The 72,089-nt window shown below is 37.8% G+C and overlaps 1 long non-coding RNA gene across 1 annotated transcript; it reads right to left on the bottom strand.

The window, feature by feature from the left end:
- Positions 1–32,442: 32,442 nt before the first annotated feature.
- On the bottom strand, positions 32,443–68,472 carry LOC137480648 (uncharacterized). The gene is made up of 3 exons (XR_011003021.1): positions 68,424–68,472; positions 41,178–41,346; positions 32,443–32,578 (listed from the first exon to the last, which is right to left on the bottom strand). It is a non-coding gene; the product is annotated as an uncharacterized lncRNA (long non-coding RNA).
- Positions 68,473–72,089: the final 3,617 nt, after the last annotated feature.

Below are 72,089 nucleotides of genomic sequence, written 5' to 3'. Positions count from 1 at the left end.
ATTGTTACACTTGACCCAGACCAGTCTTACAGATTTCATTCCAATTTGGAATGCCAGTGAATTTATAAATCCTTGACTAATGTTTCTGCAGAATTACTGCTTTTACTTGATTTATTTTTTTATGACTGCCAGACACAAACATTTTTTCAAGAAAAATCCTTTGGAGAGTTAAGACTTGGGGCTTGAATAGATTTGGAAGACAAAAGACAGCACTATGGATATTTTGACTGACATGCTCAAGCCCTATGCCATGGTTTCTACATCAGGCCCATGCCAAAATTTCTTCTTGAATAATAGCCTCTCTTATAGAAAGATTTAGAATATCCAAGGGATGGAGAATCAAAATCTTTCTGGACTATTTTTTTTTTCTCACAACACAAGCTATTATTCTCGCTAAGGCATACTTGGTGTTTCTGTTATGTATCCTTTTTGGCCTGTTTTGGAATAGCTTCTCACTGATCTCTCATGTTATAGGGTTTTTCCCATTCATCTCATCATGTCCCTGAAGTGTTTCAACTGTAGCAAAGACCAGAGCAACATTACCAAATCTCTCACTTGAGCAGTGTACTTTCCCTCAATTGCAAACATTGCATTTGGCAGAGTCAAAATTCATCCTCTTCAATGCAGACCCTTTGCCCAATTGCTCTGGATGGGTTCATATGAGTACTTGTCATTTAATACTTCATATTTTAAGACATGGGCAAATTTTACCAAGAGCATTTGGTACCTCTGATTTCCAAGCATTTAACCGCTATCCAATTTTTCATTGAAAACATGTTCCCTTTTAAAGTCATTATCACAGTCCCCCAATAAAATTTCTCATAGATAATGCCTCAGTTGACAATCTCCTTATTAATCACTTTTTAATATGGACTACATTGACCGCAAAATTTAACTGTCTGAAATGGCAGCCTCTTTTATAGGCTATGTCAGAAACATCTTACAAAATTCTATACCCAAAGTTATATACAATATCAGTTTTTCTGCCTTGGCTAAACCCAGTAACTCGCAATCTTGAAAGCACTTGGTACAGCAAAGCCCACGGCTACTCATGGAGAACTGACATGGGGTTCAAGCATGTCCCACTCCTAAAGAAGTAAAAGTCACAATATATAGTTCATCTGTTGCTGCAACTATCAGACCAAAACCTGGGATACACAAACATCCCAATTTATTTTTGTTAGAAAATTTTAAATGAGAAATTCAACTATAACAATTGTATTTAATTTGGATACAAGGTATAATTTCCACTGTTCAATAAAACAATTGATTCTAATAAATTGTGCTTGAGGTTTCTCTATTTTAAAAGAAAATGATAATTCATCATAACCAGGTCAATTTTTTTCTTATTATGAAATTCAGTAAGTGTGGGAAAAGGCATTTTCACCAGCACTGAACCCACCCAGGACATGAGAGGCATTCATACAGCTAAATATCTTTGTGAGAAGATGTTCCCCAACACTATGTGACCCCAGAGCAGCTGGTAGAGGGCAACAAGGCTCAAGCAAACAACTTTGTGTAGTCTTGGGTCAAATTTTAGTGTCCTTCAGCAGAGAGTTAAGGAAGGAAGAATTAAGACAGTTAAAGAAGCCTTCCTTTCCCATTGTTTTAAAGTGTTGAGAGAAGTGTACTGATCTTCCCCAAAAGAGTAAAAAACATCCAGTTGTCAAAAAAAAGGCCATGTGGTTCTGACACAGAGCAGGAAACAGGCAGAGTGATGGAGGTTGGAAGGACCTGTAAAGAGCAGCTCCAAGGTAGAGCTGCTCTGCAAGTGACTGAACCAATATGTCCCAACATATGTGAACAGAAGTCATGAATATAAAAGGGAAAGTGAATCAACTGAAGGTGTCTCTTTCTTTTTTCTATATCTTCTTTTCTGAAGGCTTGTGATATTCTGCTGTGTTAGTTCACAGAACTGAAGCAAGTAGATGCACTAAAATTAAGGAATACTTCCTATAGGCTTCAACAAAAATTTCATCATGGTTCAAAATAAATAAAACCAAAGATCTGTAAAATCCCCTATCTTTCTCAGTACAAGGATCTATATTAGAGTCACAACTGATCAGGTGATACCCCTGGGATTTTGACTGCAAACCCATTTAGCCCACTAACAACTCTCCAACATAGGTTATTAGAGAAACTTTAGGGCAAAAATTGTGAGAAGTAGGACACACATGGGATGACTTTCCCTCTAAGTATCTGCCAAGAACCATCCTTCCTTAAAAGCGTTGAAATAATCTGATCTTAAGTTTATATCAGCATCTATATTCCAGGCAATTATGTTTTTTCATTATTCATTCATTCATTCATTCATTCCATGGAGTTCCTTGTCCATCAAAATCGTCAGGTCCAAATGAAAGAGATGTAGGTAGGCTGATATGCAGATTCAGGCATAAAAGTATCGTGTACTTCTCAGAGGTTTTCCTTTTACTTCTGCCTTTGTGCCTTGGACTCCTAACCTTGAGGGCTTTATTTCTTCCCTCTCCTTTATCTCACCAAGAAAAGAAAAAGAGAGCTTCTCCAAAACATACTTTCCTCTTCACAAACATGTATAGTACCTACCATTGTCAGCTACATTACCTGTATGCCTGCTTTCTTTCCCCAAGTCAGTATTGCCATGAAAATGTAAAAAGAGAAGCAGAGGCTCTGCTTCTATATATTTGGAGTGCATAATTCAGAACGGAATGTAATGTTCAAGGTAGCAGCCTTTAATTGGCATAATATGTGTTTATATTATGAGTTACTTTTTTTGTTGTTACAGGCATAAGCTAAGATTTGGTTTGCAGCTGGAAAGACAAAGTGAAGCTTCAAGTTTTTATACATTTGGAATAGTTTAATGGACAATATAATGTTTCAATTTAATTAATCTAGCCTCCTTAACCAGAATGAGGTAGTACAGCCAAATCCTCAGATGACATATTTTATCATAAATTGAATAAATCCAGTGCTTTCAGATTAAATAATTGTAGAGGTGTAGAAAAACTAAAGAATATTTATAGAAGCTACCCACAGGGATATGGTTGCATACACAAGTAAAACTAATAATACAAAAGCTTATAAATCTCTATAGTGTGCACTCCATTTTTGTGAGGAAGAATATAAAAATAGAGGAAAAACTCACAGGCATCCTTTTTGTCTCGCATGCTAATCATTTTAGCTCAGATTCTTTCCAAATGTGTGAGCTTTCTCTCATCCCTCTCCCAAAAGAATACTATAGAGCAAATCACCTCTGATTTTGCCTGAAAGAAATGGCAAGATTTAAAAGTGTGGGTAGACAGCACAAACAAGACAAATTCAGAGTCACCATTCTGAGGATTCTTAGAGGAACCCAGGAGACTCCCAAGTCCTAAAATTGGGACAGCCCCAATACCAGTTAATAAAGTGTTCTATAAATGTGCACACTTTTAAAGCTCTGTACTTGACTATCTATTTCAAAATTAACTTTATAAAGAGAAGAGAGATTTATTTTAAGAAAGTTTTATGTGAATACACTTTTGCCCCTGCTCACATGGGAACAAGGATATTTGCTGCTCATATTGTCCACCACTGACTGTTTTTCTTTACAAGTTTCAGACATCCAAGCTGAAACAACTATAAACACTGGATGCAAAGAAAAGCCAGCAATCAGAAAAAAGCAGACTAAAGAAAACTATCACACTGAAAACTGTTTGAGCAGACTATTTGGTGATGTCTTGTAAACAGTAGAAAGATCCAAAATGTAATCACCCTGCAACCAGAAAAGGGTTTCTATAACCCTTCTCAGTGGTCCTCAAAAATTTTGTCACATTTAATTACCACAATTCAGATGTATGCTCACTGAATAGATACCATGGCAACTCTAAGGAGATATGACCTTTCCAAAATCCTTGTCTGGATTGGATCACCATCTGCTTTCATCTTTCTTCTTTCTCATCTGAAATCTCTGCTTAGCACAGCAGGACAGAGAACTCCTATCAGCAAAGCAGGTTCTCTTTCTTCTGCTGCTTCCTGGGATATTAACATTCCTCAGCACAAGAGGAGAGATTGGTCCCTGCTTTCACTGGGTCTATTGTCTCTATACACACAGACTCAGACAAGTTAATGCACAGATCAAAAGATCAGCTTCACCTTTGGACTCTTTGGTGACTTGTGCTTCAGCTGACTGACCAGACCAAACCCTCCTGTGATGAGGTACTCAGACACTGGGATAATACTTTATCTCTTATGTAGTCTGCAAACAAATATCTGGGGAAAGTATCAAGTGTGGAAATGTACACTAAACTGAATCTTCCAGATTCCAACCTTTTTTAACTTTGTCCTTTAAATTATCCTCCACACTGGACATATATATTTTTTTCTTTAATGAAGCCAGTGATGGAAACTGTTTACTACCTACTAATAAACCTTATTTATGTATAATACTTGACATGGAAAATGTTGTAGCAAATAACACTTAAATGTGTGATATTAACATAAGTATTAAGCTGATCTAGTTAAATGAGAATACTGTCTTATTGTGTAAATTAACTTTGGTAAGAACCTAGACAAAATGTCAAGGTTACCTATCTAAATTTAAGCACATGCATTCATATTTTTGGTCACTGGTAGAAGCATCCTCTGCTCACTTTGTCATGGGTCTGCAACATCAGAAGTATCCATAAAATACTATGTGCTGTAACTATGCAGCATATTGGGGTAGGGGCCAGCACACACAGATACAACTCACAACTCATACAGAAGCACAGTTTTCAAGCTTAAACTCTAAGAATGAGTGGAGTGAAACATTCATACAGGATTTTTTTTGGATCTTGGGCTTTCTTCATTTGGACAATTTTGAACTGGGTCAGCGCTTATGCTAAATAGTCCATATTTGCAAATGTGGTTAACAAGCATGATCTAGAGTGAGGGAAACAAACTCAGTCTATTCCTGGTATTTCACTCATTTCATTCCACTTCAAACTGTCTTTCAATTATATCTTATCTGCCATTTTAAGATATATGTAACTTGTGTTTAATACATTCTTATCCTCTTATGAACATCATTTCTTGCTACACTTGTAAGGTGCAAATGCCATATATTTGGACCAAAAAAACTCTAAACATTTGATGATTACTATGTGTATTCCCACATTTGGTAACAATTACTGCAGTAGGAATGGAACTGACATTTTTGGTAATTGAAATGCATAGTCCTAAATAATTAATGATTTCTAACATCTACCTCCACCCCAACAGTAAAATGCTATCAGTCAGCCTAAACTACAGACTATATTACTGTTATGGCTTTGATTTGTATTTGTAGTTGCAAGATTCAGTTTTAAAGAGAAAGAAAAAGGACAATACCAATATTATTAAGGAAGGAAGCTGCTTCTTTTGGGCACAGCACTTGTTGCTGTTGTCCTTGCTGATTTCAAACAAGAGGCAAAAAAAGCTTACTACACTAAAACATTGAAATATGGACTTGGTTTTTATTCCGTGCCCTCCAAATCTGGGAAATGTTTGGAGTATATATTGATGATCACAGTGATCAAGTATAAACATTCTCCTTGTGGCCTGCCACACATAAGTTACTTCTTACTATAACCCTCAGACTAATATGTAAGTCAGGAAGAGGAAAAGAACCAAAAAGTTAAAGAACAGTTCTGGTAAGGACTTCAGGGAAGATGAAGACCACACAGCATTATTTATTTCCACCTTTTTTTTTCTGATGGGAAGTTTGTGACTGACATGTTGGAGCAAACTTTAATCTTGGCCTTCCAGATCTCAGGTGAGGGCTCTGAAAATTCTGTCTGTGGACAATTCTGGTCCTTCTTCTCATGAATTTCTCTTGTATAAGATTCTGGCACTTAGGATCTTGCATTTTCTAGCCTTATGTTAGTTCACAGGCAACACTCTAACCAGCACACAATGCATCAAAAGAACTGGGATGCTAAGGCTGCTAGAGCATTTTACCTTCCTTACAAAAACTCAACACAATTTTTACTCTCTTATAGTCATCTCATTATAAACTAATCTGTGTTCCTGGTATCAGACACATCAGCGATTCATTTAACTCTGGCCTGGTTGGCATGCTGTCAGAAAACAAAAGACTTAAGGGTAGATGGATCCTTTGCATAGGGGATAAATACTCCAGTATTTGACAACAGAATTCAGATGTTTAGTACGCAGGACAAACGTTCAGATTTAAAGAGGGAAAGGCATGCAGTAGATGATCTGGATCTTAAAAAGGTTTAGAAAATTTGCTCCCTAACTGGTTGCTCAAGAAAAAAGTATGGATGCTGGCAGAAGGGAAAAGAATATTATAAAATGGGAGAGAGCTGGCAGGGAGTCTTCACCCAGCAGAGGCCAGAATATTCATCATTTAACAGTAAGCATGCAGAGTCCAACTTCAGAGGGAGAGAAAATAGGACTTCTCCTAGGGAGCCAAGTTAGGTTGTATACCAGTTGCTGTGATTTAGAAAGGCCCCAATTTACTGGATTGAAAGTAAGACTAAAGAAAAGGATTCACTCTGAAAGAACCCAGAACTGGAGAAAGATACAGGCTTATAAGCCTATTTTATTTCCAACTCACTTTGTATTTTTACTACCCTTTAAGAAGTTTGCTTTTCTAGTTTATATTTGATCTCAGTGACTAGAAACTTCACTTTTAAAAAGGTGTAGGAAATCTAGCTCAAAGCTACAGGCTCCTGGAGGATCATAGCAGTGACACTTTTTACTTCAAAAAAATATCTATAGGCCAGTGCTATTTATGCCAAACAAATCTGAACCACTGTAGAAGGGTGTTTTTGTTCTGCTTACTACTGTGAAAATATCTTTCAATTACAATGAATTTGCTTTATTGCAAACTATTCTAAAACAGGACCTGAGCCTAATTAAAGGAAAAAACAACTTTTTTTCTCCTTGGCCCTGAATTCTAACATTATCTCAGAAACAGACCGTATTTACTGTATCATTGCATATTATCTTCAGGTATCTGTTAACGGATAAGAGTAACAATTAATTATTAAGAGATAAGCAATGATGCTTTTGCTACTGTAGATATTACATGTCTTTAAATCAGACAAAGCCAGAAACAGAATAAAATTAAAGTCTTTTTCTTTGCCTCAAATCACTTATACATACCAGTTCTCACTGAAACAGAGTAATACTAGTATTCAAATCAGCAGACTTAACCAATATGCAAAGCAGTCTATAAACATGTTCACAATGCATAAATGGCAAGAATGCCAAATGATTATAAAACTATAGATACATATAAAAACACTTTCCATGGTGATATTTTGCCAATATACAATCTGAACCTTCCCTGGCATAACTTGAGGTCACTTCCTCTTATTGTGATGACACTGATCCCTACCTCCTTTCAGGTAGTTGTGCAATGAGGTCTCCTCTCAGCTTCCCTTTCTCCAGACTGAATTACCCAAACTGTCTCAGTCACTTGTCCTCAGACCTGTGCTCCAGATCCTTTGCCAGTTCCGTTGCCCTTCTCTGGACGTGCTCCAGCCCCTGAATGTCCTTCTTTCTGTGAGTGGCTCAAAACTTGGCGCAGGATTTCAGGCGCAACCTCGCGAGTGTGCAGTACAGGGGGACAATCACTGCCATGCTCCTGCTGGCCACAACAAGCCAGGATGCCCTTGGCCTTTTTGGCCACCTGGGCATACACTGGCTCATGTTCAGTTTCTGTCAGCCAGCATGCCCAGGTCTTTTCCCAACAGGCTTTCCAGCCACTCTTGCCCTAGCCTGTAGTGCTGCATGGGGTTGTTGTGACCCAAGTGCAGGACCTGACACTTCACCTTGTTTAACCTTGGTCTATTGATCCAGCCTGTCCAGATCCCCCTGGAGAGCCTTCCTACCCATCCAGCAAACCAACACTCCCACCCAGCTTGCTGTGATCTGTAAACTGAAGATGCACTCAATCTCTTTGTCCAGATTGTTGATAAATATATTAAACAGCTCTGGCCCCAGTACTAAGTCGTGGTGAACACCACTTGTGACCAGCTGCCAGCTGGATTTAACTCCATTCACCACAACTCTCTGGGCTTAGCCATCCTGATGGCTTTTCTTACCCAGTAAATCACTGGAAACTGGAATCTTCTGGATGAACCTTCCTACCCAGATTGACAGGAGATACCTCAACTCCTGTCTTATTGACCTGGAATTCTGCATCAGGGTGTTGTGACACAGACCATTGGTATGAAACACTGAAACTATAAAAAGGAAGTATTCTTCCATTATTTTTATAGCTGTTTTAAAATTTCCATGCCAAAGTCATTATCCAGGACAGGTGCAGGTGGGAAGGATCCTACCTTGAATTTATGAATAAAAAAAACTGAGAGGAGCATGTTTCTTCTACTGTGCTATGGACAGAGAAGCAGTACCTTACTTTTCTTACCTTTCCCCTGAAACTGGCCCATGAAAAAACTGTATTGAGTACCATGAACCTGGAAGATAACAGAGAAAATCGCAGTGCTAAAGAAAAATCATCCTGCAGGTTTCAGACTAGTGTAACAACACCTCTCAGATTTTGTCCTTGCACAAAAAATTTGCACCAAATCAATTGAAAATGGAGAATTTTAAATATTAATTTGAACTAAGTCCCTACAAATGCAATGTTTGAAATTGTCACGTCGCTCTTTGGTTTAATAAAGTGAACTACTGAGTTCAGCTTAGTCAATATTTTATTTATTTTGATTTAAATACCTGAAGGCATCTCTCCAGCATGTTCAGCACCTAATATACTATTAAAAGTGCATTTTAAACTTAAACAGCACAAATCAATTGATTCAAGAGGAACTCACCCAGCTGCCTATTTAAAACTCCTTTTCCTTTTTGCATTTCAGAAATGAACCTTTCCCTAAGAAAGAGACTTTGCAGCAGATCAGAAAATCAGTGAAACCAACTTTAAGACAGATGTGTCAGCAGCAATTTAATTCAAGTTAATTAGGAAATCGAAAACCAAAATGGTCTCAACTGATCTAGTTAAACTTGTGTATTATGCTTTTGAGAGCAAATGTATGCAGGATAGAATAATATTCCAACTTTGTTGCTAAGATGCAAGTGGCTCTTAGATAATGTGCAGCCAACTAATGAATAGTTGTACTTATCAGAGAATTTAATTTGGCTCTAATGATATAATTCCAACTGAATAGATAATTTGTTTTACATATGAGCTTGATATTGTAAAACACTATAGCTACTACTGCATGAATATATTACTAGGAAACACAGGGTTTGTAATTACCCATCTTAATTATGCCTCTATAATCAAAGAGAATGCATAAATTAAAAGCATGAATTACAAAAACCTGCACTTTATCTCTGCCTTAATAATAATACAATATAAGCACTTATTCTTTTTGTAATAGTTTTTTCTGTACATGGTACTATCTTACTATTAACTTAGATCCTGAGAGCACCTTGAAACATTAGGAAAGAGGAGAAATAACTGCTTCTTTCTCAATACTCATAACAGAGGACTCTTTTGCTATTGCCTTGTATGCCATCAGACTTCACATGGGATAGTTCCTTCCCTATAAGATTAGCTATGAGAAGATTAAAAAAAAGGATCTCCAAAAGAGTTAATTCACTCAGCTATTGCTCCAAAAGGTGATTTCTCTCCTTGCAGAACTGCCCTACATTACCTGAGCATCTTCTGCATATTCCATTGGAGGAAAGCTTCTTATCTTTTTTTTTTCCTGATTTTCCATTTGTCCTCGAACATTTCGAGACCTAGGTGCCATTGACTTTATGCAAGTCTCCAAGCCCCTTAGGCAGCTATGAAGAGTCCCATTCTACAAAGTAGAAATAATGGCAACTATATGTGGCCTGCAAGAAATGAATCAGTCCTGAGCACACTAGAACTATCAATCGCCTTTCCACTGACACATATTTTAATTTTAATCATGCAGCCTAAGATAAACAAGAGATAATTTTTGCGTGTACCGCCCAGGGAGAAAAGCAATACACAAATTATTACGTGGACGGTGCAGTCAATCTTCTCTGAAGCTCTGCAGGGTAAATTACTAGGAGCACTCCTCTTCGTGTGCACTGCTGGGAGAAGGCCAAGGCTCTTCATACATATTAAATATTTACATCAAAGAGAAGTATCCCACTACAGTGCTAGTTTTCTTTATTACACTTCATCTTCAACATGTGATTTTTAGATTTTTCAGTCTCATTTAGGGCGGGGATAACAATCTCAGGGTTTATGACTCAGACTTCTGGTATATGTAACAAATTCTTCAGTTAAATGTAATGTCACAATTCAAGTGTTTTAATAAAGAGGAGCGAAACCATGAAAAATGTTACCTTTAACAATGAAACTTCAGTATAAGTTTTAGGACTGGTGCCTTTTCTCATCAAGAAGATATAACACAAGTCAAAAAGCTGCGACAAACAGGCAGTAAATATAATTTGTTGCCGAACTACTATCATGTCATAAGAGAAGGTCTTCAGCAGGACTGAGTATTGAGTGAAATTGGAGAAAAGATTTTTTTTCATGAGATTGCTAATAAAAACTTAAAAAATAATCAAACAAAACCCCCCTCAAACACCCAAACAAGTTTCTTTCTTTTACAATACCAGTACTTGCAAGTTAAGATACTTGAATTACATTTGCAAATGTTTATTTTTTTAAATCCTTTTCCTAACTTATATTTAGTTGCAAAATCCCTTAAGCAGGAGTATGCTGTGAGGATGTTAAGAGGGACTTAATAATTAGGTGATCTCATTAATGCCACACAAAGGTTTGCGAGCAAAATATTTTCACACCATAGTTGAAAGCATCAGCAGATTGCCACTTGAGACAGCAAGGAATGTTGCTGCTTGTCTTCAGAAAGCATAAGCAGGTTCAGCACCTCTTTTAAGCATTCACCCCATGTAGGGAGAGTGTGACACGTTATTTAGCAGAATAACTTTAGAGAATGAAGACAATTTTAGGTATTCTTTTTAAATGTGCCATTTAAAGTCATCCTCAGAGGACAGACATGTCAGTAATAGGGTTAATCACCACAATTTGTTGTTATTTTCCCTAATTTAGCAGGATATCTTGAACAGAATCACTGAGAATACCGCATTTGTTTGTTAAAGCCATTGTGCAATATTATAATCAACTGATAGGAAGCTTATATCTAAGCACGTTCCACACCATATTTAAATTCAGCTGTCATCACACAAGAAGATTTAGTGAAAGTTCTTCCATCAGATTCATCTAAAACTAGCAATTAGCACAGAAACATTACAAGAACACAGCTTTCTTTTTCAGGAAGCCTTCTGGTGTCTCCTTTGAACCATTGGCCTTTTTTCTACCCTCTAGCTGATGTCTTAATATAGGAGGTTTCTTCAAGTTCTCTAATGGTCTATTTAAACCACTGAGAAAATAGGCAATGTCACTGATCACAATAGGAGTCTAAAAAGCAAATTAAACTATGGGTTGACAAGTTGGGATGAAGAAAGTTAAACTAGATCAGCCTGGTGCAATAAAGACTGTGTCTGGATAGCAATTTCCTGAGCTCTCCATGAAAGAATGAAGATTTGTAAACCAGTTTCAAAAATGGAGGCGAGAACAGACATATGGGCTCTAAATATTTTCTAAGTCTAATATACAAGGTTTACACCAGAATTCTTGGCTACACTGGCACAATCACCATAAGCAAATTATTTCTTTCAGAACTCTCTGTGCACCAGCACAATGGCAGAGAAAAGTTTGCCACTGCTTTCACTCCCACTAAACTGAAGGTGACATTGAAAAAAAAAATCCCAATGAACCATTCACCATAGGTCTTCAAACCTGAACCACAATTCATAGAAAGACTTTAGGAGCTACAGGGATGGGGACTTCAGGAAAACAAACAAACAAACACGCCACTCAAAAAAAGTGGATAAGTAACCTGTAACACACAAATGGGCATTGGCTGAAAGAGTCAGGTACTTGATTTTCCTATAGACAAGAGAACAGAGTCTTCACCATGAAGAAGATCAAGTTCCTTTGCCAGTTGATGACAAGGTTTAAGCACCTAAAAATCCGATCTATCCCTTTGTATGCTTACACAAAGGTTCAGAGGAGGGAATGCTGTTAAACAGCCATTATAATCTCCCAGTTTCAAAACTGCCAAGCCATTGGAAAGTCCTGTCTGTCCCAAATTGTGTTTGTTACCAAAGAGTAATTTCCAGCAGAAATTTCAAATTCTCCAAGAAAATCATCATTAAAACCCTTTCTTCGAAACATTCTCTCTTCTAAAGGCAGAATAAAAGATTTGGGCTATGTCACTACAGCAGGTCAGTACAACATGAGGACTTTCTCTACATAATAGAAAGACAAAATAAAAATCTTCATCCATCCAGGTATATGACTTACCAAGAAGATTTGCACTTTATCTTCAGGAGTGGAGAGAAAACTGCATGCAGTTGCTACCTTTAGCCTGAATACACATATTAGCTGAAACAAACTGAGAAGTATTATATACAAAATGTTCTAGCATATAATTGGTATTGAATAAGCTCATTCATATGCAAAACCAACGGTGGCAGGTACAAATCAGGAATGTGTTGCACACCGAAACTTCAAAAACCTGAGTATGAGAGCCACATGCGTGTATATGGACAGCATCAGCAGCAGAAAATGCAGCCATAAGGAGGCGTAAATCTGTAAAAGAGAGGTTAATTAGATGCTTGGGAATGTTAAATATAAAATCACACACGATTACTGGGTGAAGGGAAAAAAAGGACCAAAGTGTTCAACTGGAAAAAGCCCAAATTAAAGTGCAAACAGTTTAAATGCTAAAAGAATGAAGATCAAACACAAAGTCATAGCCTATGGGTAAAGAAGGGATGAAAACTTAGGGGATCAGCTACAGCTATGGGAAGAGATTAGAAAAGTTTCTTCATGCTAGAATTCTACAGGACAAATCATATCAGCTGAACTGTCTAAAAGAAGAGCATGCACCAATAAGGAATGTTATGTAAGTGAACATTGATATGAGAGGCTATAACATATTTTGATTTTGATATGGAACATAAAAATCTAAAGGGATAAATAATAGGAAAAAGCTTATCTAGGAAGAGAAGAAAATGAGACAAAAATAATTGTGAAGTAAAAGAAAAGCAAAATTACATAGGCAAAGAAAACAACTTAAAATAGGAACAGAGAGTTACCAATGTGATTAACCATAATGAAAAGTCCTATGACATCTTCAAAGAGAAGTCAGGTTATTAATAGAAGGAATTTAAGGGGATGTATAGCAATTAGTTAGGTGCATTTATCTAAGGTAAGCAAAGAAAGGAGAATAAAATATACAAGTCTCCCCTGCTACAAATCCTCTGCATAATAAAGGGAAAGAATAATTCCTTGACTATGTATCTCTCTAGATAAGTTGTTCAACCAGACCAACAAATGAGCAAACTACATGAGAAAGTGTCCCTCCAATGTGGAAGAATGATGGAAAATCCATTCCAGGCTTGTTTAACATTTCCCATGTACAGTCAAGTAAAGATGTGTTAATTGCACCTCTGCGAAAGATCCACTGAAAAAAAACACCTTATTTTGTAAGACAAACTGTCAACTCATTAAAAATTATAATGTATTGTTTGTTTATTTATTTATTTTTATTTAAATTGGCATCTGATCACCATTAGTTATAGAAAACGCTTCTGCAGGATACCTTGCAGAAATGTCTTTTGAAGCAATACAGGATATCGTTCATTAACATACCCTTCTGATCATGCAGATCAGATTGATATTTGACAATTTGGGTTTTGTTCTTTTGTTTGGGTTTTTTTCCTTTTCCTTCCCTGTACTTTTTTTTTTCCAGGAGCTGATGCACCAATTACTATGGTCAATTGAAATACCAGGTCATCAACAGCAATTTATCACAGTTCAAATAATTGTTTCCTAATCTACCTTAAGGAGCTGCTAGTATTTATGTATTTCTGTTTTAACAGAGTGGCATAACTTCCATGTAAGCTCTTCATAAACAGTACACTTCTATCTCCTTTCTACATCTACAAACTTCCATTCTCATACTTGCCAATGTGTGTTTCTGAGTCTTACTCCAGACAGATTTTCCTCAAGTTTTCTCCTGCATGTTAGTTCTATTATTAAAAATTCAATCCTGTATAAGCTTTGTGCTACACCTAAAGCAAATGCTGGTGCTTTGACCTCCCAAACCTGATTAAGTGACATAAAATACCTTTTTCCCCATAACATACCAAATATGTGACAGAAAATTGATTATAGTGACAATTCTAGCCTCCTCTCCTATTTTTAATTTTTAAAGTAAAAAAATTGTACCCCACTCTTTATGGCTTTTCTTAGTCACAGTGTAAAGTTCACAGCTCCATTTTTCCTTACAGTAGGAATAGACATATCTATGCACACTGAAGTGAGATTATGAAATTATAATCCTGGTTTTGGTTCTTTGCCAGAGCTCATGCAAATTCAGCTTTTACTCCACACAGAATGATCAAATGTATGCTATTTTGTAACATGGATGTGAACTGACAACTGACCTACTTCTGTCCCAGGGGCTGAAAATTTTAAAGGTGTTTTTACCTTCCACCATGGAATGAAAAAATGGTTAAAGAAAGTAGAATATGTTTTTGAAGCACAGTTAACACCAACTTTGTAATCTTTATTATCAAAGAGTACTTTGTCAGCTCTTTAAGAAAGGCAGAACAAGACACAAAGAGTGAAATCAGCAAGAAAGGAGTACCACCAATGTCTGCTGTGGTACACAGCGTGGACAGTCCTTCTACACTTTCAAAAACATGAAAAATGGGAATAGGAAATCTAAAATTAGAAAGTATGCAGCAATAGTGAACAGAATTTTAAAAGAGACTGATACAGAGAGAGGCGAAAGAATGCAAATCCAGAAAACAAATGAAGGCAGTCGTAGTTATTGATCATTACTGCTATATTGTATTCTGCAGTTCAAGAGAGCAAAGCCATGGACTGATTTAAAGTGATGGAAGTAATCAAGGACAGAAATTTCACATATAATTTAGGACTTTTAATCTCATCAGGGAAAAAGGGAGATATGATTCTTTCAGACCAGAGAAGAAGTAGAGCTTCAGGATAAACCGACTCCAAAGTTATTTAAAAATTTAAAAGCTTAATTTATAAGTAACCCAATACAACTAAGATATTAGAATATTTGTAACAAGAATGAATTTATTAAGAGATGGGGACAATGAGCCATTTTGGTCAATTTGGACTTGTCAGAAGTCCAAATCGATTAAGCAATTGATTACAAAATGACATTTTAGGAAATAGCATGAAGTTTTACAATATGCTTTTACTGCTTCAGAATCCAGGATACAGATCAGATTCATCAGCAGGGGAGGTGATGGAACATTTGACTCTGATATATTGGAAATTGTCTGTGTTGAACATATCAAGGAAATTGTGCCTGGGATTAGCTATTATTCAAAGAAGTTCTTTATTTTCTCCATCTCTTTGCTAATGCACACTTACACTTCTTTCTACAGAACAATTGCTTTATTTCAAGGTTTATTATGTGTTTTATTTGTAGTAGATGAATGAAGAAAAAACTAAAAAAACATAAACCTCAGACGCCCTTGGTACTACATTAAAACCCAACACTTAAATAAGGTTGTCCAACAGCCATTGTTAAGAAATGGTTAAATGTTATGGTGCTGTATGGTCACCTGATCCATGTGAAATGCAATATAGTAGTCAGAATAGAAATAATTAGTACTTCATATTTATTTTCACTACCTTGGTATACTTTAAATGGTATTTTGCGGCGTAGTTATATAAAAAGAGTGAAAAAAATACTGTACAAATATATGTGTATACAGAACAGAGGCAACACTGATTTTGCTGTCTGCACACAAAGTAACATATTCTGTTAGAACTTTGAAGTACCATTATGTTAAACAAAATGTATTATGATTCAGAGATTAAAATGCATTTCAATTGATTCACATTTCCAATTAAATTTATGGTCAGCAGAGACATAATGATATTATCCACAAAATTGTACCAGATATGATAATAGCACCCAACTGCATCTGTGCTGTAAAAAGTATAACAATAGTGCACTATCACTAGTTCTAATTACCTCTTATCCTTTAGAGATTGGCAGGTGGCCAATGAAATGTGGATATAAAATCAGAATATAATCAGATAAAGGGAGATGAAGCCGTTATTGGCTTTTAGTTATGTAAATTAAGAATTTTACTCAACAGGTTATTTAGTCTTCCTGATGAGTGGAAACATTCATTTGGAAGACTAATTATACAGTACTTACAATGATTAGAACACCCAATTGTTTCTACTGCAAAGAGTATAAAGTACATCTTGAATTATATTAAGTTAGTGGTGAGAATGAATTTTGTTTATTTCTTTTACAGGAAATCTCCAAAGGAAGCCTAGTACAGACAAAAGCAATTGGCCCAGTGGTGAACCTGTAAGAAATTCTCTCTCATCTAAATTGATTCTCTTTTGCTCTGCCTTTCAGACCTGCTTTGAGTCAATATCTTGCACACAGATGTACTCAGCTACCAGATACAGTCTTTCAGATGAAGCACAAATGGGGAACCTGATCACTTGCAATCTCTTGAGATGGCACAGTTCATCTGAAAGGACTGCAGTGTTTGCTGATGTCCCTCCCACCAGGTTTCCTCAGCTACTGGGCTAAGCAAATAGCAGACCTATTTCCTTCCCAAATATTTGAGTGAAGTATAAAACAAATTGTGACTTGTGCTGTGCCCATGACCATATCACATTTACTTCATATAAACATGGTTATTTCCATTACCTACTAAAAGGACAATATCCACTTGAGTTTTGCCAAAGAGGGAAAAGCCTCTATTATGTAAACTTCCTAAAAGGCTGTGTTACTTAACTCCATAAGCCACTTAAAGAAGAATAACAGCATTTCACTATTTATTTAATAGATTAGTACATCATAAACTGTGATTTGCACATGTGTGTAATCTACAGGTAATCCATACAAGAGTAATTCACTAAGATATTTTGCATGACAAACACCCAAAACCACTCTCCTAGTTCATGTCGTTTCAAAAGGGTAAGATTTAAGCTGCTGACATAAAAGCCTTTTAACACTGATTGTCGGAGATGAGTGAGATAAGTGACTGCAGATAAGGAAAACAAGGAAAAAAGCAGAGGGTTTTATCCTCCAAAGATATAACTAAGTCTGTTATTCACTGTGCAAATTTCCATTGATTTTTGCAAAAAAAAGTGCTAGAACACCATAAGTTGTAGCATTAAAAAATCCTAATGAATTAAGACAATTTGTTACTCTTAACTGCCTTGGCTACTGAAAGTACAATTATCTTCTTCTGACAGTCCAACTGACAGTCCCACTGACAAGCACAAATCTCAAAAAAACAGCATTACTTTTCACCTTTAGAATTATATACCACCATAATATGTTATTGTGCAATAATAAACATGACTACAATTACTAAATTATTATTTTTACTGTATTAGTATTTGTCTTATCAGAATTACTTGAATCATAGAAACATAGAATACCCTGAGTTGGAAGGGAACCATAACAATCATTGAATCCAGCTCTTCGCTCTGCACAGGAAAATTTTAAAAAAATTACACTGAATCAACACTTCACTTTAAACTTTTTTTTTTCTTTTCTAATTTTACTCTTTTTGTACAGTAATTGAGCAGATTTCCAGATAGCTACTCTCTATTAAATATCATGCTTTCAAATTGAGGAATAATCTCAAACAAAGATGAGATAGAATATCTGTATATCAGGCCTGTTTATTTCTCCTCTGTCTTTTTGTATAGGAACAAAGATGACAGGATTTGGACTCCTGTACTCTACTCTTAATTGTTTAGAAGAAAGAACACTCACTTCAGAGGTACAACACTACTGAAGTTCTCTTCATTATGGAAACAGGCCCACCTGCTCACTCTGAGTTGAAACTATGTTGATTACAAGGTAGATGCAGCAGGGTAACCTTAATCCCACGGCTGCAGGACACATTGAATGAATCATTGCTCAATTTTCAATGCCTCCTTTTCTTGAAGGAAAAGGACAAAGAGTGTGACCTTCCTGAAGTTCTTGTTGATGAGGTGCTATGCATCAGATATAAGGCCCAGAAGATAAATCTGGACTGGGGTCCCTGAGATGCCCTAAATTTGGCACCCACAGTTGTCTGAGGCAGGTCCTTGTCTTTGACATCCTATGATGAAATTTCAAGAGCTCCTGCATTTAGGTGAATGACTACTGGTTGGTGCAACCCAATATCTCCTGGCTCCTACCGCTCAGGCCACCTTCGCAGTCAGTCTGCCTTGCATCCCACTGTCTTGCAGTACTTCTTTGTGGAACGTGATGATCACTCCAGCAGCTCATTAACCACTACATGCACAGAAAGGAGAAGGGATGCAAAGCAGAATTGTGTCAGCAAAGCCATGGGGGGCTCTACTCCCAGGGCAAGGCTTCACATGCAGCTGACTTTGCAGCAGGACTAAGGGGTGGAAATTGAATGGGAAGATTTTGACTTGGTTAGTCTTCACACAAGGAGACCACTCTCAAAGTACCAGAGGAATAACTTTAGAAAATATAAGAGACCTTGAAGCCAGCAGATCAGCAGTCCTTATCTCTCCTCTGAGCTGAGCAATTTGATGCCACAAAAAGCCTTGCACACATCCTGCCTGTCGGAGTCCAGGATATCCCTCTGGCTGCCCTGGCTGTCTCGAGACCCTGGCAGGGGGCTCAGAGACCTTGGCATGAAGTCAAAAACACCTGTGGCTTCAGTTTTAGCCCGTGGAAAAAACTGCCAACTTTATATGAGGAATTGCAAGCCACAAGGGTTTGAGTAGTGTGGTTGTTGAATTAACACAGGTGAAAAAGTAGAATTTTAGGGCTGTTTAGAATGGGGTTCAAGGGGACAAGATGGAGGGACTTGGGCATGTCCTGACCTTCTCCTTCTTCTTGTCCTCCATGTCTCGGTGTGATGGTGACACTTTTCTATTGGTTTAAAGCAGAGACACACTGTCTAACATAAATGATAGATATTGGCACATTATTGTAAACATAGTACACGTAATTTTTAGTATAAAATGTAAACACTGCCCTAGAGGGCAGACAGAATGCCATGGCTGACCTGCTAGACAGAACTCAGCAGGTCAGAGAAAGAATGTTATAGATATGGAAAAATAAACAACCTTTATTGCCGACCCTATGCATTCCAGACTTCTTTGATGGCTGTGCAGACTAGGAAACAAGGACTTTTACAATCTTGGGGTCATCCCGACACCCACAGACCCCGAGACCTTCCTTTCATGCATGAAAGCATTTAAAGAACATAAAGCACCAGGATGGCAGTGTAGAACATTTCCAGAGGAAGCTCCAAGTGTTGGGTGGGAAAGGGAACACACTGAAGGATTGTCTCTGGATATATATGCATTGGGTTCCTTTGCCAGGTCCTAGCATGAAGAGCTTAGAAATGCATCAGTATGTGCTCTCTTCCAACAAAGGAGAGCAGTCCCAGGGTCCAAGGAGTACAAGATGGTTTGCTTGGTGGTACATTTCCCTCCCAAGGTCTGTTGTGGATCTCTGCACCAAGGCCCACGCACTGAGTCCCACACAAAGAGCAATTGTTCCAGGTCTCAGAAGCATGACCTTCACCTTCTTGAACTCTTGCCATTGCTCATTAGTCTTCTTGCACAACCACAAGATTAACAGATTAACAGGCTTCTGGTTCCCCCACCAAGTCCTCTGCCCCTGGAGAAACTCTTTGTTCAAAATTCTTTTGAAAGAATCGGCAGGAGATAAGGCTGAAGACACGACAGGCAGCAAGGCCACGATACAAGTCCAAGTTTGATTCAGGAAGCAAAGACAGGCACACCTACACTGAATCTTAGCCAGGACTGCTGGCCCTTGGATGAAATGAAGTAGAGCTCATGTGTAGAGGTGGGGGAAGGTCTCAAGAGAGGATGATCAGGGCCTTTGCAGTCAATTAATACCCTCAGGGCCCTGAAAAACTGAGGTTTAGCTTCAAAACCATAATGCTGCTTTTTAAAAATCCTCTACTGTAAATACAGCCACTATGGATATATGTACATATATGTATACACATACAGATATATACACATACAGCCTCCTAGACTTAATTAATTACATTTATATGGGACTGGAGAAAAAAAAAAGAGGAAAGATGGGAATAACTCAAAGCTGCCTCTGTAGAATCATGTCATTTAATAATAATCCCACTGGACACAAAAAGCACAATATTTTTATATTAAATTTACATTCTGTCTCCAAACAGTAACTTTAGGAGAAACAGGCTAAAACTGAATGTCAGAGATTTTCCAACTCAATGGCACAAAACATGCATTGGAAGGGCATCCCTGAACTTACATGTTGCTCTTCACAGTAAGAAACAGGCCACCCGAATGCTAAGACTCCTCTTTGTCTCCTGAAAAAACAACAGAACGTAGTTTTGAAGCTGCCTAAAAACATGCCCTTTTCAAATCAAATACACAAAGGACACAAACAAGCTGACATATAATTTTTTGCTATTCATTTCTTCCTTGGCAATTTAATAGTTTTTTTATGTAACAAGAAAGAAAATGGGAATTCAGTGTAAGAAAATATTTGATTTTTTAAATCAGAAGCTATTAAAATTATTAGAACTGGGTCTAAGTAAGATTTTGTTTCTGAAGTCTCAAAATCTATGGGAAAGACCAGATTAAGCTCTCATATTTTGAAGAGGTTTCTAGGTCTCTGAGAGGACAGAGGAAACAGTCTAATGTTATCATATCTAAATATTGCCATGTTTAGATACAAATCAAGACCAAAATGTTGCAGTTCGTATAATGACCATTCAGAAAGATGTTACTGGGATCAACAAAACCTGTGAGATGTCTTTTGTAGCCACAGGGCAGCATATTCTTTATCCGAACTACCATCTATTTGAAACGCAATTCCTTCTCTTCCCTTTTCCCCAGCAAAATGGGTGTTTTGCTGACACCAAAAGGTAGAAATAAAAAAGGTACTGTGTGTCCCCATGCAAGCAGAGAGAACAGTGAAGTGATTTGCAACCTGCTTTTTATTTATACATTTGTTTGAATCTGTGTGAAATGTTTTTATATGTTTGATAGGTAAAAGTGAAGGGAAAAAAATAAGCATTCAGTAGGTCAATTATTGATATAAGAGTCTGAGCAAGCAACAGCAAAATTCAGTATGGTAATTTATCTTCATGGGTCAATGGCTATTGACTGCCTGAAAATAAAGGTCGATCACACTGATAGATTTCAATGCCACAGCTATGAACATATATTAATAAACACAGCACAGAAGTGATTTTTGACTCTCTTGGAAAGGACAGATAATCAATATCCTTGTGTCCTTGCTGAGGTTGAACTTCGTACTTGGATTATGTCAATTAAAAACTAAATAAAGTGCTGATGTTTTTATATAATTAAGATATGGAAGAAAATAATAAAGTAGTTGGTGGGTTTTGTTGATTATTTGACGCTGAAATGAATTTAAAAAAACACACCTAAGCCATTTAGAAAAAGCCATATCTCTTTTTCATAGGCATCATCTCCTGTCCCAGATATTATTCCTACTATATTCTTGCTGCAAGAACAAATTCAGCACTTTACACTGCAAACAAACATGGACAAGTGGTTTGGATAATTTGTATAAGAGCCCAGAAGGTCTGGACTGTTCTTTTCTTTTCAGACAAGTGACCAAGCTATAAAGATCCCCTGATGCCTGAATATTTAATCCAGACAGCATTGTTTTGTAAGACATATGAAGTTTCCTTGTGGAAAGAAGCAGAAGTGCAGAATCCTGGCAACCTGACACTATTTGAATGCTGCCATCCCTTTCCAGTTATTTCCGTACCCCACCACTCTGCCTGGTATGTACACTTGTACAGCTGAGCTGGATGAGAGAGTTAATCCAGCTGAAAAGTAACCACTTAAAGAGTAAAGAAGGAGTAGGATGCAAATGGAACAGCTCTCCGCTCCCAGTGTTCTTTAAAATGTAGGGAGGCTGGGAATAGGATCAGGAAACAGAAGTAGGGCTCAGCAGCATGGCCTAAAGCAACCATTAGCTGGATTGGATGCCTCCTGAGATGCAAATTGGATAGGAGTGAGCCTAAATATGTATCTTATCATGTGTGACCTGTTCTGTGAAACGACTGAGTTTCAACCACTCACCACAACGACTGGCACAAGTATTTTATTATGCCATTTCACTGCTCTACATGGTCATTTCAACAAAAGCCTAAATTATTCAGGTATTTCATGAAATACCTGGCATTAATATTCCAGCTGTACCATGAAACCAGTTATTGAGTGGAATGACTACCATTCCCCGTCATTTAGAGAAGAGGTGCATTGAAATAATAAGTGTTGATTTTCTAAAATCATACATAGAACTGTATAGGTCCAGTGGTGAACATAAAAGACTCCACAGTGATATAAATACATACAATAGATATAGTTTTACTTTTCTTTTTGAGTTAGCAATTCCAAACAATCAGGAACCAGGTATTTTACACGTTATCTACCTATTATTTTCTGTATTTTTCTGTTATGAATAAAAACTTCTGCCAGTTCTCAAAGTGCTTAGGTGATTAGCTTTATATCAGAACAGTAAGACTGTTATTTTATTTTTTCATATTTAAAAATAACACGGAATAAGCAGTTTGATTTGTATATATTCATATATCTATATCTATCTCAAACCACAGATTCCTAGATGGTCCAGATAAACCAGATTTTTAGAATTGTAATCTCAGTTCTATACCTACACATGAAGCACACAGATAAAGGCAGGTGCTAGTAAATCATCTCTCTTCAAACCAACCATTTGAAATGTGCATGCACTTGGATAAGCCTGTATCTAAGTGGTATCCACATACCACCTGACAATAACCTGGCAGTTAATGTGCCCAAACTGCTATTCCTTATGCTGGACAAGCCTTTTACACTCACATTATACTCCCATATGGCTTTAGCCACTTTTTCTTTCACTGTACAAAAAGTTGGCATCTCTAAGGCACAGAAAAATTCCTTACAATAAGAAAATATCTGCATAAGAAGCAGTCAGAGATACATAAAAATCCTAGTTAATGTGAAAAATCAGAAGCACATCAGTTAAGTATTTCTCTTTAATCCTTTTCTTCTCCCCTCATCTCTCCATTTGAAAGCTTTTAGTTTTCCCCTCTGAATTGAGCCCCTGCACCAATTGTCCTTCTAGTGGCCTTATCAGTAAATGAGTTTTATTTCATTGTCTTAAAAAAAAGAGGTGATTTCTAGCAATTAATTCACATCCCCCTTTCCTTTCAAAATGGATTGAATTTTTACTAAACCATAAACCTGGGTACTATCATTTAAATTGAATATAACAGGACAATTTTTTTTCTGCTGCAATATTTGCTGTGTTAAATTGAACTGAATTTGACCATTCAGATCAGTTTAAAACTAAAAATTCAGATTTTCCAAATATTTTTCACTTTTCTCCTTCAATGGAACTAGAAGTCAAATTTGAACTGATTTTATTACTAGTTTACTTTTTTCTGAAAGGAATATAGCAGTCTCAAAAAATTTTTTCCTGCACAAGCAGTAATTTCTGCTTTCAAATTAACATTTTAATCCTTGACACTTTGTAAATATTTTCCCTAAAGAGTAAGGTGACAGGTTTTGCAAACACCTATATTGCATATGAGATGTAAATCCTTTAGCTTCTTAGCATGAACCTGTTAAGTTAGATATGTCTGGGCCTAGAGACGTAAACAAAACCTTAACTGTTTATCTTTGCAGTTACCTGAATTTAAAAAAATCAAAGTTTACGTAGATGCTCCTTAATATTGCTGTTTCTTGCTTCAGTTAAATGACTGTATATATTTTAAAATGCATGTGAAAGCCTGTGCATATACACAAAGTCCCTTGTACTTCATCACTTCCATCATCCACAATAGCTAATGCTGAAGAAGCACAAGAGAATTCTTAGTTCTCTGACCAGCATTCCCAGCCACTCACGCATGAAAAGGAGATTTCTTATCAGCTAAACACTTATATCTCCACCTTCCTATCCATCTGCTGAATGGGAAAAGAGTTCAAATCAAGTGAACCATTGAATCTCACTGTAAATAAAAGGGTTTAGTTATCTTATAATAGGTTTTCCCATCCTTCCCCTCTTCTGCCTCTTCACATATATTTCCCAAATTTCTTTTTGAATATGACAAAAAGACCTTTCAGGTATTTCCCTCTTGTAATAGCCCAAACCACCTTTGAGCTGTAATGCTAGACCAGTTGTTGCACTGGCTTCCTGGGCATCACTGTAAGTTGGTACATATATTTCATTGAAAGAAATCCCCCTGCAGCCTTGAATCAGTATAAAATGAATCAGTATCAAACAGTATAAAATCAGATTAAAGAAAACTTCTACTGACTTATCCCAGTGATAATATTTAGGTCACAGTGATACATCAAGGAAAATTGCAGTATAAAAACCTATTTTTCTGGCTATTGATCTGCCAGTCATTTAGGTCAGACACCTGAGTGTAAATCACTCTGGAGCTGTCCTGGCCCACATACCTGGCCCTCCTTCCCATGGGGGTGGCATTTTGGAGATCACTCAGTGCCGGAACCCAGAATGTCCCTTGGACACTCTTGGATGTTCCGGGCCCAGGTCAGAAGCATTTGAGACCCTGGAATGCAGCCACAGACCCCTGTGGCTTTGAACCTGATCCATGGAACAATTTACCAACTTTGTAGGAAGAACAAGAAATCACAGAAGTTTAGATATTATAGTAGAAGTAGTCACAAAGTGAAAGGAAGAAATTTTGAGTGCTGTACAGGGGGGGTTTAGGCCTTGTACAGAGGGGTCTGAGTTTTGTACATGGGGGTCAGAAGTTCTAAGATGGAGGGACTTGGGTGTGCCCTGTCCTTTTTCCTTCTCCTTCCTAACCTCCATGTTCTTGGTGATGTTGGCATTCACAGATTGGTTTAGAGTAGAAAGTCACTGTTCAGTATAGGTGATGGGCATTGGGGAAAAACTGTAAACATTTAATATGTAATGTATGATATAAAAGAAGGCACCAGCCCCCTGGGCGTCGGTGTGTGCCCTTGCCTGACTGCTGAACGGACCGCAGCAGCTCAGGGAGAAATCTTTTAGATAACATACAATAAACTACCTTGAGACCGGACGACTGAAGACTACTTAGTCTTTCTTTGGAGACATGGGCTGGAGGAGACACTTTTCCATCTTTACAAACTCACCCCAACCAGGGGTGAGTTCCGAGAACTCAGCTCTCATTCTGGTCTGGCATCAGATCCCTGTTAGGGCACATAGCCAGAGTCCTGGGTACCTCAGTTTAGGAGAAAGTTGCCATTGTGTTCTTTTCATAAATAAAATCTTAAAAGTTGTAGAGATTTGTGTATAGTTTTAATCTTAGAGCATTCTGTCCAGTGCAGAAATTCACAAGGTTGTTTTCTCACTCCTGTTTTGAGGTAAACCTGCCCCCAATGAGAATCCAAAGTGTAAGATATTAATTGAGCTTTAAATTGAGCAAAGTGGGGAAGTGCCTCAATCTCCCCCTTGAATCCTGGGTACCTCAACTGGGCACAAAGAGACCATGTTATCTTTGCTATTTTCAAGATATTCTTTGGGATGAAAAAATTTGAACTTGAGGGTATCATGATCAGCTGCATATTCTTAGCTGAATGCAAGAAGTTCAGAGTACCAATTAATATAAAATATTTACCTGATCCCATCTAGTAGCTGCTCAACTGCCCAATGTCCATTAAAACACCAGCAGTTAAAACACACCTCCCCTCTTGTCAGCTGCTCTCTGTAGCTGAGTCCAGGGGTTTCCACATTTATCAAGTACGAATATGTCTCTATAAAGCAAACATGCTGTAGGTGAAGAGATATCAACCATCAGCCTGTCAGTCAAGCAAACAAAACCTGGCATACAAGTCCAAGTGAGCTGTGATTCTTTCTTTGCAGAAAGATGTTCAGCAGAATAGGGTACTCTGGAGATGCCACACATTCCACTCAGAGAGGTGCCAGAAATAACTGTGCTGTTTAAAGTGTTATGGGCACCAGGAAATCAAGGGAATCTTAAACTGTCTCATGGTGTTAATTAAGTAGAGCTGGTCAGATATTTGCTTTCAAAATAAGGCAAAAAAGACAGATGTTCAACGGATGCATGGTCAGGTGATGTGGGAATCATCTAGAAGTGCTGCTTGACACTGTAGGGAGAAAATGTGGGCAGCCAAAGCCCAACTGGAGTTGAAGCTGACCAGAATTGTGGGGGACAATAAAAAGAGTTTTTTTCAAATACATTAATGGCAATAGGCAGTATAAAAATAACATTGTCCTGTTACAGGATGAGAATGGTCACCTCCCAAACAAGGACAGAACAATACAGAGGTATTTAATGCATTCTTTACCTCTGTCTTCAGCACGGATGATGGACTGGGGGGGTCTCACCACCCTGAGCTGGAGGATCATGACTGTGAAAATTATCAACTCCCAGCTGACTCTGAAACTGTGCAGCATCTGCTGCTCCAGTTGGATCCCTACAAATCTATGTGGCCTGGTGGGATTCATCCAAGGATCCTCATGTCTAGCTTATGTCATTGCAAAATCTTTCTTGATTTTTGAATGATCTTGGGAATCTGGAGAGGTCCAGCTGACAGGAAATTGGCAAACATTGTCCCAAGTTTCCAAGAAGGGCAGGAAGGGAAACCCTAGGAACTAAAGGCCTGTCAGTCTCGCTTCAGTGCCTGGCAAAGTTATGGAGAAAATTATTCTGGGCAGTATTGAAAAACACCTAAAAGACAACAGAGTCACAACCAGCATGGCTTCATGAAAGCAAAGTTCCACTTATCAAATCTGATTTCCTTTTATGACAAGGTAACCCACCCAGCTGATCAAGGGAAGTGAGTTGATGTAATCATTTTGGGTTTCAGTAAATCTTTTGATAATGTCTCTTACAGGATCCTTCTGGACGAAATGTCCAGAACACAGCTGTATAAACACATCATGGACAGGTGATGGGTCAGGTACAAAGGGCTACAGTGAATGGAGTGAAATCAACTGGCGATCTGTCACTGGTAGGGCTCTACAGGACTCCATCCTCGGCCTTGCGCTCTTCAACATCTTCATAAATTCCGTGGATGCAGGAATGCAAGGGATATTAAGTAAGTTTGCAGATGATACAAAAGTGGAAGGAGCTGCTGACTCCCTTGAAGGCAGGAAGGCTCTGCAGAGAGACCTTGATAAATTAAAGGACTGGGCAATCAAAAATTGCATGAAGTTCAACAAGGGAAAGACTGGGATGGGATGGGATGGGATGGGATGGGATGGGATGGGATGGGATGGGATGGGATGGGACAAACATAGATGTACATACAGACTGGAGAATGAGACGCTGGACCTGAGGGTCCTGGTCAATGGCAAGTTGAACATGAGTCAGCAGTGCCCTGGCAGCCAGGAGGGCCAACCCTGTCCTAGGGTGCATCAGGCACAGCATGGCCAGCTGGGCAAGGGAGGGGATTGTCCTGCTCTGGTCTGAGCTGGGGCAGCCTCACCTCGAGTGCTGGGGGCAGTTTTGGGTGCTACAATATAAAAATGACATTAAAGTATTAGAGAACATTCAAAGAAGAGCCAAGAAGATGGTGAAGGTCCTTGAGAGGAAGTCATATGAGGAGGAGCTGAGGTCACTTGATCTGTTCATACTGGAGGAGACTGAGAGGAGACCTCTTTGCATCCTACAATTTCCTCGTAAGGGGAAGAGGAATAGAAGACACTGATCTCTTCTCTCTGGTGACCAGTGACAGGGCCTGAGGGAATGATCTGAAGTTGTCAGATTTAGGTAGGCTATTAGAAAAAGGTTCTTCACCCAGAGGTGTTTGGGCACTGGAACAGGCTCCCCAGCGAAATGGCCACAGCACCAAGCCTGATAGAGTTCAAAAAGCTTTTGGACAATGCTCTCAGGTACATGGTGTGATTCTTGGGATGGCCTGTGCAGGGCTAAGAGTTGGACCCAATGATCCTTGTGGGTCCCTTCCAACTCAGCATATTCTTATTCTGTGATTCTGTGATTCTGTGATTCTGTGATTCTGTGATTCATTCAACCTTTTTTTTTTATTACTAAATTAGAAATATTTTCAAGTTCTTAACTCTTAAAATATGCTCATGGAAAGAAAAATAACTTTTTAGTTATCAGCAAGTCACATTATTAGGCACACAAATATTTCATGTGAAAGGAAACCACACGAAGCATGCAAATCGAGCAAGATCAAAAATTCTCCTTATTCTCTGTTGTATCTCTGTATCATTTTGATGGTGTTTTTTTTTTCTGTAGTCTGGTGGTTTGTATTAATTTTTGCTGAAGTATTTCATCTTTTTCCTTTACCCTTTTACCATTCTTATTCTCTTCAGTCTTTTCCCTCTATTATTGCTGCTATGTGAAACAAGGATGATCCTTCCCAGCGCAGTGGGCTCAGTAGGATAGAGGAAAACTTGTCCTCACCTTCCTGATGGAGGGCCAAGTGGCAGGAGCAAGGAGACAGGAACACGAACACATCTTTCTCCTGAAGGAGAGATGGAGTAGGGGACAACAGAACAAAGCTGGTAAAAAATCAAGGCCGGGTCCAGATTCTTCTCTTTATGACTTCACAGGTGTAGAGAAGAGCCCAAGAGAAAGATCAAACCTTCCCTTCAATGTAGCAGAGGTAGAGAAGACCTTCCTGGGCACAATACAGATCACTGCTTATTTCTTTAAGATAAGGACTGCAGAGAGAAGAGAAGATGATGAAAAAGGATGAGGCATTTCCCAGCCAAAGAAGAAATGCAGAAATTATCAGTCTGTTTTTACTAGCACAAGATAGTGATAATAAGTTTCACTATTTATTCTCAAACTGTCCTCATAGGCACTTGGTGGTAGCCAGGCCTGTGGATCAAGATCATGAAGTCTTAAAGACAGTCTCTCAGGAGCTCCAATTTCACTTCCAAGTACATTTCTTTTTCTCTTTCTGTATATCAAGTCTTCTTTTCCTGCTGTTAGAAAAGATATAGAAAGTGAATTTATATATTCCCAAGCCTTAAGATCTTCACCATTTAGGGATGAGCTCACACAGACTGCAAAATACACTTAATCTACAGATTGACAACATAAAAAATTTCCTTTGTGCTGTAACATCAATACACAGCAACATTGCACAGCAATAATAACTCTGGTTGATATGAGATCTTTTGAGACTATATTCAATGCCTTCATGCATTCTCTCCATCCTTAGAGCATCTGTTTTAAATTTTCTATTCCTCTGCTAGAAACTTAAAGGAGTTTCCTTTATCACTCCTTTTCCAAGTCACTCGTAGACATTTTTTTCACAGAGCAACAAAGCAAACTGTAAGGAAATAGTTAAGTTAAAACACTTAAACAAGGAGAAAAGAATATTTGATGCTATATAGAAAACAATGTTAACATTTCATTTTGGACACCAAATTTACCCCAAGATAGTTGGGGTAACATGGGCATTATGTACCCACAGGGAGAAGTTAGAGTGTCCAGAGGGCACAGAGAGGAGGGTATTCAAAGGCAGCGCCCCTGCAGGCTTTCAACAATCCCACAGGTAGTTAGCTGGACGTTTCCAGATATAAGATTACAAGGATTTCCTCCACCTGCAGCCGGACTAAGTAGTTTGCTACCATAAGCTGCCTCTGCCACCCTGTGGGAGTTTATGGGAAGTGCGGGAGTGTCCTGGAACAAGTAACCAGCATCCTGCACCGAGCCTTTTTAAGCTTTCCACTACAGAGGCCGCCTGGTGTTGCAATTCTCCACTAGCCCGGCTGCCTGTGTGGAATCAACCCACACGACACACCGTCAAAGATTAATCTTTTCTGTTTCATTTCTGTTTCATTTAAGTGGAAAAAAAAAAAAAAAAAAAAAAAAAAAAAGGACCACCAAGCTCCCAAAAATCCTGAATTTCAACATGTGCAAACTTTGTGGCAGTTGCAATCTGAAGCTGTTTGTCACAGAGGTCCTCACCTTTCATAAATCACTGTGGACTGATGGACTGATGCACAGCAAAGAAGTATATTTTTTCAATAAAATACACATAATTTTAAATGGCAAAGGCAGAATTGTCAGCAGACACTGCTCAAATGCATCAGTAAAAGCTGTTTAGTTCCTGGGAAATTGTGTTTTGATACAGTCAGTTGCAGGCCTGTATCAAATCAATCCCAGGACCATGAGAATATGTTTTAAAATCATTTAAATACTAGATGTAGTAAGAGGCACAGAAATAAAGTGCAGACAGTAAAGAATCCAGAGTATTTTGTATGGACTACAATATTACTGAAAAAAAAAAAAAAAGAAAATACAATCGTGGCATTGAGTATTCTGTGAACTCTTTCAGCCACCTCTGTTGTAGGCATCATTATAGACATGCAACTTACCTAATGAGGCTAACACATAATTTAAAAAGAAAGATTTTGTATTTAACAGAATTCCAAAAATATTTCATCTCCATGTGCTTGGCAAAGCTATCAGAAAGGTTTCTGCTCATCACACATAGTCAGTAGTGGTGCTAGTTGGAAAAGAAGTGGCAATAGAGAAGTGCCCATATTAGTATTACCATTGCTGATTCTCCTCCTCTCTCTTTTTCCTCTTCTAGATCATTCAAAATGCAGATTGTTTTTACTCCTTACAATGAAACACAGAAAATCTCAAGGCCTTCATGAAGACTAATGCAATTACCTAAAACACTAAACCATAGGAAAAAAACTAGTAGTGTTAATTATTGCTCCTAGTTCTTTATATTCACATATGTATATATGTACATACAAATGTCTTCATATATAAATGACTACATATTTATATATACTGCTCTTTATATTCATGAGAAAGGGAAACTGGATTCTAAGATCTTCTTAGATACCTGTAGAAAGAACTGTCATCGTAATATCTACAAATAGAACAGTTAGCTGTACCTGGGAAGGCCAAGGGTTAAAGACTATTGATGGTATTATCTGATGCAGATGAAGTCTTCAATTCCCAGCCTGGTCCTGCAGAAGAAAAGGGAGGGTGGAATGAAGGATGTTGTTACCATCCTGAAGTTTTCCAGCATCATCGGAGAGCAGATATTTTGATCCACTTGTATCTAGACCTTGGACCAATGAGGCCCTGTGAATTTTAATCGATTATCATTGAAATGATAAGCTCCCTCTCCTTGTATGAATTATGTGTATTTTACAATAGTTCAGAGGTATACAATATCGCTACACTGTGCCTATCATATCTTATTTGAATGACATTTAAATAATAGCCTTAACCTTCTTCTGACTTCTCGTGCAGTATTCCATCTTTATCTGGCTAACCTTTATGTCCAGACTTAGCTTCTTCTGTGTAGCATTTGAGGATGTCTTATGCGGTACATACAGACATAGAGACCATAACTAAAAATGAAACTGGAAAACTGACATTAAACTTTCCTGTTCTTCCCATGATATAGAGAAAAGGTCAGCTGTGGGCGTTGATGGCTGCAAGCACCTCACAGAGAAAACTGAACTTCTTGAATGATTGAGATCCTACACATTCTCCATTAGGAACTTATGTTGCTAAAGTCAGCCCTGGGAAGTTGAGCCACAGATCCTTCAGCAGCAGTAGCATTATGTGTCCTTTGAGGTATGAGGAGCTCTGATGTCTGGTGCAGTGAATTAGAATCCAGGTAGATCCAGTTTTAGTCCTTGGTCAGCCAAAGATTGATGCTGGTTTTGTATAAACTATTTTGTTTTAGGCCACATAGAGCCAAGATAATCCCCCAGCCTGGACATATATGGATCTGAATAAACCAAGTCAGGCTCAGTGCCATGGCTCAATATGCTTATGCAAGGCACTTAGAAGTGATTTGCCCATAGCATGACAGGCATCTACCATCTTTCTTATCCTTTTTTTTTCTGCAGAGGGTAGAAAGAGTCCTTAGGCCCTCTCCATGTGAAGCTTTGCTCCCATGGCCCAAGATTCCACTCCATGAAAATGTTGCTACTATGTCCCTGTTGAGACTGGGTCTGGTTCTGCCTATGCTATTTGGGACACAGGCCCATCCCTATCTCTTGTCTGTACGTGTTTCCAGCCCCTGCTTTGTCATGCTGGCACTGTTGGGATCTAAGAGTACTCAGTCTCAGTTTATATTGCTAAAACAGTAGTGAGAGCCTGGCCCAGGGCAAGGAAAGAGCCTAAAGAGCTCTCCCCTGCCACCCTTTTCTGGCAAAGCTTCAGAGACCATCTCTGCTTTAGGCCCAGTCTTCCCCACATCCCAGGGTGGAGCACATGCACCAAGACAGGAATACCTCCAACCCCTTGTTTACCCCAAATGCACCCTGTGCCCCACCCAGCCAACCCCTGTAGGAGAGTCATGAAGGGACAGAAGAGGGGGAAATGTCATGGCAAACCTGCAAGCACACAGCATACCTTATCTGCTGGCGGTCAGCCTCAGTTTTATCCCCCCTTTGCACTGGATTTTTCTGGGAATGGACACTGGTTTTTGATTCCCTTGTGCACCAAGGGGATTGGAGATGCAGAACAGAGGAGGATTCTTCACCCCTCCTGCATTGTCCTGAAAGTAGGAGGAGACATGATATAAGATATCAAATATGATCTCTCAAATACAAGGTTTTTGGAAGAAATGAGGGTCGATACAAACACTACTGGTCCAGAAATGGCCAGAATGGGGTAGGACTCTGGCAGAAGTAGCAGTTGCTAAACAAGGGCAGTAAAATGACATCTGCACATACAGAAATAGATTTGGGAGTTCAGAGCCCTGTGTATTCTCTTTCTAAGATAATTCTAGTGAGAATGAAATAACGTAGAAGAAGTTTAATGCTTGGGAATCTAATCACATTGCTTTTTTATTATTATTTAAACAACACATCGACTAAAATTCACTCAATGAAAGTTAAACAAGCTCACTAACAACTTAATTTTCATTTGGTAATTCAAGGTCTTTCTGGAGATGTATGAGAAACACGAGAGAAAAGCTCTCTTCCTCCATTAATGTTTTATGTCAGAGTTATAATTTTATTACAGAACTGCCTTGTTTCAGCCTCTGAGAATAGCATCATAATATCTTAAAGATTGTTATGTAGAGCAGTTTAATTACTATCTGATGGTTAGATCAATAGTGTGAAAGCACTGAGCTCTGTTATTCATGAACAAGCCAGAAAAATTAAACCGCTCACTGGAAATTGTTCTTTAAATACTTCTGCAATATCAATGGGAATTGTTATTCTAGATTAAAATTCCAAGTAATCCTCACTATCTATTTCTTTAAGATGTCTTTCTGTTTGGTTGGTGGTTTAATTTTTTTGACCAGTGACAATAGGTGGCATTTTCAGAACTACTTTGCAAGTAAGATTCTTAAATCTTATTGATAGTACGGGCCTAAGCTTCCAACACTTCCAAAGGCTATCGCTCATTTTTTAAAGCTCAGCTGAAATCTAATTTTGTGACCACTTTTGTTGTTTGAATACAAAAGTATCTCTATTCATCTCAGTCATAGCACGCAGTCTGCTAATAGCTTAATTCATTGGGCATTTTATTTAAATTGAAATGTGCCTATTAAGTCAGTCGTTCAGAATTTTATTGCTGGAATAATTTAACTGAGGAGAAAATCATATTTTAAATTTATGATATTAAAGAAAATACAGGTTTTGAAAAAAAATATAACCAAACAAACCACAATTTGGATTTATTGCACTGAATTACAGAAGAGCTGAATTAGTTTGCTCAAAAGTAGCATCGTAACATTTTTTATAAATAGCCCAAAAAAAAGAATTAAAACTTTAAGTCTCCTAGAGGGTAGGCCAAACCATGTTGCGTATGTTTTTGACAGCATGTATGATTCTTTTGAACAGCCTCTTCCTTAGTCCCACCTTGCTGAGATTAATGAGCCTAGTTACAGGCAGAGAGAAGAAGGAAGAATGACTCCACTTGTTATTTTGTAATTGGTACTTAGGAGCAAATGAAATCTAATTCAAGTAATAATATAATGGCTTGCCAGCTTTTCTCACATCTTAATGATATACACTTATAAAATCCACTCTGATGATGACAGGGTTCATTGGGTAGTTTTTTGAATAGCTAATTTTGTCTTGTGTATTCCACAGTACAAAACACTGGTGACTAAAATTGTTCAGAAGTATCTTAGTCCTAGAATTTATGAAGGGCTTAACTGCATTGAAAAGCTTTTCAAAAATAGAATATAAATGACCACTGAATGCAAAAAAAAAAAATCAAATAAAAAACCCCAACAAAACCAAACAAAAGGGAATGTAGAAACAGAAAAGAAACCCCTCTTGAATATTTCAACCCACTGCAAATTAAAAAAGACTGAAAGTTAGTAGTCTGCCTAATGTGAAGTAACAAAGCAAAGGGGAAAAAGATTGACTAATAAACAAGTTCTAAATAAGAAATTTTTTTTCTAAACCAGAAATCAAACATTCAGAAGAAATTTCTGGGATTTACAGACATTCTTAGCACCTTTTCTTTCCATGCATTCCACAGTGATTTTACAAATTTCACATTGAGCATGCTTATGTAAGGCACATGGCCCCACTCAGGATAACAGATCCACTAAGATTGGCAAAGACTTCCAAGATCGTCAAATCCAACCTTTAACCAAACACCACCATGTCGATTAACCATAGCATGAAGAGACACATGCAGGCTATTCTTGAACACTTCCAGGGATGGTGACTCCACCACTTCCTGGGGCAGTCTGTCCCTAACCACACTTTCAGTGAAAATATTCTTCCTGAAATCCAACACAAACCTCCCCTTGAGGGAAATAGTAAAGTTAAGATGATTTCCAGAAAGCTGTAAAAGCAGACCTTAGAAACAAAAGAACAGAAAACTCAGAACTAGCTGCAGCTGCAAAGTCTGAAAGTAGAAAAAGTTACAATGGTACAGCAAGCAAGGGCATGAAACAATAGCTTGAGTTTCAGGCTTGGCTAAGATAGACCTTAAGACTAAAGAAAAATATACTTAGTAAAATTGAAGGTTTTAAGCTTAATAATGATGCATAGTGTATTGTTAAGAGATGGCATACAGCAAGCATTGTGTGAAGCAGGTGTATGTGTACTTTTATTGATTGGCTAGAATAATTGTCTGTACACTTTAGCAATACGCTATTGGCTAGAAAGTTTTTTAAATGCCCTGTACCAAAGAAATTTTTGGCTGCTGCTGGTTGTATGTGAGCTTTTGCCATCTTTCTATTTCTCAAACATGTAATGAGGCTGATGCTGCCACAAAAGCTCAAGGAACGTATCCCAGCAGTCCCATTCCACTCTTGAAAAACTCCAAACATATCCCTTTTGCACCTGGAAGCCATTTCTTCTTGTCCTGTCACTTGTTGCCTGGGAGAAGAGGCTGTATGCCATCTGGCTGCAACCTCCTCCCTTTAGGCAGTTGTGAAGAGCAATTAGGTTTTGTGCCCCCTGAGCCTCCTTTTCTCCAGGAAAAACACCTCTAGCTCCCTCAGCTTCTCCTCATATGCCTTAATCTCAAGACCCTTCACCAGCTCCATTGCCTTCCTCTGGAAGGACACCCTAGCACCCCAGCATCTTTCTTGAAGGAGCCCAAAACCAAACACAGTATTTGAGGAGTGTCCTCACCAGTGCTGAGAACAGGGCATATTCACTGCCCTGGTCCTGCTGACCACTCTATTTATGTGCTATGCACAGCTACCCCACAAGTGTTGGTGGTCCAGCATCTACAGTATCTGGGAAGGAGCATGAACACACAGGAGAGCCAGATAAGGTTCAGGCTCCAACAGCTACTGCTCCAGGAGTGGTCTCTCCTATCACCTCTGTCATTTCCTACTGAGTTTTGGGTGGTTTTCACTACATCCCTTTTGCACAAAAACACAGCAAAAAAACCCCAAACCTTCATTATGGCAACTCCAAGGATAATGAAGACACCTTGCAAGTGAAGTGAGAGGTTTTTTCTTCACTTGAACACGTTACTGGGTAGCCTGGGTCTGCCTTCTTTTGGGGCAAAGAGAGGGGTCCAGAGGTTTAACTGAAGCGGGACAGAAGCATGAGATGGGAAAGGGGAAAGAAAGGACAAAAACTGGAGACAGAGAGCTGGAAACTGTGGTGCTGAGGGGGAAATGCAAACTTCTGAAAGAGAAAGAAAATTGATAGAGATGAAGCTGGGCCAAGATACAATTGACACTCACAGCTGATACAATTCTCTAATCAAGCTGTATTTAAATTGTCACAGGGCTGTAAAGCCTCTCTTCTTTCCCTTCTGCTGCTCACTACTTCAGTTTAAAGATCTTCACTGTGAGAGAGAGGCAAAGCCTGCAGGCTTCAGAGCAGAACCAGAACCATCTACATCAATGTCCTTAAAAAGGCAGGTGGACATTCAAATTGAAAGCAGGATACTAAGCAAGGTTTTCACTGGTGCCTAAGAATGACAAATGAGAGTCTCCTGGAAAGACTTTGCTCAATAATACCCCATGATACAATTTTCATGAATGATTACACATTTTTACAAAACCGTCAGCAGTTTTAGAAGAACCCCACTGGTCTTTCATCACTGCCGATAACCCACATCATACAAACAGTATTTTCCAATGTATTCTAAAGGCACATATTATCCAGCAAGTGGTCCTGCAGAAATTGAAGTGAGCCCTTAAAGACCTTTGCCAATTTAACAAAAACTAGCATTTTTCTGGGAAATCTGTCCAAGTTAAGAGAATCATGGACTTAACAGCATAGAAAAAACCCCAAACCTTTACTTACAAAACAGTTTTAAAATGATGTAATATTTGTAGGCCTGTAAGAGTTTTTTCCAGGCCCTGGGTGATCTGTCCCCTTGATCTTTCAGGCATCCTCTCTTAAGAGGCTAGATTAAATTAGCTGCTAAAACACAAGGTTTGTGTTCCGTGTCTATTCCTGCAAATTGAATTTGCTATTTTGCTGTTAAAGCACAAGTAACTGGGTTAGTAAAACGAAGGTAGACACTACTAGAAGTTGTACCGATCACAGGAAGATCAGGATTAAAGCACCTAAGGGATGAAAACCATAACATGCTAGTATTGTGTCGGAAGGATGTAATTGAAATTGTATTGATGAAATAAATTAAAAAGAGCCTTGAAAGTTTATTTGAAGAGTATAGATACAACAGTGCTTAGGACATGAAGTAGGTAATTCCAGCTCATAATTCTGTTAATTTCAATAATTTTGTTCTACACTTTTCTGCTTACAACACAATTTTTTTTTTAACTTAAACTGTGTCTGCATGCTGCATATCATGCATGTACCACTGTTACATTAATGAAAAGTAACAGTCCATAGAGAAATAATGGCAGCCCTAGTAACTTTAACAATTACAAGGAGGCTTGATGAAGCAGTCCAACAGCCGTATCATTCACAATAGAGAGCTGTACTCCAATACCCTTCTGCCAAATCTCCTGGGAAATGACGATGCTTTACAACTCTTCAGTGGGACAATATCGGAAATATACACGTACACTACAGGGCTGCTATTGCATTCTCCTCAGATGGATGTGCAGCAGCAAAATGTGGACTTAAGAAGAAGTATTTGGATCCCCTCTCTTTAAAGAGAAAGAGAGAAAATCAATTTTTTCTGGTAGTTAACTTTGTATTGCAGGAGGTATTTTAAAGAGAGGTTAGAAATTAATGTGGAGTGCACCTGAAGGGGATTGGACTCTGAAGGTCAGCAAAGCACTGGCATCACAGTTATCCTGGAAAATAATTAGAAAACCAAGAAAGAAATTAGAGCTATGCATCAGCTTTATAAGGTTCTACTCTGGACTAGTTAATTTAGAAACATTTACCTTGTTCCTGTTTCCCTTCCTGCATCTGCTGCTGCTGCTCCTGCCACCACAATAACTTTTGCCTTGTTGAAAATAGAACGGAAAAGCACCTACTAATCCCCCCAAATCTCCACTATTTTGTTGTCAGTCTTGAATCATCAAAGTCTGATTTTGACCATACTGCTGGGAAGCCTTGGGCTAGTTCTGAATGAACATGAGCAGCCCAAATTAATTGTCTTGAAATATGTTTGTGGTTCCCATTATTGAACAGGAGAGAGGTCAAGAAGACAAAAAGGAAATGGTTACCTGAGATCTTTTTCACACTTGCTTTAGATTTTGACTCAGTTTAAGGGTCAGAATACCTCCCAGTCTTCTCCTGCCACATTCTTCTCAGAGTGAGCTACTCAAGTCTCAGATCTCAGATGTCTTTGGGACTCAGGGAAGATGAGGAGGGTAGTTCTTCTTGGACTGAAATTTCTATAGGAAGAATTTTTTTTTCCACATTTGCTGTAAGCAAATCAGTTACCAGCAAATCACCACAACCATTGACAAATATTGACATCCATTTGAGACCAAAAACATGGCAGGAGAAACATAACAAAAAACAATCAGAAATCTAGTTTATTGCTACACTTCTAGTCATAACTCAAAGCCACCTAAGGCACCAGTAAGCACAGACACACATTCCACTGTTCTCATTCTGATATTTCTCTTCCTTGGACATTCATTTGACACTTGATTAGACATTTTTAAAAAACACCATCATGTTTTTATTTTGTCAGCTTTTTGATCCTGAAACAGAACAGCATACACAGTCTCCTCAAGTGGGAGAAGCAGAGACCTGTAAGTCTGCCAATAACTATCTGGCAATTACTGAACAGGTAACACATTTAGCACTAAGGCATGAGGTTATTTTAAAAATTTTTGCTAATTGAACTAATTGAAACAGCAATCTTTGGAACTGCCTCATTCCTGAGGTGTCAATCACAATCACATATTGGGGTGCCCCATCCAGCAGATTGTGAAGAAGAGATAAGAACAGAAGTGGAACTGAAAGCTGCCTCCTGTTAAGCGAAGGAAATCATTCAGTACTCCCATTCATGGTGGTGGTCCTTGAGTTGGAAGATATGAACTCTCACAACTGCTACAGTTTCTGAATTTACCAGAAAAGGATTTATCTCTTCTTCTTCAATGATGCTGGGAAAAATGAGAAGCTAATTGCCACAATTTGTTGCAGTAGTCTCTTTCAGCACTCACAATGACAGTTTTTCTACTCCATTTTCCATTTTGCCACAGCAAATTTGGTGCTGATAGCACATGCCATAAAACACCCAGCCATTGTACATTATCTTTGCATTATTTTGTTTAAAGAACTAAAGTGTGATGCTGGCATACACAGAGATTTCAGATATAGATGTGATTTTTCTGATGTGCTTTATCATTAGATTCTTTTTTGTCTATGTGTACATGAAATGCTCCAGGCTCAGAGAAAATAGAGTAATTTAGTATTATCAAATTTATGTAGGCGTTCTACAAACCCTATGGACATTAAAGCATTAGAATAAGGAAGTACTTAAATAGGAGAGGAAAAAAATCCTTTTAAAAATATCTAATTCAATCTTATTGCCTTGTACACAGTATTAGACTCAATTTACTTCCAGTGTTCAATCTTAATAAAAATTATAAAATCTAACACTCATTTTTAGGTCAATTTGTCTGCATATTGAAAAACTGCAAGATATCTTCTATAGTATATTTTATAGCAATTACTCTAATAATTGCCAAAGAATACACACACTGAGCAGAACTGATCTAATCACCACTTTGTATGTACAGTGGGTGAGGGCATTTTCATTTTTACATACAATTTCCAACTTACTTCATGGTTTGCACAGTGCTATCTCTTGACTTGTGCGTGAGTTACGACACAAACAGAAATCCAAGCCTTTTGTCCAGTCAGGAAAGCTCCCGTCCAGTTCCAGCAACCTGGTCACTCCTCCTTTCTTTTCATTACTTGATGCTGGTAAGTTCATATGCAACATAAGACCAGAGAAACCTCAAGACAACATCTGGTGTGCTTTCTCAGCCCTGGGCAAGATCAATTCCATCTACATAATTACTGGAAAATATTGGTTGATCTTGGTTTTAAAAACCTCAAATGGCAAATGATTATGTTTCCTTTTTATAAATTAACCTGTTCTAGTACTTGATTGTTCCTACCATCAGGAAGGTGCCTCTTAATTTTAATTTTGAGCCCATAAACCTCATTGACTGTTCTTTCTTTTTTTTTAATCCTATCAACTATAAATATGAAGGGAATATACTTCATTTTTGCAGAAGCTTTTTAGTTATTTCAAGATCATCCTCCAATTTACTTTTCCCTAAAGAACTTAAATTATTTCAGTGTTTTCTGGTATGTCATATATTCAGGATTTCTAACTATTCTCAGACCTTCACTGTTTTCCCTCCAGGTTGCCCACACCTTTCTTGAAAGGAAATATCCACCAGGGGACATAAAACTCAACATGAAGCTCTGAGGCATCTCTAATGCTACCCAAAGAGAAAGGTAATCTCTTTTATCCCTGTGCAGTAAGTCCTTTCTTGCCCCTTAGATGCTTTAAATTAGCATACTTTTTCTCAACTACATAGTAGAGAAAATACTGGAATAAGAAAATCTTAATTTGAATTATTATGGAGGGAAGTTTTAAGCATTCTTATGCTGCAACACAGACACACAAGACAAGTTACAAGATGCAGCCAGTGTTGCAGATGTAAATTGCAGATGAGAGCAAAACACAGACTGAGTGCATCACAGTGCACAGTAGATCTGACATGTTAGATGGAATATTTCCTATGAAAAAGTGATGCAGTGCAGCAGAAAGCAACAAAGAGCATTCTAAAACAATGAGACGGCCAAACACAGCTTCAAAATCTCAGCTTGACTGTAGGGAAGACAGCTGCAATTCAAGGTCTGTCAAGCTGTGACTTTCTATTCTACTCCTTTGGCTGATGGAAGAGACAATGCTCTTTTTATAGCAGTCAGTTCCTGCTGCAAGACCCAAACCAAGCCAGAAAGAAAATATCAGTGCCATAGAGAGGGTAAGATTCTCACCAATTCACAAGAATTAAAGTTTGTTTGTTCAGGTATCCTCTTAATATTGCGAAAAAGAACCCTCAGTCAAGGAAGCATCACACAACAAATTCCAGGCTTTGTGACAAAGTTAAAAAAAAAAAAAATTAGAAGCTGAGTGCTGTGAAAACATCTCCACTTTTCCTAGTGCATACCAATGATAACAGTTTATTTCTACCCTTAGAATAATTAATATAATGTTCCGTTAATAACAAGTAGGAAAATTCTTCTGTGTGTAACTACTTCATTGTCACAAATCTTAGCTAAGTCTTTCAATTTCTTCAAGGAGAAAGTAAACATCAGGTTTTCTGGAAGTTGGGTTGGAGAAAACTATTCTGAAAAAGTTGTCTTTTTCATCTTGTGGTTGGTAGGTAACCATTGTCAGTCCATCTTCTGGCATCTGTTGTTTGATCTTGGGAGTAATCTGCATACAAGATGAGAAAGAGTGTGGTTAAGAGTCCTTCTGAACAAACAAAAAAGAAAAGAAAATGGAAAAGACCAAAGCTACTTTTTCCTCTCTTCTCTATACCTGGCTTTGAAATATAAGCTAGCATGCTGTTCAACCCAGATCAAAGCATTTCACAGGGATGTCTCCAACTGAAGAATGAATTTGTCAGAAGAGAAAGAACAATGCATCATTTTTATTGCATATCTTCCAGAGTCCTATGGCCTTTACTGAAGCCGGAAAGAATTCTGATTGAAGCAACAAGGGTAGGAAGGGAGTGAGTTCAAAACAAGGAGAGTAAGCCCCTGGATTTAAAATCATTTGATAAAGAATTAATACGAGTGTTTAATTCTGGGGATTATCTGATGAGTATCTGATGTGAGTAATGCTTTCAGTAGTCATACTTTATTTTATACTTTATTACAGCTCTTCTATTAATTAGATTACTGTTTATTTCCATATCAGACAGGTCCAAACTCCAAGAAGTTTTCATTATGGCTAAACAAACAAGGGAGACACTACAGACACCAGGTTGCTATCCTACCCAACTGCAGTAAGAAATCACCTACTCCACTACAGTCCTTCTTTCCCTACTTTTCTGCCTGCCTACTTTTCAGCAGCTTCCTGCTGACACCATGGATGGAGAAGCTATGTACTTCCACTCTCCTCCTGACTCCACCAAATCCCCAGAGAAAGCGATCATAATTTCCCTTTAGACCATCACTTGCAGCCCATCACAGGGGGCAAAACCTCATTCAAACTCATTTATGACCACTCTAGGAATAAGGATTGTGATAGAGACTTAGCAAGGCTGGGTCATTCAGTCTTTAACATAGGACTAAGTTCAGAGAGGAATGCATTGTATTAATGTATCACAATTTCATTGATGATGGCATAACATAAATTCAGAATTGAGTTACTCCTGTGGTAATAATTCAAACCTCTCCATGATCACAAACACTTCAAACAATATTTTATTATTTTCATTGGATTGTACATATCTGAGGTTTTGCTTTATTTCTCTTTAGCTTAATTGTGAACCTAGCAGTGCTGGGTTAAGAGTTGGACTTGATGATCCTAGAGGCCCTTTCCAAACAAAATAATTCTAATAATTCTATGATTAGTCCAGTTCTACTTCTGACACTGTTCTTTGTACATTAGTTGAATGTTGATATTTGAATCCTGGTTACACTCAGCCAAACAAAAGAGATCAGACTATTGAGAACTATTTCTCAGTGCCTTAATATTCCCCAGATTCACTGGATAATGTTGAAAAATTACCTGAAGTAATTTATCCCATTCTGGTCCCCTCCGTGAGATATTCCAGCAGCACACATGGGCGAGTTCAGTCTTCAAAACCAATATAAGTTTATTTCTCTGCTTAAGAAAACTCAAATCACAAGAGAAACCTCTCCTATTCTTAGTTCTGAGAACTTGACATATATTTAGCAGTTCCCACATGACTTGTACTCCAAGTCAGTCACATTTTTCAGGTATTCTACCCTTTATCTAGAGAACTATTTTCCTCACCAAGGCTGATAGTTACTGCATGTCAATGCTACTTGTTGCTCTCTTCATTGGATTTTCTTTCTATAGAAATGCACATGTATTAAGAACTTTTCCCTGTAAAATGTTGAGTAGTCTGGTTTCTTATTCTCACTTCTATGCCTGGGAAGATCACAGAGCTGCATCCAGCTCTGGGATCCTCAGCACAGGAAGGATATCAGCCTGTTGGAGTGAGTCTACAGGAGGCACAAGATGATTTGAATGATGAAGTTCATCTCCTATGAGGAAAACCTGAGAGAATTTGGTTTGTTCAGTCTGGAAAAGAAAAGGCTTCTGAGTGTCCTAATTGCAGCCTTTCACTACTTGAAGGGAGCTTACAACAAAAGACAGAGGCTTTTACGAGAGCAGGTAGTGACAGGACAAGGAGTGATGGCTTTAAACTGAGAGTAGGTTTAGATGAGATATTAGGAGGAAATTCATTACTGTGGGAGTGGGGAGACACTGAAACAGGTTGCCCAGAGGAGCTGTAGATGCTTCATCCCTGAAGGTGTTCAAGGCCAGGTTAAATGGAGCTCTGAGAAAGTTTGTTGAGTGAGAGGGGTCCCCAGCCATGGCAGAGGATTTGGAACTAGATGATCTTTACAGTCCCTTAAAACCCAAATATTCTATGATTCTATGATTATATTTCCTGCTGCAATCCAATTTAAAGTTTACTTTTATCTTTATTTTCAAACATTTAACAGTCTGAAACAAGGAAAGGAGCATGTAAGATTTCTGGAATAAACCTTTATTTTCAGAGTTTTTCGTAACTTTTCTTTCAATATCAACAGAAGGACAAAGACAGCAACATATTGGCCACACTGAATTTTCTTGTCCTGTATGACAAAAGCTATATGATTCCATTTATTTGGCTGGAACAGAGAGCCTGTGGGCAGCTAGTTATGCCATTGCAGAAGATCCCAGTGAAATGATATGAAACTTTGTAATGATATATGTGCAAATTATTCAGGAAAATCCAGGTTTTTCTTTCTAACTAGAGTTTAAAGGCAAATAACAGGACTAAAAATCTCTCCTTGCTCAGAGCCACACCTCCATTAACTGAAGAGAAATAAAACTTAATGAAGTAGTAAGAGGATCTTCCCAGCTTAAACCCATAAAAATTAATAGCCTGTCAAACACATGAGGAAGCACCATGTTATGGTAAAAGTAATCGTTCTCCCAACTGTGCTTTTTAGGCATTTAATTTTATGTCCAAGACAATGTTTGCTGTTGCTCCTGTGGCTTAGAAGGAAAGCACAGATGTTGATAAACAAACCTCACCATCAAATAACCAACACCATTAACTTTTCATAATAGTATCGCATAGTTGAGTGTCTTTGCTGTAAAATATCAAGGTTAAAGCCTACAAAGCCCTACAGATAATTAATGCACCCAGTGAAACATTAACCTGTGTATTGTCTACATGAGAAACTTAGTGGGCACTTAGCTAGGCTATAAAATAATGCTACATCCCCTAAGTCAGCTCCAAGCATTTCCATGAGAGGTCGGTTGCTGCATTTTGAAAGCTATCCCATGCTGAGTATTCAAAGAAATATTTGCATAAGGAAATAGAAGCAACCAACTTTCTATAAATTTATACCTTTCCTTGCTGAATGCTGGTTTCTCTTGCAAATAAAACTCCCAGACACATTGAACACATATAATGTATTAAGGCAAATATCAGTACAAATGATTAACTTTTGCTATTCTATATTCTGTTTGCCAGTCATTACTTTGACAAGCAAGCTTTGCTCTTGAAAGAGTGTCAGCTTCCACAGGAATTTTAATGAAAAGGCAAGAGAAGTGAGTAGTGTGCTCTTCCGATTCATACAAAGAGGCAATAGCAACTGATCTTGAGATCCGATAGACCACCTCTCAAATATTTTGACCCAGTGTACTTCCAAATATTTTTAACAGCTTAGGAAATGAAGTCTGTGTTTATTGGAAAACTCAGAAATCAAATACTGTACCATGAAGACCTGATAATAATTCTGTGCTTCAATTTTAAGTCTTTATAATGCATAAATAAGGATAAACTTGTTTTACAGAGCCTTGCAAGATCCTGGAGCCGACCCCTGGATATCAGTCAACTTCCCCCAAAAAGGAGTAATCCATGGAAGAAATCTATACTATGCCCCTCACCACTGAACTGCTTTTATGTTCAACAGGCAATATTTCATTAAAATGATTTCCTAATATGAGGAATAGAAGTCTATTTATAACATCTATCTAGAAGTTCTCAGGTGAGGTTAATGTACTAGAGCTGCTATGAACTAGATTTGAAAAATTCAAACTCTTTAGTAAACTCAATACTAAAATTGGTTAAAAATAAAAGCCATGATTATTCACACCACTTCACAACCACAGCAATGCCCCCAAAACAAAATTGGCAATTTCCCCCCTACATCCACATACTTGCACCAGAGCTAAGAATTTTGTTCAGGATGCATAATCAACCTTACTCTGTTAAAAGCCAACTATCGTCACTCAGGAGGATAAATGGAATGACAACTTTGAAGACATACAGTAATTCAGGAGCTCAAAAGTTGCAGAGGTAGCGTGTTTAATTTTTGGAATTATCTTAGCTAACACAGGAAAAACCAATTGGATGTGTTAGATTACTGCATGAGTACATGCAGAACTTATGTCTATAATTTATAATAAAAAGCATTCCTCTTTACTCTCCCATCTCTTCCTATTCTGTTTCAGGGTGAATTAGAAAAGAAAGAAAATAAAAGAAACCAAAAACCATCACTGGCCAAATTACAATGGCACTTTATCTACATAACTGCTTCTATTTGTGTGTGAAATAACCTTATTTACAAATAACCCAAGTATTGGTGTCAATCAGAAAACTTCCATTACTTTTGATAAGAAGGTATCCAAAGACACCAAAAGGTATTAAGTGCTTTTTCAAATCTAGATACCATCCTTGTTGTAATGGTAGTGATACTGAAGAACATTTTCTGTGCTGTCTTGGCTCTTCCTCCAAACTCATAGTTTCAGCAATGTGAAAAGCAATTGAACAATAACAAAAAAACCCATTTCAGATAAATCTGAAATGTTTATATATTGAGTACCATAATAATTTAAAGTAACTTTTAAAAATAGTTAATCTGTAAGCCAACACAGATTCAACATGTTTTATTTAAAAAATGTATCAAGGTGAAACGTTTCAAATTTTCCTCTATTTGGAGAAAACTGGCCAGAATTTGACAAAAATTAGTAGTCAGTTCTCATTCTCTTCAAAAATAGAGTTTTCAGTTATTTTATAACTTGCAGGGAGGGGGAGTATATCCTGCTTTGTCATTTACAATCAGTATCAATGACAACTTCATGTGAGTTAATGCTGCTAGATTTCAGATAGCATTGTCGGACTCAACTCCACATTAACATTAAAAATGAGAGTGAAAACAACATGTCACTTTTCAGTATTTCAGCTTCCAAATCAGATGGAATAATTTCCTCACTGTCAAATATCAAGAGCCCAAAGAACCAAGGAGAATAATGTAATTTATTTTTCTGATTAGCCTTGAAATATACATGAAATCTGATATCACGTTCTACTTGTAAGACTGTTGATAATACTATTTTTTCTTTATTATTTATCATGCTACAAAGTTTGTATCCTATGAAAATTTTACCAGCTATGGTAAAATTCATGTCATCACCATGATCAAAAATCATTTTTGTTGAGAAAAATAAAACCCAACACTAGAGGAAGAGCCAGCTCCTAAGTTAATCTTCCTCCCCACCTTTTCATCCAAGAACTACTGAAACCTGTAGTCTGGGAATGTGCCAAGCTTCTGACTTGCTTGCCATGCTTGACAGTATAGATACAGAGACTCAACAGATTCAACCATTGAGGCAGCAGGGAGCAAAAGCACCATCTCCTAAAGGCAAAAATGCAATGAGATGGTGGAATATATCCACGAGAGTCCAATATGTCTTACTCTACTTTTTCCTCAAGCACAGCAGCCACTCTTTGCTTTAGCTGAACATGGCAAGACCTGAATAAAGACCTACAAAAAGCGACTTGTAAAATTGAACCCTTTTTTTATGAAGAGTGAATGTTGTTCAAGACAGTCAGAGTTCATTTTCTAAAATGGAATTCCTGCTAGGAAACAGAAACAAAGAGCTAATTAGCACAATCAAATATTCCCGATAGATGTGGTATATCTTAACTTTTATTGCACTTCACTGTAATTACATTATCTGCCCTGATTCCAAGAACTGCTGCTGTTTTCTTCAGTGAATTACTGTGAAAGAACAGTGAGACTGAAGGAGCTTTAAGCATGTTCATACATACATGAAATATAAATGATGTGGGTATATATATATATACACACATATGGTGTGTGCTCCTTGTCATTCTTTTCATACTAAAGAAATACACTGTGCATGACTTAGAGATGTTGAAATTAAGACATTGAAGAGGAGCCCCCCTTAAAGATCACCAGTGTTCTGCTGGATTTTGTCATCATCAGGAGCAGCAACACATCATTCAGAAAAAGCTGTTCAGTCTTCTGCAGCGCGCAAATATATATATATAAAAAATTTACTCATAGATTATTAACATAAGCATGGTATTCAGCAGTTTACTAAAAATTTCAGAATTTCAAGCAAATCTGCAATGTTCCTTTTAGATTATGATGGCATTATTATAATTAAATTACCATGTAGCCATTTAAAATATAGTAGTAACTTGATGTTTGTATTATGAATATTCAGTAAGTATTCATGATACAACTTCATAAGTGGTCAGTTACAGTGCAGACAGTCCTAAAGCCATAGGTGAAAGCACTGAGATGTATAACAACTTAGAATTTATCAAATCAGACATTAAGGGATTTGCATAAAGGAATAAATATAGGAATAAATTTTTCTGAAGTATTCTCCATTGCATTTGTTTGAGTAGTAGTATCCTTGACTTTAAAGTGGAAAACTAAAACCATGAAAAGTTTTGCTAACTTTTATCATGCGCCTTCACAGTGACAAAACAAAAGGCAGGCAAGTAGGGAGTATTGCCCTTGAAACGACATCCCCAAAACACAGCTGAGGCAGCAGCATCAGGGTGATCCCATCCTACATTTACAAGGACATATTTTTCCTCTCCAAACACCTGCAGGGAAGCAGCCACTCACCAGAGGGCTGTCATGGTCCATTTGAATATCTTGGATTTACAGGACTGCATACTCTGATTTAAACTTTATTTCCTGAGCTCATTAAAAAATACAACAAGCAATCATGACAAACAGGAGCTCACTCTGCTTTTGCCAGACTAACCTATCACATGAATTCGGTTCTTTACCTTGTAGGTCACAAGGTTTCATGACTTATAACACTTAATTCATTTTGTGCACCTATGAGGATAAAAAACATTACCTAGCCCATGGTGAGTATGCTCATCCTTCCTCCTACTCTACAATGTGGGTGTACCTTGTGTCACAACTGGAACTACAAAGGCCTCAGCAGTCGTGATGCTGTAGGAGTCACTTAAAATTTTTTTTGGGAAAGCTGATAGTTTTGATATTCCAGCTTGGAAGTTTGATCTCTACCATTTCCAGAGGACAGCAGATTCTGACAAAACTGCCAGGCATAGATGATGGACATCAATTTGTGGAAGATAATGGCTGCATAATGACCCTTTAGCTCTTTCTGGCCACCTAATGGCACTGCTCCTCATACATCATGCCTTAGCTTGAGCTACGTCAGCCAAAATCTAGGTAGGTGTTGAATAACAGTCACAAGTGTGCAGCCACGGCACAGGTGGCACCAGGGTGTTCTGACAGTCCTGGAGACAAGGCTGGGAGCAGGGTGGGGGAAGGAGGAAAAAGGAGCACAACTTGGCTGTCCAGCTGACTGTGAGTCACCCCAGCAGGCAGATTCTCACGCATGGGAAAACAATACTCAGTTTTGCCAATGCTGTCGAGACCCTAGTGTCAGCTTTTAACCACCCAGAGTGTGTTCCTTGCTTTCTTCCTCAAATTCCTGCACTCCCCAATGTCTAGTGAAGGTCAGGGCCAAAGAGCTCTGTGTCAAGCCCACTCAACTTGGCACACAAGCCACCCAATCTCCTTGGCTTGGGATCAAACCTCAGAAAGCTTTCAGTGCACTTCAGAGCTCTTTTAAAGTCTGTTGCAGCACTAAGACATGACAAGCAGGCAGTGGCTCGGCCAGAGGGGCTGCAGGGTAGAGCAATGTCACCCAGCTGCCCTCTGCATGCATCACTGGCACTTTGTGCCACAGAACTATGAGTAGGAGCAGCCTGGTCACACAGTCTCCCATCTTTGTGAAATAGAGAGAGCTGCACCCCCTCTTTGTCTCCATAACAAAGGACTGAGAATTCTCTTGCTAAAAATTGCAACAAAGGCTATTTTTTTAATTAAAAAGGACAAATAATAAATACTCAGCAACTTAGTGTTACCACAGAGTTCATGACCATCTCACTTTTTTGACAGTTGTTTATTATGTATAGGAAAAAAAGTCCCCCAAAAAGAACATTCCTATGCTTAATTCTGATGTTCATATCCCATACTGAGTTCTTCCAGCTGAAGATGAGTTTACTTTTGAAATGTCTAACTCTACACTGTAAAAAAATCAAATTCAATATTAGCAGTCTTGTTTTTAAATTGAAATGTAATGCTTAATTTAAACAAGAAACTATTTGATATTCTTTGTAAGAATTTTCCTTCTTTGTAAGGAAAATACATACTTGATTTTGGCTGTTGATTGACTATTTTCTCAATTCTTTTAAACTGTCAAAATTACAATGACTAGTTAAAAAAAAAGAGAAAGAAAAAATAGGATATCAACATGTGGTTTTGAAGCTAATTTGCTGATACAGGTCAGCGGGATATAACAGCTTCTTCTCTGCAGTAGGAAGCAGGAAAAGATGCTCAATTCAGGGGTCTGCCTTCAGGTAACAGCGATTTCTAGGCAATTTGCTTATGCACACCTCCACACAATTCAAGGTTCACCTCAGGTTCAAACTCCCGGAGGATGCGGATGCTTACAGTCAACATCACAAACCTTGTGACTCAGAAGCCCATAGCACCACAGGCTCAAATCTAGGACCAAAGGTTCCTAAATCACAAAGAGTACTTTCACACACTATGAAACATTTGGAATTTTCAGAAGTCCCAGTCTGTGTCCTCTGGCATGGGCATTACAACACTATTCATGCAGTTATACTTTTTAGGCCCATTTGACTCTTTTCCTTGACCTGTCAAGTCCTGGGTTTCATAGAACACAAAAGCATTGAGGAGGAGGAATTAGTTGACCAGAGGTTATCACTGAAGTATATTTTTTTTAAAGTTGTGGTTTTGGTTTTTTTTTGGGTATTTTGTTTTAGTTTCATTTGGTTTTAAATGGAGGCTGACTTCTGTCATCTAATTGAAAAAGAAAACACTCTAGTGCCTCCAAATGTGGAGGTGCTTCTCTCTGGATTTTTTTTTTTTTGTTTGAGAAAATATTCTTACTGCATTTAGTATTTTTCAGTTGTAAAAATTTACATGTTGAAATTATAAATAATATTTTTAAATATAAACCCAAAGTTATCTACTTCCAAAATTTTTCCACTGATGTTTGCTTCTAGATTAAAGTGAAAGTAAAAGTTTTATCTACCTTGTGGTAAGCTCTTTTTGCCTTTCAAAAACTCATCCTCCTCTAGAGCCTGATCTAAGTAGGAAACCTCTTCTAAACTAGTGAGGCTACAAGACTTTATAGACAGACATAACCAATAGACATTGTTACTACCGTACTCTTCTTAGGTGGAGAAAATCTTACCATCTGCTAAAACTTCCCTGCATCCTATCATTTAGTGTATTTTCTTCATAAGAAACTGATTCATGATAGTGAACATAGGAGCTATTTCCTATGTGAAGTCAGATATATATTTTTGTTTACCCTAAAATTAACAGTTTATTTTAAGAGTACTTCACAATGCATGAGAAATATCATTGAACAGAGGGTTTGGTTTAGCAAGACCATAGCTCACTAATATTTGCCTTTCTGCAGAGGAGAAAGTTGCTGCATTTTTGATACACAGACAATTAAGAGGTCACTGGATACTCTGTAATTGTACCTACTGATTGTATAGACTGTAGTTCAAATCCAGATTTTTGCTACAAAACTAACTGCATTTATGTGTGAGCTGTGAGTTATAGCTCATTGAACTGAAATATTCTAGCATTTCACAGTCATGACTGCAGGTATTTTTGTTGAAAATGGTGGTGTGTGCAGCAGAGTCTTTGCACCATCGCCATCATTTGAGACTTTCTCTGTGAGACGACAATAAACTCAAATCATTGAAGGCTGATCTAAGGTGAAATTACAATTCTCTCAATGTATGCTCTGTGGAGCAGGAAGATTTGAGAGTTAGCTGACACATGTTGTAGAGGAAGTTAAAAATTTAACCAAAATTGACCTGTAAGACAGTTGGGAAACCAATACTACCAAGTAAGGCACATTTATTATGCAGACATACCAGTGGGTAATACCAGCCCACTTGACCATCCAACTCCAAACAAGCCTGAAGACAGCTGAAAATTCCAGCCAGAAACAAACATTTACAGGAGGAAAAGACTTGCAGATTGTTTACTGTCACCTGTAATGCAGAGGACAACACACTGGGTTTGGCAAAAGTATGTAACCTGCAAAGTGTGTAGCATGCAAAAATACTACATTATTTAATTAGTTGCAACTGAAATCAGTTTTCTTTATTTATATTGCTCTATTAGATTACAAAGCCATACAGACTTTTATGTGAAAACAGATTTCTAAGGGGTGATTATAAAGCATAGTTAGATGCTGTTGCCTAGTACTAGAGCCCAAGGGAATGTTTTCTCTCTTTCCTTTTACTGTACTTTCCTGTAAACTTGCTGCCCTATTGAGTAGGTGGCTACAACTAAGCTGATAAAAAGCACGTATTCAATTCAGACTTACTAGACATGACATTGAAGCATTGCTATTTTCTAGTTAAATCAAAGTCTGTAACACTAGAGTTCTATACATTTAGCTTAGAACATCAGAGTAACTATAATCTAACTAGCTCAGATTAATATATCACACTAACATATGAAGTAAAAACCAGACCAGGGTAACCTCAGCCATTAAATAACAAGTAGCATAAGGAGAAAATAACAAGTAAGAAGCTGAGTTTTAAATCAGGGAAGGAAAACCACAAAAATTCAGGCAGGTGGATTTTTGACCTTCTGCATGTAATTTTTTTTCCATATGGCCAAGTCTGCCTGGAGCACAAAAATTTAGGCCAATAGGCAGTAAGTTGTGTTTGCATGCCAGATTTTCATAATGATTAAATTATTTGTAAACAATGGCTTTGCTATCACCAGTGAAGCTGAATGAATGCTTAACTTGATTGCGAACATCAGGAATGAAAATTAGTGGTTTATATCATAACATTTCATAATACCAGTCCCTTTTTATCCCTGAAAATTATACTATAGCTGGTAATGAGGTGAATGAGACCTTTTCAGTCCTCTGCAAATACAGTTCCATTTGCAAGCACAAGCAGTAGCTCTCAGCTAAGGCTCTCAGCCAGGCTGGCTGCCCTGTGCTGGCAGAGCTGAGCTCTGGCCTGTACAGAATGTTTGTCGTACCCCATGCGGAGCAGGGGAGAACTGGGAATAGAGTCAGGAAAAGAATTCTTGACACAGATACTGTCCACCACTGTTGAAAAATGAAATTTATCACCATACCTTGGGTTTAGCTGCCCTAATAGGCTAAGATACAGGAGGAATTGTTATAACTTCACTTACTACAAAAGACAGGTATTTACAGCAAATCCATGTTTGCATTCACTGTAGCTGTGAACCATTCTCCAGGTAGACCAATGGTGTCGAGGCCACTAAAAATTGTTTAAAGTAGTGAGGATGTAATAAGATGATAAAAAAATGAAACAGATTTTGTAATAGTTTTCTCAGCATAAGCTCTACTATCTTTTGTAAAGTAAGTAGTTAAAAGAAAATCAATATGGAATACAAGACATTTCGCACTAATGTTGGAAAAGAGACATTCCTCAGCAAAAGATATGATAGAAGTTGTAAAGCATTAGGCACTACTAAAAAAGATAATCAACTAAATTTAATATCTACATTAGGATGACACATACATGTTTGCTGAAATTATTTTGGCAGGCGTTCAAAAGCATCCTTATTTTTTAGGGCTAGATCTTCATATGGCCTTGATTTTCTGAACAAATTCAAACAGTTTTACTTCATTCTGTTGCTTCCTGGACTGTGCTGAGTAAAGGACTGTGTTCTGCTTAATGCCTTCCTAAATACAGGAAAGAAGTTAGCTGAAAATAGACGGGGGGCAAGGACATGGGAAGTCAGTCAAGCATGTAATAAGCAATGCCATAATTAAAAGAGGGTGAAAATGGAAAAATGCAAAACCCAAGCCAGACCTGCAAAAGCATTACTGTTTCAGGTAACGTTAACATTAACAACATGGAGTAAAGGTGGCATTTTTCTCCTGCATTTATAGGTACATATCAAACTTCAATATCTAAGTAAGGAAGAAATACTTCTTGTATCAAATCTGGGAGCATACTTTTTTTTTTCACTGACCATGCAGAGATGTCTAAATGAGACAGGACAAATTACTCTTCTGATCTATTAACTGATCTCAGAGTAATACATCTCTTTTCAAAAGTCTCCTGTAATAACAAAACCTTTTCACAGCATCATCAAAATCACTGGAAATGGAAAATTACTACAAAATGTATGCTACACATTTGATAAACCTCAGCTTTTCATACAAATCTAACCCAACCCATGAATCAATATTTCAAGCATCCACAAAACAATGTGACAAATGAGGCATGTATGGTTTTGCTGCTTTACCTGTTTTAACTCCATATTTTAAGGCAACCCTATATTCAGCAAGTAGCTGTCCCAGGGTCTGTGGCTGGTCAGACAGCTCCAGGCTGAGCCTTTTCAAGCTTTCCATAACCTTTTGAGGGTGTTAAACTCCAAGAATTTATTTTCTCCATCAGAAATCCTTGTAATGTAATGCAAGGGAATCTCTGCCATCTCAAGAAAATCTGTTCTGGGAAGGCTTCAGCACTTTTAGTAGGTAAAAAGCCTCTGCAAAAATAAGAACATGCAAATCAGTGTTAAGCTTTAACAGCTCAGCCAGACTAGTCAGAGACTGTTTTGGTGGCTATGAATATCCTGTTAAGTTTCTCCCCATATATCCATTTCACAGGCCATCAAACAGCAATGGGGATGTAACAAAACAATGCAGAAAGGCAAAAACATAGTTAGGAAAATAGGGCCATGGATGCATTTGCAACATTTTTAGTTATGCTGTACTTCTTATTTTCACAGCTGAAGTGCCACAGAGTACACTCCTGACTTGTGGGAGACTTGTCTTTTGCTTAGTGACCGTCTGCCCACAGGGAAGTTGAGGACGGGTGAGAAATGAAGCAGTAGCATGCTTTGCAGTCATTCCCAGGACACAGTGGTTTACTGCTTTTTATTTCCACCTTCCAGCAGCAAAGATAAAGCATGCCTTTCAGCAAGAAAGGGAGATTTTATCCATAAATTTCCCATTGCTCCAGAGGTGTCTGCCAGAATGACCACTGTACTTTCACAGAAAAAAGTGGAGAGCACAGAAGGTGAATATTTCTCTTTCCTCAAGGAGGTCCTGAAAACATGTTCCTTCATATTTACAGCGGGAGAGACAGGCATAGGTGGAGGATGGGAAAAGACTTCCATGACCTGGCTAGTCTCCCTCAATGTTCTGCACAACCGTTTTGGGAATCCACGTCATCAGCAAATTTCAACTTCTCTGACTGAGGCAACAACCTCAACAAGTACTCTTCTCTCAGGCTTGCCCTGATAAGAATAAAGAAAATTTTATTTCTAGGTAAGTTTTGAAGGGGAGGAAGATATAAAAATTATGAAAGGAGACTGAGATACTGCAAAGAATGATAATCCACAGAAACAGAGTTTGGAGAAAGGGGAATCTTCATACTCAGTGTCCTTCAATTCTTCATTTTCTCCTCTCTGTGTGGTGGTGACCCCTAAGATCCCTGCTATACTACCTTCTATATTAGCTCCACAGCAACCTACTGAGGCCCTGTGAGATTTTCCCAAGAGAGCAGGGGAAAAGGATGTGTTCTAAGTAACATTTCAAATGTAGTAATCACTAGGTTTTTGTTTGTTTAATTTCGGCTTACCTAATGCATAGGTATTTGAAAAATAATTTCAAGCTCTTGGTGCAAGTCTCTCTCTCCTCACCCTCTTGCTGGAGACTGCAGATGTGCATTTTACTTGCTTCCTTAAGCTTAAAATTAATGTCTTCATCTGCAGAAATAACATCAGGATAAGGATGAAGGAAGAGGGAGAAGAAAAAGAAAAAGCATTATTAGGAGCTTAAAAACATCCATACCTATTAGATGGGGTCTCTACCCAATTTAGCTGAAGATAGGATCTGGAACATGGCTATGAAACCTTTTGGTCTCACATAGGACTGATGCTGAAAAAACAGATTAGAGAAGCTGAAAACAGAGTGAGGCATCTTAAATAGCTCCCTCTATGTACAGCTCTATGTAGACAAGAGACCAGCCTTTCGTGATTGTATAATGACAAAAACACCAAAATGAAGCGATTCCATAAGTACCCAAGATGAAACCTGAAATCCTTAAAATTCTTTCAGTCTTTATGTACCTAATGAATCCTGCAACTTTTCTAAAGTTCCTATTAGCTAGTTTTATATATAATGAGAAATACTTTCCTCAAAGTGCTAAATTTTAATATACCCACAACATCAGTAGATCCATTATCAAGTAGGTATTAATTGAAGTGCATTTATCACCAAACCATAGAAAGAGAATGTCAGTTACTAGCAATGAAATTATTAAAAGCGCCTTTTGCAGCAAGTACTATTTTTTATTTTTTGAAGAAAGAACTCACCTGCATTTTAGATTTTAATGAGGCAAGGAATCAGTTGTAGTAGTACTACAATCAATAACCTGCTATCAAAAGAAACATATGCCACTTTCTCTTGAGGAGTATGATTAGCACTCCACAATGCAAAATAAGGGTTACATTGATTCACTTAGCACTTTTTTAGTCCTAATGCATGAAAAGCAGAATAGAGGAAACTTGAAAGGTTTTGCTTTCCTTCCTTTCACCTCTACCTCTCTCAATGAGTCATAATTATCAGTGAAAAATGGAAAATATACATTTCACTGGTTTCTATATTTTTATAGATGTTTTGTTTACTTTCCCATTGATTTGTCAAATGTCATTCACTTAAGTTTTTGGTTTTTTAAACTCACTGCAGGGAGGAAATTTTGTGACTTCCACCCTGGAAGTAATATGTCCAAAATAGCAGCTTTTAGGCCCTAAATGGTTCTTCTGTAACCATTTTCTATCTTGTAGAGATATTTTTATGCTAATACCATAGTGCTCATTAGGTATGTTTGTAGTTTTGAATAGAAGATACTAACAAACTGACTCACACATGCAGTTTTGTCATTCTTGCTCTCTTTTACATTGTAATTGAGGACTACAGATGATTAGAATACTGCAGATTTTTCTATCAAAGGTTTCAGAGAAACAACATGTCACTTAAAGTCAAAATTTTGTCACAACCCCAAACAATAACTTTTTCTGAAGTATCTCATAGTTTGCTTAAGCTGTCCCTTGCCTCCTTGAGCAGGCTGCCAGTCTAAACTCCAGCTCTTTTAGATATCACTCATGTGTCATCTTTCTTTGTCTGCAGCAGAAGAACTGTATGAGCACATGCCTGTCCTACAGAGGGATTCAGGGAAACAAGGGTGGTTAATGAAGTACAGTTTCAGGGAGGCACAATAGTCTGAATGTAGGCTATCTGGATCTTTAGAAGAAACCTTTTAAGTCAATTTTCCCTTGTCTTACCAAACCCTGGGTTGAAAAAGCAAGTGTTGGGATCCAGCTTGAGTGACAGGAGCACTAGTACAATCTGCTTTAGAACATTTGCTGGGCCAGGTCTTGCTGATACGGTCCGTTCTAGATTTGGGCTTATTTTCCAAAAATAAGTTGGTAAAATGGAACAGAAACATTACATTTTTCGTCAGCTAATGGCAAGCTGGTACAGTGTTTTTGTCAGAGTTCTACTGCAGTAAGAAAGAAGTCTTCCATTGCTATACACAAAGAAATTAGGTGAACATCTTCATGTTGCACATGAAGTGAAAAACTACAATGTCTGGCAGAAGTTGCCCACGTATTTTCAAGCCCACATGTATTTTCAAACACATTCAGGTTTCAGAGTTTTATTTTAAAAATTTAATCCCTCAGTTAGCTCTACCTAATTTCCATTACTTTTAGAAGAAAATGTATACACACATCTACAGATGAAATGTTTGCCTTCAGTGACTATTTAACATGAAAAACCATTACAATTTACTAAACTTTCACTGTTGGCCTTTGCTTTCATTAACTTTGCTTTCAGATATTCTTTCTATTATAAAATGTGTATTATAATAAACCAATTCTTTCTGAACTTCACATTTATCTTTATTATTCTTGCCTTGGAAAAGGTATGTGAGAAGCTAACTACTCTTCATCCAGCAATATTGCATTAATTTTTTTAATTTTAAACATGGCTAATATGATTTTAAAACAATGGTGGAAATAGTCTTCAAAGTATTAAATGTCAAGGTTTTTAATGACTAGGTTATAAAATGTTTGACTTCAAATTTAAAAATTATAAGTTTATACTTTAATAGATTACCAACAGTTGAAATTACATGATATTTCATCAGGAATGCAATTAATTGTTTCTGAGCATGCTACATAATTTTGGATATTATTATTGCTTTTGGAATTTGACAAAACTTCAAGAGACCAGACCAGAACCTCCCAAAAGATTTACTTCATTTTCTTTTGTAAAATTAATTTACCCTATATTTGCATCACTTCTCTCAGCCAGTATCTTTAGCAGCCCGGAAATGTGACAGCGCAGGCAGTAAGCCACCTGGTCATACACTGCTGTATTGGGTGCTACACAGCCCTTTCCTTACACATCCAAGAAAAACATCGAGCAAACAGATGTCTTGAATTCTCCTGAGCACAAGAATACTTCAAAATTAGCATGGCTGGTCTCTCTAACACAGATAAAGAACAAGAGAAACAGACATGAAGTGAAACATATTCTTGTTCTCAGGGCACTATCTTAAAGTTGTATGAAGCCTCTTCCATTCACGTCCAACATAAAGCCTTTTTTTTCATGGCTGAGGAGACCTTGCTCTCCTTAAAACTGGAATAATGCACCACTAGCCTACCTGCATGTGCGAAAGATAAATGCAAAATAGCATCAAGAAGCTCTCTGCTCTCTGAATTCATTTGTACAGAGGGAGCTGGGAAAGTTAAGAGGAAAGCACTTAGCTCAAAAAATTCATCAGATTAGATATCACTCTTGAGGCGCAAACTTACATCCCATTTAACATGTTGGAAGCAGGCTGGGAGAAGGACGGAAAAGAAGCTTTTAAAGTGGCTGCTCACTTTCAATTTCCTCAGAAAAAGATAAGACAAGGACCACAATAAAGCCTGTCACAACAATTTTGGAAGATGTAAAAGCTACGTTTTCCTTTCAAACAACTCCTTTGAGCACTCCATGTTCTCAACAACGGTAATTGAACGACAAAGCTTTTACAGCTTCTGAAATGCTTGTCCCTCTTCCCTCTTTACATAGATCAAGGACAGTAAGAGGGTAATTACTGACTGACTCACTGGCAATGCACAGCCACCAAAAGCTTGAAAATCAGTAGATATGTCATTTTTATGTTCTTAGCCCTAAATTTGATAAAACAAATGGACTAAAGAAGGCTTTTGAAGACATTGGCTCTTCTCTTTTGCCAAACCATTATTTTACAGAAGTTAAGTTTTTCTCTTGAGCTTCCTTTTTAGATTAGCTACCTGCAATGTCCTATAAGGACCTGGTATTGACCTACTTAACCACAGGAGGGTCGTTTTTGCTTAGGTATCTCCTTATTGTACTTACATCTACATTGCCTTTTTACTAGGCACTCCTTCATGCCTGTAGTGGTTCAGAGCCTTTTGCCCTACCAGATCTTCAATTCTCCCTTGGACAAGGTCAAACTGTACCCATAGTGCAAACTGGCTGCTTTGCCTCCTAACTCAATGCCCATCCACACTATTCTTCAGCTGGAAAGTGCAGTCTCACCTGCCCTGCATCCATTTGCTTCTCTCATGACACCACTGCCACAGCACTCTTTGCAGAAGGGCATGTCAGGTGCTCGATCTAAGTTACTGCTCAAATCCTGTCCCTTCTCCCTCTGTTCCTATTGCTGACAGAGACATTACAACATCATGAGCAGGTTTGGAGCGAGATGTGACATGAGCAAGGTTGCTTCCTCAGCTCTAGCTGCAATTTGTGTTACTTTAAAGTGATCATGCAACCATAGCCTGAGATTTTTTAAGATTTGTGTATAAGATGAATGTGCCATACATGCAAAAAAATACCAAGTGAGCTTATGGTTGAAGTGACATGTTTCACAGCTGTGTGGTTTGCCTGCGTGGTGATGGCACCAGAATTTAGGACAGCCTAGTGCACAGATTATTAGAGACAATGGGAAACTCAGCCCTGCTTAAAATAAAGGCCTAAAATACACTAAAGAGCATTCAGTGTGGGTGGAGGTCCACATGCCTATATCTTCCTCAGCACCAAGGCACCACAGAGGCAGTTTAACAGCCAGCCTTGGCAAACTCTTCCACTTTCTCTTCATGTCTGCATCTACATTCATCTGCAACCTCAAACCTGAGATTAGCTGTAGGATAGGGTTCCTTTTTCCAGATGCTTGTCTGCTTTCCTCTTTTAAACTATCGCATTCGGAAGATGTCATGACACTTGCAAAAACATCACTTGTTGCATTTGCCATTTTGTGTAAACAATGCCGACATAAATAAATACCAGCAGTTAGACATAATACACTGTACTACATTCTTTGTCTTAACTGATAGCCCCTTAGAAACTTTACTGTTCTTTGTATCTAATCTGGGCCTAGGACATCCAGATAAAAATAATTCAATATTCGACACCTACTTGCAGAAGATAAAAAGGAGTCTCTGACTTAAAATTTGCAATCTACAATGCAGAAAATGTTAAAATGTTTAGCAAGTCATCTGAGTGACACACATATACAGGTTCAGTTGCAATTCACACCTTTGGATCAAGCCTATACAAGATATCTCAATACAAGTATGAAAGCCTTTTATGAAAGTATGCAGAAAAGAGGCTATAAAAGACTCTTTTACCCTGTACCTTTGATGAGATAATCTAACCTCTTCATACAATTATATCAGTAACAAAAACACAAGTGTGCCAATTTTTGAAGTGATACTGGAAATGCTATTTCAATAACTCACCAAAGGGAATCTGCCCTTTTTTGTGCATTACAACAAGCTAAAAAAACCAACCCAAAGCAAACAACCAAGCATCAACTGAAAGGCTGAAGTATGGAAAACAAAAGAAAGGAAGCTAGAACTACTGGTGCCCTCAGCACACAACTCTGAGTCAATGCCCCAAGCCATCCAAAATAATCCTCCAGAGAGTGCTGAACTCTTCTTGATATCATTCACTGATGTTAAACATTTGTCCCATTTGTGTGATAGATAAGTTTTAATAACTACTTGCCTCACTCAGAAATGAAATAGCTTTTGTTATAAGAACTAAGAAATGCTACAGAAACAGAATAAAGTTTTTCAAATGAGATGTAAGAGGAGGGGAGGTGGAAGGGAGGAAAAGAGTGGAAGGGACTAAGTTCTACACCCAAATAACCAAAGAGTAAAGTAGAAATTTTGTTAGATAAGTGAACAACAAAAGGCAAGACACAAAGCAGTGTGCAGATTTGAACTGTAGAAGAGCAGTGTGTACAGAAGTAATAAAGAAAAACCAATTTTTATAAATATAGGAGGATCACATGTAGGGTTAAAGGAATGTTAGACATTTCAAAGCACGAGTGGATTATTAATAACAAGAGTTGACTACAAAAGAGTTATTAAGTCAAATAATTATGACTTGAAGACTAGGAACCAAAAACTGTCCTGACTTCTACACACAAGTCTTACACCCCAGGGACTTTCCTGCCTGCTATTAATTCTGTGTGTACTTCTCCAAAGGAAAAGCAGCTGTCCTGACTCCCTGCTGCTGGAATCAGAGAACGGGGCTCTGGGGACACTTCTTCCCTGGGCTACATCTTCTCAGTCCCCAGGGAGTTCCTGGGCACAGCCTGACTCCCCTTGATTCAGCCTTCCTAGCTGGTGCTATGGATCATGCAGAGAAGTGAAAACACTGCAGTGTTGCTCATTTATGCACTAAACTATTGATTCACACATTTCTGGAGTTTTAAATGCTGTAAATCAGTAGTCTGCCTGTAATTGAGCTAGGTGTGACAGAGAGACCAAGACATGCAGCAATGTGAAAAACTGGTACTGCTTACAAATGGTCTGCACATCAGACATCAGTATACAGCAGTTTTCTCCTTGGTGTATGAATGAAGCCACTTCAATCAGCACATGCACCTACCAGCAGCTGAAAACAACAACTCAAAGCTTCTAATAGCACATTAACAGAAGCAAAATTAAAAAAAAATGTGCTTTAGAATGATACAGATTTAACAGTAATACTGGAATATGAAACAACTACTAAATAAAATGTTTCTGCAATGGAAAAACTGAACATTTTGCTGTGATGCTCATAGTACTCAGACATCTAGGAAAATTTATACATTTTAAAACAGTCCTTTATGCCCACAAGTTCTTATAACTACAATAATTTAACACTTTTTATTCTAATCATTGGGATTAACTACACGTTCAAATGTAGTTTTTTCAAAAAGTAAACCCCAAGTGACATTGGGAAGGATTATTCATGCTTCTAGTAAAAATGCAACAATGTGTGTTGCACCCAGAAGTATTCCCTACTAAATCCCACTAAGACATGTGGTTAAACCACTTTCCATGATACAGCAGTAGCCCTAAATCTTTTGAGTGAAATATGCTTTGAAATAGACTTAAAACTAGAATAGAATCAGGCAGCTAACATTCATCACAGAATAATGACTTTCTTAAGTTGTGCAAGGGGGCAATTACTTTGAATAATGAAGAGATGAGGTTGTAAAATAAAAACAATAGTATGCTGATATTTAGATAAGTATTTTTACTAAATTCTAAAATTAAAAGTATTTAAGCTGGCTTTTTAATAGTGGGCTTTTATTGTTTTATTGGAATTCAATTTTTCATATAAAAGCTGGAAACAAATTAATTTCCTTCAGCTGTTTTTTTTTTTTTTTTTTTTTTTTTTTTTGGCTGAGACAATTTCTTATCTAAAAGACTGTGATTGAAACTCAGAAGACTGCACTTTAAGTGTAAGCATTTTTTCCTATTCTGGGAATTATAGGACAAATATAACAGAAAAACTACACCAGAAATCAAATCAGAATGAAAAAGTGATAAGATTTTTTTTATTAATCCCTATTTAGAAAAATTAACTAAAGTTATTTTCATCTTTTAACCAATTTCAGTCATGTCATGGTTGAAATACATTTTCTCACAGTCATGTTCAATTTCTAAAGACAAAGTAACTTTAAAAGAAATTTATCTTTTAGCATTTCTAAAAGCTTCAGTTAATTTTTGTTCCCTCACATTAAAAAAAAAAAAACAAAAAAAAACTGTGACAATTTATCTTGTGTCTTAATTTTGATTCTTCTTACCAAAATACCTTTGCAAGTTTGTTTAAAGAAAACTTACTTAGTCAGTATTATGACATGTTTGCTGCTTAAAAAGTGGTTTATATAATGTTTTAGGCTGTCACTGTCACTACTCCTCTACATAATATCCACTCCAAAAAACACTCCAGATTTCATTTTGCAAGTATAACCTGTAGTTTGCTCAGAGAGTATTAATTTTAAAAAGGATATTTCTTTTGAACTTTTACTGAGCTTGAAAGATTCCTTTGGGGTCTTTTATTTTTGTTTAGCAACAAAATTAGATTAAAAGTTATTTCTGTAGGCCAAAGCAAAGATGACTTCTTTTCTCTAATTCAAAACAACGTGAAGTATTTGGGTACTGGTCCAAATAGGGATTGGCACAGAACTGCACTGCCTCCAGAAGAGGCTGCAAGCTGATTTACCATGGTCTTGCCTCTGCTTAATTCCCCTCCTTGTTTTCCTTGCTGAGCTCTATCTCTGGGATAGACTGAGGGAACAAATGCCTTGCTCAGAAAAGTCTTATCAAGAAATAATATACAATGTTAAAAAAAAAAAAAAAAAAAAAGATAGTGGAGAAAGAAAGCTTAAATCAATGCCATAATGACTTGCTATTTTGTAACTCCTCCTTAATTGCCATCAAAGTCTTTGAGATGCATTTCATTATAAGAATAATAATTGAAAAATCTTTGAGAGCCTAAAGACCTTTTTCTGCTTCCATTTTTGGAGGATGCCAATTCTCGGAAAAAAAGTGCTTGGAACTGAAGATTGCTGGGAAGATTTCCCAGACTATGCTAGCACTGTCCTCATGGTAAGAGACAGCAGCACAAGAGCCATAGGTCAAGGCAAATAGAACCACGTTGGGGAACCAGTTAGAAACATAAATGTTCTGCAGGCACATTTCTATGGCCTTCTGTGATGGAGTGATCACATCAGTCGACAAGGAAAAGGCTCCAAAAGTAATTTTTGTGGATTTTGTATAGCCTTTGACACAGTACCTCACAACAGCCATCTCTCTAAATTGGAAAGACATGGATTTGATGGGTGGGCTGCTAGATGAATTAGAAATTGGTAGGAGGGATGTGGTCAATGGCTCAGAGTTCTGGTGGACATCAGTGACAAGTGGTGTCCCTCAGGGGTCCATACTGGGACCTGTACAGTTTAATATCATCCTCAACCACACAGACGAAAGGATCAAGTGCACTTTCAGCAAGCTGCAAGTGACACCAAGCTGAGTGGTGCTGTTGGAACACCTAAGGGACAGGATGCCATCCAGAGGGAGCTGGACAAGCTTCAGAAGTGAGCCCATGGAAATCTCATGAGGTTTAACAAGACCAAATACAAAGTTCTGCATACCTGGGTCAGGACACCAAAAACTTTTGTGCACAGATGTTTGAAAGGAAGACGCAATTTAAACTAAACTGGTTTGTTTATTGTGTTGGAAAGCACAAGCATGAGTTCTGTTTGCACCTCTCCAGGAGTGTGCCACACAACATCTCAAGGCTGAAAGGACATTTTTTCAGCCACTGCAGCTGTAGTAAACACAGGACACTCAACACCTTTGTCTGCTTCCTTTTATTTGAACATTTAAAAACTGCTTCCTTTTATGAGGAGTTTTAAAATTCACTATCCTGTTTTTCAGCTACTTTAACTATAGCCTCATAAAATGGAAGTGCAATATATGACATAAGATGCAAAGTAACTATATTTATATTAATTCAGTAATAACTATAAATCATTATAAATATTTATGCATATGTCATATGCATATGAAAGCTTGTATGGCCTCTTCCCTTTTATAGTGCGCAAGATGACTACTTGATTCATAACAGTAAAATTACCTTCTTTTGAAGAAGATATCAACACACAGCAAATCACATGAGCTAGAGGTCACAGAGGCAGTGGTGAGGAAATTATAAAAATGTCTAAGGTGGACTGAAATTAACTGGAAAGAAATCCATGGAATGAAATAGTAAAAAGTTAACTAAGGAAAAAGAGAAGGGAAAGATTTTTCAAAATATGAATGTGTTGCAGAGAATGAAATCTTTTGGTCTTGTTTCTTCTGTGACCCAAGTAGTCAAATCTTCCAAATTCCCTTGTAAAAATTCAGCCCTAGATCCATGACAATGTGCAAGGCTTGTTTGTGGCTTTTTATTATGCAGTTATTCAATACAATGCTTCTTTTCTTTAAAGTATCACTTATAAGCAATTAGTAAGTTTGTTTTTGGAAGCATTACCAGAAAGGAGAAAATGCAGTTTTCTGGGTGTATCTCAAACACCATCTGATTTAATTTTTCTTATATACCACTTTAGAAGTTAGCAAAGAGTTGACCCCTTTCCTTGTAGATCAGTACTAACAAACAATTCTTCACATTTTCTTCTCTAAGATTAAAATCTCAAAAAGCCCCTAATAACAAAACAGGAAAGCCAGGCAGGCAGCAAACAGCCTTGGAGGCAGAAACTGGTCTGAAATTTAAAGTGTCATGGAGTACTTATCCAAAGTCTGACGTGGAAAATCATGCAGCACCACCTTGTGAACTTTCCCTAAAAACACTCTTAAAAGGACTGATACGGCTGGCAGCACAGACTTAGAGCATGACTAGGAATGCTAGCTTTCATGAAAGCTTTGAAAGTTGGGTTCAGAATGCATATTCCAGATGAAAGCATCTTTTAAAAACAGTAAAAAAATACTCAAGTAGTACAGAAATAATAAAGGAATTAATGAATTTTGGAAAAGTTACCTGTAAGTATATTGAATAGGCAAACAAAGACCTTCACCAATAGTATATGCCAGTAGTTCTTCTAAACAATTGCCACATCTTTGAAACTTCTGTATTTCTGCCCTCCAGGGAATGGGGCAACCTTACAGCGGTAGAGCCACTGACAACATCAGCAACCAGCTCTGATTAAAATGACAAAACCTTTCTGACAGCTTTTGCTACTTCAATCCAAGAGCAAATACATCTGTTTCGGAGACAATAAAAAATCAAGTGTTCAGCCACTGCATCGCTCACTCACAGAGAACACTGTAACTAAAATGTTTTTGCAGAAGAGGAAGCCTTCACTCTCCAATCAAAACTCCACTTATGGTAAAGGTATCACCAGGGAAGAAAACACTGTCAACAGCTCCAGCTGTTCTATTTGAAGGGATCATCTATTACCTATAAGAAAATCAGTGGGCCAAAAATAAGAATTGAAAACTTCCATACCTTCTCTGACCACTGACTTCACTGAGAGGGAACAAAAATTTATTTGATTTCCCCACATTCATGTGACAGCAAACTTTGAAGATTCTTACTAAGAAAAAAAACCAAAAAAACAAACCTGAGACATCAAGGATACTTTTCTTTCTCTCTTAAAACAGAAGTCTGCTATTTTTCCTGTTTTCCTTTATACATTTTATTTCAGTGTTTCAGTCTGATTTTGCACTCTTACTTTAAAAAAAGATAAGTGACCATAATTGCATATTATATGTCAGGTAAGATCTTAGCAATGTTTTGCAAAAGTGTATTTCAATACTCTTTATCTTTGCAGAAATAGTAGGTCTCTCATAGCCTAGAACTACATTTGCCTTGAGTCCTCTGTTTTGCAAATTACAGTTCACAGTTAATTCCTCAAGTAACTGTCTTCCAGCATTTTGTTTTTATTTCAGTAAAACCCACTCTTGTGTCTCCTTTATCCAAGTGCTGCACTGCATTCTATTTTCTGTAAATTAATAACTTTTCATGACATACAACACCAAATCCTTTACTAAAGGCAGCACGAATTGCAATCGTCTCAGTTTCTTTGCCAGCAAAATAGGAGCTTTTTACTAAACAAAAGGATAGCGTGCAAAGAGTTGTGCTGAACTCCTGCTCTTTTTTTTCTCTGTTCTTTATGTCTTTAATTACCCTTATGTATATAATTTTCTTTTAATCTTCGTGAGCTATTAAGGCCAGATTAAGAGGCCCACAGATGACGAGAAATGTCATTGTCACCTGGCACATTGCATCTTGGAGCGAGGGATGCATTTAGAAGTTGTCAGACATAGAGGGTGCTGTTGCTCTGAACATCCAGCAGTGATCCTTGTGCAGCTCTGAAACCACGCATTGTCTTTTTACTGGGTCTTATAGCTAAAACTCAGGATATTTACTGTCATTTACTAAATAATAATAAAAAGATTACTAAAAAAAATCACTTCATTAAAAAATAAAAACCCTTAATTCCTTTATTCTTTTAAAAGTGAAGATGGCAACTTCATAGTTTTAGTAGTAATTCATTTTTTAGTTTATAAGCCTGCAAGGAAAACATTCATTTCAGTGCCTAATACCAGCTGTAAGTTTTAAGCATAATAAGAATTATAAGATCAACTCATCTTGTAACAGTCTAACAGAGACTTTTTGTTGGTCTCTTTTTTAAACCATGAAGCATCAAGAACAAATTTGTCATTTTCTGTTTCTCTGGCAGAAGTCATGCTATTAATATTTCCCTCAAAGTAGGAAAAGTGTCAGTTTAATAGATGGGTGACTTAAAGAAAGGAAACACTTTTAAAATATTTGTCAATTTCTACTGGATATATTTTTTTTTTATGTACAGAGTCTAATTATAACTTGCGGATTTCAAAAGGCACATTATTACTTTCAGGCTGTCTTGCTCAGTTGCTGATATAGTCCTTCACTATCAGTATCTGAGCAAAGACATAAAAAATGAGTTAAACAGCCTCTGTGAGCAAAGGACTTCTCTCTTTCTGTAGGTTGAAGATGGCTTAAAATGTCCAAGCACCTGTGCAATATTTAGAAGCCTCGAATTATGGAATTTTTTTCTTCAAGGCAGGGAAAAGAGGGAAGTAGTAGGCTCCCCTTGCTTCTCTATCTCCTGCCCAATTACCATGGTTGTGAAGAAGGATTGGAAATGTATAGCTGGTATATCTTAAAGGCTAAAAATTGGGTAGAGAATCAAAAACTCATTTGCATACACATCCTTTGCTACTCCAACTCCTAATTATTTTTGGTTTGCCTTTATGATAGTCAGGTAGGAACAGGTGCTGTCTGAACACTAGACTGGCAGGACTGAAAATCCAAACTTCATATTATTAATGGATTTAATTTCTTTTTATTATATAACAAAATATTCTGTCTCACATATAAACATTCTCTTTATTTCTGCAAAGAAAAAAATATGTTGACATCCCCTGAGAAATGAAAGCTTGTGTTATCTTTATGATGTTTTACAAATTTTATCTGATCCTAGTTTTCTGTTGCAGATTTGCAGCACATACATGAGTTCAAAAGAGGTCAGGACTCTGCACTATAATGCTCACAGCTCTTCTCTCAGGAACTCGTATTGCAATGAAGAGAGCTCTGAGAACATTATGGCTGGATAAATTGGCACTCTGCTGGGCTATGTTGATTTGCCCCCTTGGTAGAGATTTTGCCAGGAAGATATGCATTTGTGCATTGTGGTCTGGTTTCATTTGTTTAGTTGGTTGTTTTGTTTTGTTGTTGTTTGGGTTTGGTTGGTTGATTTTTTTTTTTTAAAGTTAAATAAATGCTATATGAAATACAGAACAAAACCACTTTTTAAACTGCAGTTTTATATTCTTTTCTGTACTGGTGTAGATATAAAGGAACAAAGGAGAACCCTGACTGACCGATGGTAAGAAAAATTGATATAAGTACATCAGCTACAGCAGTCCCTAGGGAACCATTGTTGTCACATTTTCTGAAAGGAAACAGGAACAGAGCTTTCCTACCACAAATTTAGATCACAAGCTCTGTGGGACATGAACTTCATCTGTTTGAGTGTCCATCCCCTTGCATCACATGTCTCAAATGATGATAGAAATCTTTTCAAATGCACTGTAAAATAAGAATTAATACAAGAGATTCAGTACAGTGGATTCAGTACCATCACAGTCAAAATACACATACAGAGCCTAAATTGGCACAAATACAGTGTCAAAACCCAAAATCAAATTTTGAAAGCATTACAACCTCCATCGTTTAATTGGACCAGCATGTGGTAGAAGAAAAAGCAAAGGAAATGTATGGCAAATCCAACTTCACCACTGGAGTCAGACAGACAGCAATTTCTATAATGAGATTTTGAAGTATGCAGTTTTATGTCTGGTTGCTGGGAATTAGGAAAAGATAAAGATGACTCAGCTCCAGAGAACTAGTTGATTATTATTTTATTTGGGGTCAGCTGAAATCATGAGCTGTAAGATCTGAAAACTGAGGTTTGTCCCTCAAGGCAAAGGATCAATTTTAAGCATACTGAAAAAACCCAAATGGCTGTACAGATGACAACTGAGTAATCATTTGTAACTGGAAACCGCAGTTCAACACACTGAGATGAGCATTTATAAGCTTACAGGCACTATAATTACAATAAGCTGACTCACTAGCACAATGTATTCTCATCTAAACCAAATCAGAAAACAAAGGCCAGGCTAGTAAAAGGTGCTCTGAAGTTCAGCCAAAGGCTTTGAATCATGGCAGGGCTGTTATCCTGCAGGTATTCCTGTGACAGAGCCATAGACTCCAAGTAGCTCCATTTTTAACCATCCCTTTCACCAATACATAACTTTACTACAGACAATTGCTGAGAGCAAGTCAGTCCAAGTGGAATACTCTTTTGGAGCCCAGTCTGACCTGTGCTGAAGAGCCAGTGAACTGAACCGCATCATCAGCTTGTCTCTAACTCTATGGCAAGACAGGTCTGCTTTTTCCATCTGAGCTGGGACAACAGCAAGCCTTGCTTGACATTCTGTTCCCATTTCAAGCAGTCTCCCAGACTGTCAGTCTCTCCCTAACCTTTTGTCTGATCATTGCCTTTTGACCCTGGCTTTGGTGAATAATCAGGTTCTTACTGATGTGTCTGATGTCCTGTTTTGTTTGAAGTGGTAGACCTTGCCAGCACTACAGCGTTCCACTGAATTTCTTTAGTGCCTTCTGACTGATCTACTGGCATTGCACATAGCCTGCAATCATATCCCAGTTCCCTGTAATTTGTAGCTGAGATCTGATGAGTTTTCTTTCATGGTTCTATTGTCTTTCACTTAATTTCAATACAATTTTGCATGTTTATGCCAGCTATAATTGTTGAATTAAATCAAAACACGAATATAACTGTCACCTGTGATAAAATATTTTAAATTACTAATAGAAACCTACAAAGAAGAAACACTAAAAGAGCATTTTCCTACTCCCTGACTCCCACATTCTGGGATTTGACAAGGAAAAGAATGGTAGTTGGTGTTTCTATGTCCTTGAGAAACTGCAAAGGTAAAGTATTTGGAATATCATCTGTGGAGAGTTTTGCTGTACTATTACATTGCTATGGTAACAAAAACAGGCCTAATTTTAAGCACATCTTCCCATCTTCTGCTTGTCTTGCCAGCTCTTTGAAATGTACTATACAATGCTTCTGACCAAACAATTCCAGTAACTCAAAGAAACACTTCAATAGTAGTTTGTGAAATTTAAATGGCAGGTCATATCTAATCACTAGATTTCAAGAATAAGGAAAAATGTGAATTAATGACTTAAACACAAAAGGAGACACACTGAGCTTCAGAAGACACTCATATAGCGCACAAAACAATTGCCACATTGCTGAAACTAGAATATTTGCAATTGTAAAATACAGGTATTTCCAAAAATTAGGATGGATAAGCATGAGAACAGGTTGTGGCATGAGCTTTACCATTACTTGAAATCCTTTTATTCAAAGAGAGTGGCTTTGTAAGACATAAGCTGTACATAGCATAGTGACAATGTGCTCAGCCCAAAATGGAGGAAAATTTTATACTGGCTCTATAAAGATGTGAGATTTTTAAGGTTTCTTATTAGCTGTCAAATTTTCTGAAATATTTTATAAAAACTACCAACTATAGCAGGAAAGAACTCGCTATGCCTGCTTAGAAATAGCAGACTGTTTCCTCAGCCCTTACCCCCTGCAGCAATAGAAGAGTTTGAGATCAGTGTTCTAACAAAATGCAAGACAGCATGTTATTAAAAAAAAAAATCTAAACCAAGCAAACAAAAACAATAAGAAAGAAAGAATAATAACAAAAAAAACCCCAAAAAAACCCAAAAAAACCAACCAAACAAACAAAAAAAACCAAACAAGCAAACAAACCCAAAAAACTTCCTACTTGTTTGAGACACCATCACGATCTTGTCCTGAGAGAGCACATCAGACCCCACAGGAATAGATTGCTTCCCAGTACAGAGGGCTATGACTGCTACTGCTTCTCCCAAGAGCTGCAGTTCTCTTGCCAGAGTGCATGCATTTCATACACCAGCAAACCCAGAAGTGTTCCTTGACTTAGCCTAGCATGTTTGACTCAGCATAGAATTTTAGCAGCTGTAAAACGAGATACTTTTGTTTCCCATCACTGAAGGACAGTGCAGCAAAGTTACCTGGAAATAATCCCCTGTGTTAAATGCCTTCCAGCAGCGATAAGTATTCTTTTACTGTATAAGCCTTACCTGAACAGGCAAGCAAAGTAAACATAATTCCCCAGGTTAAACCCTCCAGTCATTTTTATTCTGGGTGCAGAAGCTGGTTTGGATAAAAGAAAGAGAGGAGAAATATCAAAGGAAAAAAAGAACAGCAAAGCAAGGATAAAGAGGAGAGGAGAGCCTGCAATCCAATCATATTAAAAAAAGAAGAAAAAAGACAGTCCTGGCTTCAAAACTAATACCAACAACTTGATATCACCAGCAGCAGATGCCAACTGATGCAAGGATGGCTCTGTCACTCACAACTCCTCATCTTTCTTCCTAGCAATTCAGCGTGGGGAGGGGTGGTTTGCTAGGGAGAGGGGATATCAGGAAGGTCATTGTGCTCGTGGTATCCTGATAAAGTTTTACTGAACAGCCAGCTCCCTGTGAGCCTGGATGGACACACAGCTGGTGGCAGTAACCCAGGTGGGGTCCTTACCTGGGGGCAGAACCAACTGGGTGGGAGTTTCTGCAGTCATGGTCACCACGCGAGGCCCACCTGCTTGCCTCAGCTCTGAAGCAGATTCTACTGAGAAGGAAGAGGAAGGCCCAAGAAGACTCAAATCCCATGGTGCTTTCAGCTGGTCTTTCTCCACACATTTCAGGGCAGCACTCACCACTGGATTTCAATTGACAACTGAAACAGCAGCTTCCAAGCAGCCCTAAGTATGCTCTTGGCATTGCCTGGTGATTGGTAAATTGCCTGAATCTGTTAAATGTGTAAATCGGCCGTCATTGTGCCACACTTGCCGAGCAAGCTGTAACGACTTGAGTTTTTAGGAAATTTGCCTGCCTGTCTGCTTCCATGCCTGCCCTATTCTCGGGTTGCCCTTGCTTCTCCCAGAAAGAATCAGAGCAAACAAACAGGTAAACCCTACAGTAATTGCTGATGAGAGAACACACAACATTTTTTAGTCACACAGTCTTTATGACTATCA

Source organism: Anomalospiza imberbis, chromosome 1 (assembly GCF_031753505.1).
Source record: "Anomalospiza imberbis isolate Cuckoo-Finch-1a 21T00152 chromosome 1, ASM3175350v1, whole genome shotgun sequence".
Taxonomy (NCBI): domain Eukaryota; kingdom Metazoa; phylum Chordata; class Aves; order Passeriformes; family Viduidae; genus Anomalospiza; species Anomalospiza imberbis.
This window is presented reverse-complemented; position numbering and strand designations above follow the sequence as displayed.